Genomic DNA, 72,089 nt, shown 5'->3' with positions numbered 1-72,089 from the left:
CTTATTTCGAATTCGAGAAATCGTGGAGTGGTGGTGTTCATCAGCGTAAAGGTAATCACGCATTTGCAATCCATAATGCATAATTCATTAATGTTCAATGGGTATGTAGAGTATTCCCTAAAAAGTGAAATTCCCAGACACGCCATCAATCGAATATGATCTGATTTATGGTTGGTTCAAAGTAGGCGAACGATCAGCCTTTACCGAAGTGAACTCGAAATCCTTTGGCGCGATATCGGAAGTGTTAAGGATCGTCAAAAGCACGAACTCCCTTACTGGAGAAAAAGCATGCTGCGATGTTTTATTTCATGCTTATAAGCGAAGAAAACGTGAAATATACCGTGACGAAATACATCGCATCACACGTTAGTACGAACACTAACAAACATCGAGCTGCCGGTTCCTAACACTTCTGACTTGCCTCTGAAGTACTAAATGTCGATTCTTGTCAAGTGTTTTCTCCTGCCTACTTTGGACACTCCTTGAAATCAGAGTATATCTGAAAACTCTATTGAGAGCATAATTGAGAATTATATCCGAATACTCTGCAAACCCATTGAAAATTGACGTAATATTCATTTTTGGATTGTATGTGTGACACTTCCTTTTCGCTGATAAGGACCACTATCCACAGTTTTGGAATTCGAAACAGAGCCTGTTGAAATTTAGCTTTTCCCCGATTTTGGACAGTCCTAGATCTAAAACTATGCACTTTTTGCAATAGATTTATATGAACTTTCTCTCTCTCACACACACACACCTATACACGTATTTGCGTGCTTGTTAGGTCCGAGTTGGGAAACCGACTTGTTGGAACCAAATGTGCATAAAAACTAAAAGAGATACAAGAACGAAAGTGAGATCAAAATCCATGACTTTTATTGATATGTATGATGTGAAAACTCTTATGTCGATATTTCTGACAGTTTCGTGGGAAATACGTGTGGTGTCGTACTATATTTATTGGATCCTGGTGCCAACATCACCTGCAACATGTAAATGACACCGGTACCAATAACATATCTGGATCATCTAATGTAACACACTCACACACTATTAACATTCTTCTACTGAATTGCAGGCGTTATGAGGACCTCTACAGTATCGCAATATTTGGTCACCTATAGTATTAAATAATAGCTCAAACTAGAAAAGTACACGCAATTTTCGGGGAATAAGTCTACAAAAATTTAATAGTATGTGGAAAGAAACAACATGGTTGTTTATATTTAAGTTACCAGATATTCGTCAAGTGAATTTCCTACACTTTTCCTTAAATCTGGCAACCACGTTAAACCGGGAGACACTCTGTATGTTTGGTCTCCACTTCGCTTTATCGGAGTACAAGTGGGTATTTAAAACAAGTTCTATCGGGAAAGAAACAACTCGTTCGTAAACGGGCGAGAGGCAGTTCGAAGTTTGCTATGTCCACAACTCCTCGCTGCATTTGTTAGTAAACGCTCAGAAGGATGTATCCCAATTTTCGGTTTACTCTCCCGCCATTCAAACAGTTTCTCTACTCTCTGCGTAACGATGACGTAGAAACATTCTCACCACAGCGAGACTCCTTTTATATTACATTCGTCGATAGAAAGGGAAAAATAAGATCTCAATTGTTTTGAAGGAAAATGTTAACACAGAAACACAAATAGGATGTGCTGAGAATTTTAACGCGTAGCAATTTTATGCATTTTCTTGCTAAGTATTTAGACGTTCAATTTGGGACATTTAAAATTGCTTTTCGGATAGATGAACCGGACTTTTAATAAGGCTTTTGTACTGACCAGATCCAACATATGAATTTAAATGTATGGTATATTTGACACTTTAAGGAACAACTTAATTACATTGAAACATGAGCACACAGTACAAAAATTGCACATTAGAAAATGACTCTTACAACTTTGTTACAGTTTGTACGTAAATTCTAGAATTCGAAAATATTATTGTAATAATCCTGGAAACTGTGTTAATTAACTCTTGTGGCCATCATTTTTATATTACTGAATGGGTCTCTAACAAGGGAACTTACGGAAGTGTAACTCACCGATTTCAATATATTTTGTAGGCTTGTAGAACATCGAAAAATAATCGACACGTATTTATTTTCGGTAATGCTGCGGGTTTAAGGTCCCTCGGTAATCGTTTGAACGTTAGGGAAGATTTTGAAGCATGGACAGAAAACAATCATTTAATGTAGGAGAAAACATACTCCCAGGGAGGTTTTGGGACAGCTGATTCAGAATCTGACGTCACAATTAGAAAATTCAAAATGGCGAATCCAATATGATGGTTACAATTACAAAAGTCTTCTGGTTTGAAATGGTTTGCAGTTAGCCAATAACAATCGCAGTTGACAGGGGTTACTGCGAGAAGATTGCAGACCGATTTGAAACCCTTCCTGTACTTATTTCAACGGTGTGTTTGATTAAAGTGAGTCCCCTCAACTCTCACTATTTTGGGTGCTTATTGAAAGGGAGTCCCCTCACCTCTCACTATTCGGAGTACATATTGAAAGTGAGTCCCCTCACCTATCACTAGTTGGGATGCTAATTTAAGTGATTTATGGTATATTTGAGTATGAGTTAAACCTTAAAATAGTATCTCAAAATAGAAACCATTCCTGCAAGGTCAAGAGGATTTAGCATCTTGATGTATTCTTCTTTACGCCATGGAAAAATTTCTTGTACATTTTTCTGACATTATCCTTCTCTATAACATAAATTTACATCTCCGTTATAATATAATTTATATTCAACCACTGATTCATAATCAGCTTTCTTCTCCCACATTTGCAAACATTATTACGTATCTGAGATACGAAAGCGGTTATTTTGATTAAAGACCACATGCGTTTGCAATCCCGTAACATTTTATTTCAAAGATTATCGAGCATTTTCCAATTTGTGCGCAATTATTGCTGTAATAAAGTGCGTTGTGTTAACTATGTTTATGAATCACGCATCATCTTTTAACGGAATATCATACTGTAAAACGTTTTCTGAATAAATTAATAATTATAACAATTAAGGATATACATTGAGAAAAAATGCAGGTGGTGTACTTAAAAAGATAGGTTACATGCGTAATTCCTGTAGTTTTTGTACTTAACGTACAGCAGACGTATAACTGAAAACGCATGTTTTATAATACTTTCTGTATAAGTGTTCCATCTATACGTACTTTCCGTATGAAACAATATAGGCGGTCAGGATCTCACATACAACTGGACGTATATAACCTATAGCTGACGAAGGTAAAATAAGTATATGTATTTGATATACGGAAAACTGTTAGATATCAGAAATCCTGCAACGGCATGATGTAACATCCAAGGGCAGTGCCGTATGCTCCTTACTGATTTCTATAGTAAACAAGAGGATACCGTGTATTTTACAATATACCGCTGTCCGGAGAACGGATTTTTCTCTGTGTGTGAAACTCTGACATACTGGCAAGCGAGGGGACTCACTATAAACAAGCACCCCGAATAGTGAGAGGTGTAGATATGCACTTTAATAAAGCATCTCGTTAAAATAAGTACAGAAATGTATTTCAAATCGTTCTGCAACCTTCTCGCAGTAACCCCTGCCAACTATAATTGTTCTTGGTTAATGGGAGACCATTTCAAGCCAGAAGACTTTTGTAATTGTAATCACCATACTGGCTCTGCTATTTTGAATTTTCTAATTTTGACCTCAGATTCTGAATCAGCTGTCCTAACTCTTCCCCCTGGCAGTATGTTTTCTATCACATTAAATAACTGTTTCCTGTTTATGCTTCAAGATCACCCCTAACATTCAAAGGATTGTTCCTACTTTTAAACCCACACCATTACCGAAATAAAAAAATAAGTGTCGATTACTTTTCGATGTTCTACAAGTCTACAAAAGTTTCATTCAAAACGGTAAGTTTCACTTTCGTAAGTCTCCTTGTGAGATAAACATTTTAACCATAAATGTTTAATATGTCTCCGAAATTAACTTTTTAGATTCACAGTTACCTAAAACATGCATTTGGTATAATGTTTGATGATATAACGCTTTTCTCAATATTCACTATTGCTCCCGTGCTCTAGAAAAAATAAGCTGTTTAACGTAATCACTTGTCGTGCGGAACATACATGGACATCTCATGTGCCTCTGCTTCTTGATTGTTTGGTTGGTTCGGATTTTAACATGCCTTTTGAGCACTGAATCATTTGAGATGAACTTCTGGCTTACCATCATGTCCGAACCCCTTCAATTCCCATCGGGAATGTTGTTGATTTCAGTTGAGTGTCCCTATATGAGACATGGACCTACTGATTAACGTGGCAATCGAACCATATAAGCTTTCGCCGGGAATCAAACCCGCGTCTTAGGCCGAACGTGCATATGCCTACTATATAACAATAAGGGAAGTGTGTGTATATGCAGCGTTTCTCTTGGAAAATTGCCAACTTGTGAGGTGGAAGTGGTCGAATCAGAATCACATTCGAAATCGGTTTTTGAATTTGTATCCGAGATCTGGAGTTGAATCTAAATTGGAGATATAGTTCTTTTGATTCAGCGTGTTGGTAGATAATTAGATTCCCTCTCTTCTCTTCATTTGAATCATATCAATATTGGTAAATGTAAAGTATAGGTAACATACCGAAATAGAACATTTATATTTCGGCACAGGTAATTTCAGTAAAATTAGGGTTGCCATCCTTTCGGCGTTTGCCGAGCGTGTCCGACATTTTATGTTTTGGCAATGTCGAGACGTCATTTCAATTATTTTTGAACAGTCTAACATTAGTCATATTTCTATTTGTTCAATATTTTGCTTTAAAAAATAGTGTTTCTCAATTGCGTTAGAAAACTGTCCTTCATTGGTTTTTAATCAAATCTTTATTAAAATTGATACTCGAAAATGTATCGAAGTCCAAACTTCTCTAACTCGGGAACTAAAAGTCTGCACGTCATAATATTTCATATGAGTACAACGTTGTCAAGATTTACAATCATGCCAAGTTTGATTCAGATCAATGTGTTGGATTAAAATCGTATTGTATAACTCCCCTTGATCTTTCAGAAAATAATCAATCAATCACGAAACTATAAATGATAGAAGTTTTTAAACGGTTTGCGTTATGTAAGTAGTTAAGCATATATCCTAGGCCTAATAACTCATATGTCCCTTATTTTATATGAGTTCTTAGTCTAGAATGAAAATTTAACTCTTGCTGAAGAGTGCTGATGGAATTTTTTTAGAAGTAACAATAGCAATGAAATTTCCAGTGAACTTTATCAACTTTATTTTGTGATTTTAGCAGTACTGTAATGCTGCGAGTAAAGAGTGTTTTCTGTAATCAATGTTTAGTGAAAGAAAGCTCATTAATACAGTCAATTACGGGATCGGTCATTGTACTAAAATGTACGTAGTTTTATGCACATGAGTTATGAAGCAAATACTTGTTGCAACAACATAATGCATTACTTTGGTCAAAAAATGCTGGCTGGGGCAACTACAATTATGATCCAAGAACCAATGCAGATTCAACATCATCCACACAATTATAAGGTAAAATGTTTTCAAATGTACATTTAAAAATGTCCAGCTTTTTAATAAAAAAAGTCTGCTATTTTCTGAAAGAATGTTCACTATTCGACGACTTCGATGTAATAATCTTACAAAATCAAAGAAGAAAGAATGAAATGAGAACAAATATTGACCAGTTGGTAACTGTATTTATATCCCTTAGCCCAATCAAAACATCAAATGCAGACTTCCGACTATCGCATCAGTACAACAAATATCATAATAAATCACAGTATGAGGGTAGATAAGAAATAACAAGAATTGAAAACTTTGGGGCACCAAATACCAAAGGGGCAACACCTTTTGGATGCAAACCAAATATTATACTTAACTATTATCCCGTTTCCCGTCAAGTCCAAAACGTGAAAGTGTAAAGGAGATGATAGCTTTAAAAGGGTTTCTCATGATCAGATTTTCTTCAAAACTGGCGCTCATATACTAGACCAAAAATAAACCGACACGTATTCTTTTTCTTTTTGTAAAAAAAGGTTAAGGGGGGCAAAGGTCCGTGATTAAAATGGTGCAATAAATAAACGAAACTCTGCCGATGGAACGATGAAGTAGAGAGGGGACACTTGGAGCTTTTTTTCCTACTGCGCATGCGCAAACCCTTGACGCTGATTGGCTGGCGTCGGCCACGCCCCTGCCACGGCTCTTTGATGCCGATTGGCTGACACCGGACCCCGCCCCCCTTGACGCTGATTGGCGGACCACGCGCACGGTCTGCGCTGGACCCCGCCAGCGCACATGCCGCATAAGATTCGTTCCCTTTTATGAGCACTTTACGAACACATAGCAGATCGATAACACAGCAGAGCTAAAGAAAATCATGGAGACTATGGAACACATAGCAGATCGATAACACATTCTACATCCACTTATTTAACATAGCACATATAGCATAGCAGGGGTGTATTCGTTCCCTTTTATGAGCAATTTTATCATAGCAGATATTACACAGAGACTACGAACATATAACAGATCGATAACACATTCTCCAACGGCCTATTTAACATAGCACATATTACATAAGACTATATAACATAGCAGGGGTGCACTCGTTCCCTTTTATGAGCACTTTGTTTCAACATAGCAGACAATGGAGACCAATTTTTGACCTACTGCGCATATGCGCAAAACTGTTCCGATTCCGCCGCAGCAGAACTGCCGTTCTCTATATCAATGGTACCAGAACACACACACACACACACACAGCACCGCAGACTGTTCCGCTTCAGAGACAGATTACGGCTATGCGCAGAAACATAAAATAAGACATAACACCCCAGTTGTCTTCTACGAGCACTTTATAGCAACATAATAGAGCAGAGAATAAAAAAAATAACAACACACACACACACACAGCAGACCGCAGACTGTTCCAGTTCAGGAGCAGATTACGGCTATGCACAGAAATATAAAATAAGACATAACACCCCCGTTTTCTTTTACGACAATAAAAAAATAACAACATACACACACACACACTTGATTGCTTATGCGCAGTAAAATTATATTTCCAATTAATTACACATTGCACGCATGCGTAGAAAAATGACACTAGACTACAGACTGTTCCAGTTGCAGTGCTGGTTCCGGTTCAATAGAGCAGACTACGTGCAACGAGCAGGTCATAAAAGACTATGACCTATTTTTCATCCCCTAATTAACATAGTATACACACACACTTTGTTGCGTATGCCAAATCCGATTTAGTCCAAATAACACGCATGCGCAGAAACATTTACATTTCCGATTGAGGGTTTCCGACCATCCTGATTACCAATACCACACTTACTTTTACCTGGGTCTTATAGTTTATGTGGGATACGTCGTTTGTATGACGCTTAAAACAAAATAACTCAGAAACGGAGTCACATGTTGAGGTCGTGTTTCCACATTTAGAAATTGGTCATCAACTACTACAAGTTCCAAAATAATGACCATCGAGGTCAAAGGTCAACATACTTAAAATCTAATAACTCGAAAACGGAGTCACATATTGAGATGGTGTCTCCACATTTAGTAATTGGTCATCAGGTACTACATGTTCCAAAATAATGATCATTCGAGGTCAAAGTCAACATACTTAAAACCTAATAACTCGTAAACGGAGCTACATACTGTGATGCTGTTTCCAAATCTAGTAATTGGTCATCAGGTACTACAAGTTCCAAAATAATGACGATCGAGGTCAAAGGTCAACATACTTAAAACCTAATAACTCGTAAACGGAGCTACATACTGTGATGCTGTTTCCAAATCTAGTAATTGGTCATCAGGTACTACAAGTTGCAAAATAATGACGATCGAGGTCAAAGGTCAACATACTTAAAACCTAATAACTCAAAAACGAATCCACATATTGAGATGCTGTTTCCAAATCTAGTAATTGGTCATCAAGTACAACAAGTTCCAAAATAATGACCATCGAGGTCAAAGGTCAACATACTTAAAACCTAATAACTCGAAAACGGAGCTACATATTGAGATGCTGTTTCCAAATCTGGTAATTGGTCATCAGGTACTACAAGTTCCGAAATAATGACGATCGAGGTCAAAGGTCAACATACTTAAAACCTAATAACTCAAAAACGGATCCAAATATTGAGATGCTGTTTCCAAATCTAGTAATTGGTCATCAGGTACTAGAAGTTCCAAAATAATGACGATCGAGGTCAAAGGTGAACAGAATTAAAACCTAATAACTCGTAAACGGAGCCACATATTGAGATGGTGTTTCCACATTTAGTAATTGGTCATCAGGTACTACAAGTTCCAAAATAATGACCATCGGGGTCAAAGGTCAAAGTACTTAAAACCTAATAAGTCGAAAACGGAGCCAAATATTGAGGTGGTGTTTCCACATTAAGTAATTGGTCGTCAACTACTACAAGTTCCAAAATAATGACCATCGTGATCAAAGGTCAAAATACTTAAAACCTAATGACTCGAAAATGGATCCACATATTGAGGTGCCGTTTCCAAATCTAGTAATAGGTCATCAACTAGTACATGATAAAAAACGTACTGACTTTCGAGGTCAAAGATCAAATATTTAAGCCTTAATAACTCGTAAACGTATCCAGCAAGAGATTTCTGTGACCTATTCATTTTTTTGTTCCAAGCAGAAAAACTGAAGAATGAATAAAATTTAGTGACTTATTTGCTATTGTAGTAACGAGAAAAACATCAAAACAACGCCATTTGTAAGTAGCTCAGAATTTCTGTACAATTAGGATTATTCAAAATAAACGAAAAAATACTTTGGATGGATTAACGAAAAAGAAAGCAAAGATATGCCATTTTAGCGAGCTGAGAATTTAAAGAAACAAAGGGAACCTACTGAATTTTCTATCAACGAGAAATATCATTTCAACTACCTCAGAATTTATGTGCCTTTTTGTGCTAAGGTCTGTTTTAACTCTTCTGGACTAATTAAATAAACGAAGGAATATTGTACCAATGAGAAATGAAATTTTTTCTAGACCATGTTCTAATATTTAAACAAACGAAGGGGTGAATTTGAGTGACCTATTCAATTTTGCACCAATGAGAAATACCGGCGTATTTTAAATCATTTTGTACTATTTAAATAAACAAACAATCGGATAAATTTAACCGGCTGAGAAGTGTACTAGTTAAACAAGCGAAGGTCTCTTGAGTGAGATTTCCAATTTTGTAGCAAGAAGGACTATTTTCTAACTAACTCAGAATTTCATTTCATTTTGTAATACTCAAATTTCGATGGAGTGTTTAGTTTTGTTCGAACCAGAAAAAATTGATTGGGTTATTTCCTTATGTACCAACTGGAAAAATGGAAGGGCCATTAATCAAATAAATGAAGGAATAAATTTGGGTAGAATATTTAGTTTTGTACCTAGCAAAATAAGAAAAAGATGTGAAGAACGAATAAAATTTGGATGGACTATTTTCTTTTGTACCAACAAAAAATGAAGCACCAGTAACAAAAAAGAAACCGAAGGAGGAATAAATTTGGTTGACCTATTGAGTTTGTACTCAGCAGAAAAAGATGAAGAAGGATCTGCATTCTATACTTTTTTCTGCCATTTATTGGGGGTGTCCTATTTCTTTTTGTGCCAACGAGACCATTTTTAACCGACTTAGAATTTGTACTAAACAGAAAAGAGCTACACAAATAAACAAAGCAATCAATTTTTAACTAGTTCAGAATTTCTAGACCATGTTGTACTATTTAAACAAACGAGGATATAAATGTGTGTGACCTATTCACTTTTGTACCAAGCAAAATAAGAAAAAGAAGTGAAGAACGAATAAAATTTGGATGGACTATTTTTTATGTACCAACAAAAAAAATGGAGCACCAACGACAAAAAAAGAAACCGAAGGAGGAATAAATTTGGGTCAAATAATCAGTTTTGTACTAAGCAGAAAAAATGCGAAAAAGGTAAAATTTAAATAGCTCAGTATTTATGTACATTTTTGTACTACTAAAATAAACGAGGGAATAAATTTGGGTGTTCTACAGAAGAAAACGGGGAAGGGGCATTTTATTTAATTTTGTAGTACTCAAAATATACAAAGATATAAATTTGTGTGACCCATTCAGTTTTGTACTAAGCAGAAAATTTGTTGGCTTTTTTAGAAAGATCATTTTGTCTTTCGTATTCAGATTTTCCGGCTCTTTTTGTGCTCTACAAATAAAAGCAAAGAGAGGCCATTTTTAACTAGCTTAGAATTTATGTGCCTTTTGTAACGAAGAAACAAATTTGAAGGAGGTTCATTTTAACTAATCCTGCTGAGAGTAGATCAATTAGTACATAGTAAAAAAATAAAACAATATGGCATTATTGCGACTTTTATTTTCGAATACATACGGATTAAGCCACTATGGTAAAAAATACTACTCTCTTCTTACGCTTATTTGGTGCAGACTTAAGAGGACCGAGCATTTGAAACCCACTACTAGGGCGTCGATTCAGTAATCCATATTGGAGTATACCTTTTATACAACAAACAAGCTTCTTAGCCCCACTCCAGACATTAGAAAACAAATTCTTTCTTCTACGGTCTTCGGCATGCATTTTAGACCAAGGGCAGCAAAACACTATATTAAGTAACACTTCTGCTGGATAGAAATTCGATTCTCTCGATCTTCTGCTTTATCCGGCAACTCCAATAAGCATCTGTAAATATTCTTTGATGTGTAAAATTAGTTCTAAAACAGTCTTGTATTGGATCCACTCATCAGTATAGTAGTTAAAGATAATACCCTGTAAACGCTTGTGTGGACAATGAAGAAAATCAATTAGATAGTTGTAAATTTTAATGGAAGAATTACCTGAATTCTATCTAAGACAATCTACACCCACGGAATCATCGTTATTACAAATAGTGTTAATAGGCTTGTTTTCCCACCCCAAAATTAAAATAGAAGTTCTGAAATTTTTCTATTAGCACATCCTAGTACTTCTTAGTTATATCTCCCAAATACTGTACATCTCTTGCCCATTTAATTTAGCCTTAAATCTGGGAAATTGGATCGTATAAATGTGTTCGCAGAATTGCGGTGTAATTGGTTCGCCACTAGCAAATTGTTGTCTTTACCTAATAACTCTCTTAGAGATCATTATTGCTGGTAGACTACAATAACCTTTAAAACCTACTCACATTCGAAAAATAAACTGCACTATTACAGACTATTATAAGTACAGTGTAATACCGCTATTAATTGGAAATTCTTACACAATGTATCGTTCTTGTTATCGAAGTCTACTCCAACAAAGCATAAGGAGAAAGTAGTATTTTTTGCCATAATGGATTATTCTGTATGTATAGCTTTATTGTGAGAAAAAACATTTGTTAGTCTTTTTCACCAAGTTTCCAAATACCGCGAGGTCCAACAGATAGGTATCAGAAGATACCGCAAAAAGGCCAGTTTTACCACATCGTGTAAAGCAACCAAGTAAATCTGCAATCTGGATACTTGGCCTGAACTCGCACACATGATTCCAAAACTTTAATAACTCATCCAAAGTGTCCTGCGTTCCCCGTAGCGAAAGAAAGCTGTCACAGTATAACTATTACCCTTAGTTTTCATGGCAAAAAAGGTAGCTGATTGGAAAAGAGAACTGTGTGCGGTTTAACGAGTAACCAACGACAAAAAGTATATCTTAATATCTACCTGCGATAAATGCTTAACAAATTCTACCATATACCATTTGTTATAGCGACTATTAAACAAATATCTATCCATCAAATAATTGTCTACTACATCGTTATAGTGGGCATTGTGCTCAACAAAACATGGCTGTATACCATTATCCAACCGAAAATATCTAACTGTAGACCTAGAATAAGCGGGGCGACCATTACGTTGTACCACAGGGAAATGAAAAACTTCGGCCATTGTATTGCACACAACCAATTATGAGTTAAAGATTCTAGTCGTTAATACAAAATAAAGAAGCCAACAAATTTCTGCTTGGTACAAAACTAAATATTCTACACCTTCTCGGTGGTACTAAATAGTACAAAATACTTAAATTGATACAATGGTACAACACTAAATTCCCAGCTGGTACAAAATAAAATATTCCATTCAAATTTAATTAATTCTTCACTTCTTTTTTTTTTTTTTTGCCCGGTACAAAACTAAATTCCGTACATATGCCACTCAAATTCATTTATTCTTCCTTTTGTTCTCTAAAATAATAATAATAATGATTTAAAATTTAATTTTCCATTTTTTCACTCTCTCCTAATCTCTACTTAATTAAAAACTATCCTTTCTACTAATACTGTATTTACCCATATGGAACTGTCTCAAAATTATCTATTCGTTTTCTTTTACTAGATGTAACCTGATAAATTCTAAGATGTGGATAATTTCCAAGTAAAGTTTTCGGATAAAGCAGAAGATCGAGAGAATCGAATTTCTATCCAGCAGAAGTGTTACTTAATATAGTGTCTTGCTGCCCTTGGTCTAAAATGCATGCCGAAGACAGTAGAAGAAAGATTTTTTTTTCTAATTTCTGGAGTGGGGCTAAGAAGCTTGTTTGTTGTATAAAAGGTATACTCCAATATGGATTACTGAATCGACGCCCTACTAGCGGGTTACTAATGCTTGGTCCTCTTAACTCTGCTCCAAATAAGCGTAAGGAGAGAGTAGTATTTTTTTTACCATAGTGGCTTAATCCGTATGTATTCGAAAATAAAAGTCGCAATAATGCCATATTGTTTTATTTTTTTACTATGTACTAATTGATCTACTCTCAGCAGGATTAGTTAAAATGAACCTCCTTCAAATTTGTTTCTTCGTTACAAAAGGCACATAAATTCTAAGCTAGTTAAAAATGGCCTCTCTTTGCTTTTATTTGTAGAGCACAAAAAGTAGCCGGAAAATCTGAATACAAAGGATAAAATGATCTTTCTAAAAAAGCCAACAAATTTTCTGCTTAGTACTGAATTGGTTACACAAATTTATATTTTGAGTACTACAAAATTAAATAAAATGGCCCTTCCCCGTTTTTCTTCTGTAGAACACCCAAATTTATTCCTTCGTTTATTTTAGTAGTACAAAAATGTACATAAATACTGAGCTATTAAAATTTTACCTTCTTCGCTTTTTTTTCTGCTTAGTACAAAACTGATTAGGTAAAAGATTCCCAAATGTATTCCTCCTTCGGTTTCTTTTTTTGTCGTTGGTGCTCCATTTTTTTTGTTGGTACATGAAGAAATAGTCCATCCAAATTTTATTCGTTCTTCACTTCTTTTTCTTATTTTGCTTGGTACAAAAGTGAATAGCTCACACACATTTATCTCTTCATTTGTTTAAATAGTACAACATGGTCTAGAAATTCTGAGCTAATTAAAAATTGATTGCTTTGTTTATTTGTGTAGCTCTTTTCTGTTTGGTACAAATTCTCGGTTAAAAATGGTCTCGTTGGCACAAAAAGAAACAAGACACCCCCAATAAATGGCAGAAAAAAGTAAAGAATGCTGATCCTTCTTCATCTTTTTCTGCTTAGTACAAACTCAATAGGTCACCCAAATTTATTCCTCCTTCGGCTTCTTTTTTGTCACTGGTGCTCCATTTTTTGTTGGTACATAAGAAAATAGTCCATCCAAATTTTATTCGTTCTTCACTTCTTTTTCTTATTTTGCTAGGTACAAAACTAAATATTCTACCCAAATTTATACCTTCATTTATTTGATTAATGGCCCTTCACTTTTTCCAGTTGGTACACAAGGAAATAATCCAATCAAATTTTTCTGGTTCCAACAAAACTAAACACTCCATCGAAATTTGAGTATTACAAAATGAAATGAAATTCTGAGTTAGTTAGAAAATAGTCCTTCTTGCTACAAAATTGGAAATCTCACTCAAGAGACCTACGTTTGTTTAACTAGTACACTTCTGAGCCGGTTAAATTTATCCGATTGTTTGTTTACTTAGATAGTACAAAATGATTTAAAATACGCCGGTATTTCTCATTGGTGCAAAATTGAATAGGTCACTCAAATTCACCCCTTCGTTTGTTTAAATATTAGAACATGGTCTAGAAAAAATTTCATTTCTCATTGGTACAATATTCCTTCGTTTATTTAATTAGTCAAGAAAAGTTAAAACAGACCTTAGCACAAAAAGGCACATAAATTCTGAGGTAGTTGAACTGGCATTTCTCGTTGATAGAAAATTGAGTAGGTTCCCTTTGTTTCTTTAAATTCTCAGCTCGCTAGAATGGCATATCTTTGCTTTCTTTTTCGTTAGTCCATCCAAATTATTTTTTTCGTTTATTTTGAATAACCCAAAATGTACAAAATGGTGTAGAGTTTCGTCGCAAATTCTTCTGGACGTGCAGAATATGCGATGAAACTCTACCACTACTCACAAAAGATCTCGATCAATGCTGTTTGTGACGATTTGGTCGGTTACAAAAACTCAGACCATCTTCCACCAACGAAAGATGTTCTAATGCCCAACACCAAGTGAGGAAAACCTTCAAACATACAGTTAGCGGCACGTCAGCGACTCGAATATTGATTTCCTTAAAGTCATACTTTTTGGTTGGCAAACTACGAATGGAAAATTGGTGCCCAAATGGACCATTTAGGAGTCTATGGCTAAAAGTTGCCCAGAATTAGTCTTGTACATGTAAACATGCGAGGGACACAAATAATTGCAAGTGTTGCCGGCTTCAGTAGAGTGCATGGAAAGCTGTAGCTGTAATGATAACAAGTGTTATAACTTATTTATAAACACTTATGTACCAGAAAATGATTCATCTGATGAGGATTTAAAAAACTAAAGAAACATGTAATTTTGCGCAGATTTGATATGATAATGTAAAATATTATAATAGTTTTGCTTGTTTCCAGTAATTAGTAAGTATTTAATGAAGTTCGATGTAATATTCTCATAAATTACATACAAATTGAGTTATTGAGGTTTCTCCAAAAACATTTTTTTTAGTAGCCATTGACAAAATATAGATCATTCCTGATTTTAGAAATACCCTTTAGGTGTACAACGATGTTATCAGTCACCCTATATATCACCTGTAAATGTTGTTTGCCCTCACTTAAGACAGCTTTACATATTTTCTTACCTTATTTATATTTTCTGCTTTTTCATTATGGTAAGACAAACAATTTTGTTAAAAAATAAGGAATTATTTTCAAAGACCGGTGGAAATACTGCACACAAATAGAGTTGAAAAATCTGAATCAACCTGAATATGAGCTGTAAATGGATTTTAACACTATAAAAGATATCTCTACTTACCTCAAAATTTTGTGATCCTTAACACACGTTAGTATCAAGTGACCGGAGACCTAGAAATGATCATGACAGTGCAGGAGAGCCCAAGGGAGAATGGTGAGAACTGTTCTTCAAATATTGGGGAAAAATAAGTTTTTATCTCGGAAACAAAACCTTTATTGATTGACGTGAGCTGAAATTCAGTGGTGCCATTCGGAGCATCAGCATTCCAATCAAATTGCATTTTCCTTCAAAATTACCTCGCTGTACTGCTGTTTTTGGAAGTAAACCTAACAATATTGGTATCGTTGGAAAGATTATTTAATGCTCTACACAGTTAATTAGGGATGTTTGTTTTCATATCACAACTCATTGAGGAGATACTGAGTAAGAAAGAAATATATTAATTACAAAATATGTCAGTTTTTAATGTTTAAGTTACATTTTCCGAAAACCCGTTGGGTCTATCAAATTCGTGAATAGACAAAAGTGTAAAGCACACCTTACAAATGAAACCAGAAAAAGAAATTCATTAATATCTTGACTACTTTTGGAGATATGTTTTTTTTATTTGAAACGCTCATTTTTTATCTTCAGTAGAGGAGGGAGGGGGTGTACGGGGAATCTTCCGCTCACATCAAGCGACCGGCGGTCTAGAAATCATAAGGATAGGGGACTTGATAATTTAGGATCACCGGTTGCTTTTACTCTCTCGGGTTGATCCAACTTCTTATTTTGGAAACTTTTTCCAGAATCTTCCTCGAGACTAATACGATTTATTAAATGGTATGTATTTGTAAAAGGTGTGACAATTAGCCTCTATGCCCTCCCAAAATGTCGTTGCTGGTTGTGAGGAATTTTGAATTCTAAATCTACGATTTTTTTGGACGAAGCTTAAATTTTATTGAAGTAACTTAACACTTTGGCATTCCTAATAGATACCGTTTATTAATATTTTCGTTTCATGTTATTAATGATTAGAGTAGCCTTCTAGCCTTCTAGAGTGTGTCTATACACTGTCTTCAGCCCCAAAATGACGTCACTTCACTACTATTGAAGGAGCAGGAAACCTTCTCAAAGCTAAATAACTTGTCATTTGAAAAGAGCTATTATTCCGGTTTCATTATCGATCTCAATACAGGGAGAAAACCGTAAGGGATATCAAGAAGCGGTTTTCTGGAGTTGATTCGCCATCTCAAGAACAGGTCCCATTTTCTCTGTTAACGCTTTTCTGAAACCGGGAGTAGTAGAAATCAACCTTTTATGGTTTCAACACTGATTACCATAATAACAGATAGCGGCAGGCGGTTTTCTAGCATTAATTGAGCATCTGAAGAAAGTGTACCCTCTTCACTCTCTCTCTATTAAACTTAAATGATAAATAAATTACTACTGCTTTTAGTGTCAGTATTGATCCCCATTGAGACAAAACTGAAAGATATTTATGAGAATCGGTTTTCTGCGATCGATTCAAGGTCCCAAGGATCCATTCCATTTTTTACCAATTTAAATAGGAAGTGGTCATAGTAGACAGTTTCTGGTTTTAACGACAACCTCCAAAGAGCAAAAATTGATAAATATTTTTTACCCTTATCTCGGCACTAAAAGCGAAACTGGTGAAACCGAATACTACTTCCGATTCCATTGTTGATTTCCATAGAATAAAAATGATAATATATAGTGAACTTATTGTTGTGGATTCAACGTCCGAAGAAAGTGTCATATCAAGCTTTATTTCTCTATGGTACTCGAAAGCAATATATCCCCTGCAGCCGGTTTTAATATTGAATGTGCATAGGTTCGAAGTCTACTGTATTCACATTGTGAACAAGGTACAGTTGTGCTCTCTACTACAGTATTATAAGATTCATTGTAGCTCATTGCCATCGCAAGTAGACCACTTGAAACGAATGTTGATCGTTGCGATTTTTAGCAATTGTATCGTCCTGATATGCGAATTGTCAGGTTTGATAACACCATAAATTGTAGTATTTGTCCCTTTTCCTCTCCCACGTATTACCGCCTCTCCCACAATACATTTTTTTCAGCAGTGATGGCCTATTTTTGTCTCCAGATATGTTCTTTTCTTTTCTATTATTCTCTATGGGTTATGGTGAGTAAGGTCCCTGGTTCTATTACGCCTAATGAACTTTGTGGTGGACAAACACCGTGTCCTTGGGGTTCTTCAGTTTCCTCATATTTTCTTCATTCCACCATTTCATTGATTACTCACATTATTGTCTCCTTTAGCCTAGCCGGCAGAAGCGTGGTACGTAAAAGTGAAGGTTTTCGTTTCATTCCCTATGGGCTCTTTGGTTTTACCTTTTGCAGAGCTACGGTCGCATTTTTTCAACACAAATATTTTCTATAATTTTAGTTTCCTTGTAGCTAAATTGCTGTCTTTACTGTCTTCGATACCGAAAACCTGGATTCTAAAAACATGACTCATACAACTAAATAAACTAAATTAAACAAGGCTACTATTACGTATAAGAGCTACCTACAAATAGCTTTATAGCACCATCATACGAAGACAATCAGACGCAAGGCCGTTCGAGAAGAAATTCTGTCACTCATGGTGAAAACATAGGTCCAATGCCTGTATGTTCAAGTATGCTTATCGTTTGCATGACCTTGTATACGACTACCGAGTAGTCTCCTCTTAAATTGCAATAAATGAAGAGTCCATAGGAAAAGAGGGTATGTCCATTATTACTGTTTTTTAGGAAACTGTTTTTAAAGTTCAAAACATTTTATTTCCGAAACTAATGGTGAAAAATACTTCAAATTGATTTACAAGTTCTTTACTATATGGAAACTATCTTACAAAATATTATGTTCGACGTATATTATTGTGAGTAAAAGAATACAAAAAAACTGACATACTGAAAGAAAGACAGGTCAATTTCAGGCAAAACAATGGATAAAAGAGGCGATTATTTTTTTAAAAAATATGAACAATATTATTAAAAATAGATTGCTTTCTTCGTTTGTTATTTTTATTCTTCTTTACTCCGCTATTTACTTCTTTAGGAGTTACATATAGAAGGCTTGAGCATATGGGCTGCATAAGACGCCCAAAGCTTGCAGATCCTGCCAGTTTCCTTCGAGATAGGCAACTTCCCTTTAAGAAAGGGGAAAAATCTAAATCAAACAAATAATTATGATGTTCTTCATAGCACCCTATTCAAATTTTTCTCAACCGATTTATCCCAGTTCTTTAATGTGCAACGAAAATTTTGGAAATGTACTTTTGTCCTCTAATCAACATCAATTACGGGAGAGTGAGGCAAGGAGAACAAATAAACTACAAACGTTCCTTGACTTTGTTAATCTGATAATCAAGGTAGCATAAACGACTAGCTGACATTGTTTAGGGAAAGGTGCAGTTGCTTAAGCAAGTTTTTCGACATTAAAATTTGAAATACCAGGTTATTGGGCAAGAGTTATATATTATTTAAATCATTTAATATACAGGAGGGTCCAAAAATATTAGTACAATATATTTTTTGGAAACAAACATGGTTAAAGCAAATCTGAGTAGCGGAGGGCGGACTTGAGTAAAAGAGCTACCGATTGATGCATGCGTTGTTAATGGCCTCCAAATTGCATCCAGGTTATTTTTTTTCAAATGGGAAGGTAGCCATGTGATACATCAGTTAATACTGTTTTTTGCAGGGAAATGCAGTCCCGCAAGCAGAAATCGTCATCGGGTCCATTCGAAAGTTATGATGCCCCAAGGTCACACCTACAGGATGCTCCATATGTTGCCCATCCATTGTAACACACAATCGGAGTCTCTTAATCCAGTCTTCCTGAACCCTAACAACACAGCGGGGGTAATGCTATCACAGGCAATCTGAATACGTCCCTGTAGGTGTGCAAAATCCCGAAACTTCTGATACACCAGGTGTTTTAAATGCCCCCATAAAAACTTTAAGGGAGTGAGGTCCGGCCACTCCACAGGGCCTACGCGACGACCAATCCAACATCCGGGATAATGAAGATCCAAGCATTCCGGCACAGGCAGCGCGTAGTGCGGTGTGGCACCATCTTGCTGAAAATATCGTGGCATCAGGGCGGAGAAGCAACGCAAACACCAACTTCTGTAACATGTCCAGATATCTGACACCATTTAGGGTACCAGGAATGAATTAGGGTCCTTTGATCGACGTGTTCCGTTTGCCACACCACTCCAGGATATGAATAGAGGCAACACTCTTGCAGGGATTGATCACATGTGGGTTTCCATCCGACCAATATCGCATATTCTGGTGATTCACTGCCACATCCAAATAAGTTTACCTCGTCCGTGAAGAGAACGCTGGCTGGGAAATGCGGATCTCGGTTGTATTGTGACAGAGCCCAATTGGCGAAATCCATGCGCCGGTCTGAATTATCCTCTGAAAACTTGTCGACAAGCTGCAACTTGAAGGGAGGCCACTTGTTCGTATGGAAAATCCTCATCACGGAAGCATGTGGTACGATTGTTATCGCTGATAGTTGTCTTATGCTGCGCTTTCTACTTTTCACACTCGCAGAAAGCACCATTGTGGATGTTTCCTCATCTGTCGCGGTTCGTGGGGGACCTGACCGTGATCTGTCGGCAACATTACCAGTTACACTGAATTTCCTAATGAGGTAGCTAACGATGTTGTGGCTTATTGCAGATCTTTCGCAGTGGCGAGCGTTGAAGTCCTGAGCAATCACACGATGACTTCTTTCTCCAGACATTAGGATAATCTCACAGAAGAAAACCTGTCAAATTTGAGGTGTCACGACTTTCTTGCAGCGTTTGTGCCATGTCGCTCTCCCGGCAGATAAACAGAAAACAGTCAATTTTGGGTCATCATAACTTTGGAACAGAATAGGATAACGCATTTCTGCTTCCAGGACTGCATTCCTCTACAAAAAGAGTGTTAACTGATGTGTCGCATGCCTACTTTCTTATCTAAAAAATAACATGGCCGTCAATCACCACGCATGCATCAATCGGTAGCTCCTTTACCCAAGTCCTCCCTCCACTAGTAAGATTAGCTTTAGTCATGTTTGTTTTCAAAATAATTTACTGTACTAAGACTTAAGGACCACCCTGCATAATAATTCATGAATATACCTGTATTGCACGCATCCCCTTCACAGAACTATATCACGGATGTATAATATGATTTTTACAATACGGACTTACTTTTCATTCGATTTTTCGTAAAATAGATTGTAATGTATATGCAGGCCTTTACGCTTTATTGTAAAGTGTTATTGCAGTAAATGACAACGTTCATGCAATTTGTAGTATAAGCGTTAAGCTTACCGACGCGAGTCATTTCTGGATGCAAGAATTATTCCACCAATAAATCTGGATGTGGTGGGCCTTTTCTTAATATTAGGTGAATCACAGAAGGAAACCGAAGTCCATTATAAGTGTCCCTACGTATCATAAATCTTGGGTCACTTTTCTCTATTCGAAGCTGCATGATTGGTCTAGAGTGAAATGAACATTTTCTCAAGTACATTGGTTGTAAGAATGATATCCAATCTCGAATCATGAAGCTATCAAATTCACTTACTTGATATGGTGTAGTTTTCACTCTGCTGATTTTGACCACATTATTGCAATACTCTGCTATTTCTGCTCTTGATTTTATGTTCACCAGGCCCATGTTCTTATCACGTTCACGGTAGGGATAACACGAACTGGAAATGTTAGTTAAATGGAAATGAACCTCTGCCTCTCATGTGCCATGTAATGAAGACATCAGAATAAAGTATAATCTTTATTTTGACCACTGCAAGAGTCACGGAAGAGCTCAAGATTATGGATGTTTGGAGATATTTTGTTTTACTAATTTTTAAAGAAATAGATTGTTGAAGCTATATTTAGATGTATCACCAATCAAATCTGGAACATAAACCGTTGAATAATATTGACAAAAGAGGCAAAAAATAAGAGTAAAATGAATGCCCCTTTCTTCCACTGTAAGTAAAGTTACTTCTTATATTTTGAATAATTTTTTAACCGTTATAGGAAGATAACCGTAAACCTTTTCCCCATTATTGATATATTTTATCTATATTTTGTAAATTTCGTCCAAAAGTGGACATCCCCCCATTTTTCCTGGACTCTTCAAATGTTAATTAGACTGTTGCTATCTTTTACTTAATAGATTTTTTCTATAAAATAACATTTTTCTTCGTTTCTAGATTTCTCAGCTGTGAGCAAATCGTTTTTAAAAAATCATGACCCTCGTTGATAGTCGAGAATCGGAATACTTAGGTATTAATTTTGGTACAAGGTCTCAAAGAAATTATTCATTTTCTCTTAGTTTTCACGTGAAGATTTGTAATAGCGGTTTAATGTCATTTTGCTCTGTCTGCAGGATGCTAGGTGGGGTGAGCTTTTGCATTGCCCACCCGTATTACAAGTGAGGGGAAGCTTTTGTATTCCATGGATTTTCTGAGTGTTTTTCTGTTTCCTAACACAGACAACAGGACAAGAAAGTAGATGATTGTCAAAATTGACGACACAATTACGGGCACTCATATGCATCAGCCTGTATGGATCAACACAGAACCTACTGAGAGCAGGATACTTGAGCCTATAACGGCACAGAGCCGTCGACATGTTTCATTGTTGACATTGTGCTAAAGCGTCATGGTCCATTATGAAGGCCATCTGTGCCAGGTCATATTCATGTCATGTAACTTGGCAGACTGTGATTGTCGACGCCGGTTGAGGAAGATGCTACTTATATTTCTCCATTATTTGCGCCGCAGTCACACGAGGACTCTGAGTGACAAACGCCGCAATGCCTGGCGGTTTCTTCCACCTACCTGTTTCACTTCGATTATGAGGGTTTGCCGTCAGTTTTGTAGGTTGTAATCATTTTGGACACTGTCCTTTGCGGCACACCTAGAAGACCTGAAAGTTTTACCGCGCTTGCAGAACTTGACGGAGCAACAGTTTTCCTTCCTTAAAAACTAGATAGAGCATTCATTTTACACTATCACTGTCTGCTCAGCTCTACTACAACTCACGCAGTGCGGAGTTGGCCATAACACGCCACTGCCATCAGCTCAGATCTGCGGTGGAAGCGTGGTCCTTGGTAATCCAGATATATGACATGTTTCCAGGTCCATGTGTTAAATAGTTAAGCATTTGTAGATCTGGAAGAACAAATATTTGTATATATGGGCATTGGGTATATGGGCATTGGGTATATGGGCATTGGGTGGAAGTGTATTTAGTGAATTCGTTGATAGAACATAGAAAATACAATTTTAATTTCGGATACTCTTAGAAAGACTTACTGGATTTCCGTTTTCATATTCCCTAGTGGCTACATGGTTAGCATCCGTGCCTTAAGTGCGTGAAACCCGGGTTCGACTTCTGTTGGGAGCTCATGTTGTCAGGATTCCTCATTAAACTGTATTTCACGTTTCCTATAGCCTCGGTGCTGTGCTAGATGCTAAGCCCTAAACCAACCAACAACTCTTACGTAAGGACCTGAAGAAACTGATGAATGTGATGCAGAAATGTAAAGAAAGAAATGGAAAACTGCAAAAACTACCGACGATGGAGTAAGTTTGAGTTTTCGCAATGAAAAGATTTCAAGTACGCTAATCGAAAGGTTTTTGTGTGTTCAGGAAAATAGAAACTGTCCTGATGATATGCATGCAAAGTAAAACAGAAAGGAAATACAGAAAGAGAAACAAGGGACATAATAATAATAATAAATATTACCATGTAGACACCAGATTCGGCTCGAGAGAAGTCATGTCCCTAAAAGTTAAGTTTTGTTGCATCAAACTGAAAGAAGAAATGTGGTTTACTGTTCTTATTTTTGTTCTCAACAGTCAGAAACCGAGAAAATTTTACGTTTGTTTGAAGCATTACCACTTTAGTTTTTACTGTCATAATTTACCTTAGGAGCCGCTTTTGGTAGACACCTTTGACATAATGTGCTCGTATTTTGATAGTTAAACAACTATAATATACATAGTCCAGTAGGTAATGAATATGCTGAAATGCACAGGTTTTCTTTATTTTTTCGATTATCAATCTTCGGGCTATAAAAATAAACATACCTCGGTACTGTCTTCTTACAAAACGTCATTTGTATGTTTTATACCACTTCAATTTAAAAATATAAAATTTCCTTTTTCTATTATTGCTGATTAATAACTGGGATTGAAGAGGTTAAATAGAAAATATCGAAATACTGCGAAATATGAACATATTGAATTATCAAAAGAATCGACAAATCGTAATATGGTAATAATGAAAAATAAAGAAATATTGAAAAATATTAAAATATCGAAATATTAAAAAACACCGATCTTATAAATTTTTGATATTTAAAAATATCTATCGATCGATATATCGAAATATTGCACAGCTGTAGGTGGGACCGGTCACCGAGGATTTTCTTTTAACCATTGGTCCTCTTCGAGAATGTGGTTTCCCCGTAATTTTGTAGAATTTCATCACTTTGACCGTCACCTAAATGTTCATCGCGCAACACTGAGCCCAATTACCACTTTCAGGCTATGTGAGCAGGCTTACATCACATAGCCGAACATTAATAATTTGGCCTCTGGAAATTAGAGTTAACTTATTTTAATTTATGACCACTTACTCGATATAAGCACACTACCATTCTACTGAGCATCACACAATAACGAGTTAGCTCTATCACCCCCACTAACAATCACGGGCTGCGGTCTCATCCTGTCGTTTGCCAATCCAGGCATCTTACGTGTTTCCGACTCCACATGTTTGAATTAATTTAATGAATATGTATACTACATATTGATAAACTACGATTGTGATTTTTTTATATGTTAAAGGTTAAAATGAATATATAGTTTATTATTATGTGTAAACTAACGGGTTTTATTTGAAGTAGGAAATAAGATAGTGTGTGTGAATTGGAACATATTTTATTCAGATATGTATGAATCTGTGATTTGCAAATATGCTTGTGAATCTTCAATCTTAGACTATTCTAGTGTACCTCTAAGCATACATTTGTTTTTGCTCTTGTTCAAATGGATTAATCGGTCCCAGAACTTTTTATCTGGAGCAACAGAAAGCCGAACTACGTACGCAGATAGAAACAATAATTGTTTCCCGATAAGCACATGGCTGTGTATATGTTTTACGCTAGCCTCTCTTCAATTCATTTATCACAATCTTTGCTTCTATTCCCATCGTTTCTGCAAGGACGAGTTGTGAATATATGCATATACGTTTTTCCACTTGTGAGCAACGCCTCCCCTGATTTCAACCTACTTTCTGCTCTTTAATTGTCATGTGACAGGTAGGCTACTGGTAGTTGACGGGACTGCGCAAACGAAAATTTCAAGGTTGTATCGGTACCAACAAGTACTGTGCAAATTTACTTGTGTGTTTATTCCCCCGCACGACTCACCTCCCCTTTCCACTCCCCTTACGTTTATCCATCCCGTAAGCAGGGCAGTGCCAATAGATGTGGTGTGCGTCATATTTGAACGGCATTTATTAGTTAAAGTGTGAGACCACCAGGAGGCAGCTCATTCGGCAGAGCATACACACGGTTTACATAGATTCTCACATTTTTCTAGAATTATTGGGACCTTCCCGAAAATCGGTAAGGACGCCCGGGGGATCGCCACGAAGACCCTGTAGGCTTAAAAATATTTGGCACCGGAAAAAGTCCCAACAATTTTTCCGGGCCAAATCGTAAGGTGGTAAACCATATGCAACAAGGATTGGTACCAACAAGGATATGAATACGGGAACACACACACACACACAATCTTTGTAGTTCGATCGGTCTACACAGCAGCACTGTGAGCAATTTTTCCAAAGCGAGCAGATTTAGTGGTTGCTCGAAATGCTTTTCACTTTTATCGCGTGCAGGAGTCCTCCCGTGAGTTCTTTTACTCCGCTCGTTTATACGGATACAGCCGGTTGTGTGTGTATAGTGTGTGTTCCGATTGAAAAATTTCGTTTCTCGGTCGGTGTGTATTCCGACGCAGAGCCATCTTCGTGTGTATTCCAAGCAGGAACTAGAGCAATTCAAACTCTCAGCGGCTGCGTTCACCATTGTTGCCAATCAAATATTTGTTGAAACGTTAAAGAAAATTAGTAACTATAACAGGAATTATTCACAGTAAGAACTCGGATATGAATATTACGTAAAACTAACCCTATGCCTAAAATGTTTTTATTAGAACTGAGGGGAGTGAGAGGGGAGGGAGGTGTGTATATTGTAAGGATCCCCACGTTGCCGTACCAGGCAATAACCACGTGTGAACTACATGTGTTGATAATAAACACAAACAAACAGACGACGTTCCCGAAGAGGAGTCGATCACCATCGCCATCAGTCGGAAGGACGAGTACCCACGATGGAAGCCGACAAGACAGAATAAAAAGGACCTGCACACCTCGACCAACATCAATCTTCACGGATTGGTCACAACACTTAAAACCCCTCTCACGACGCTTGGTCACCGAGAGGTACCTATCCTTATACCCACGACGCTTGGTCACAGGGTTCCTTTCCTCTTTCTCACGACGCACGGTCACCGAGAGAGATATACCTAATCTACACCCCTCTCACGACGCTTGGTCACCGAGAGTACCTCACCTCAAAGCCCACGACGCTTGGTCACCGGGCTCCCATCTAATCTTACCTGATATTAGTGGAATTTCTTATTATTTGTGTACATAAAACTTTTGTAATAAAAGGGTGAAGGGAAAAGTCCAAATCCCGTGTACATTTCATTTGCTCTACCCGAGAAATCTTTACATGGTAGATGCGTCGGCGTCTATTTGCAGACACTAAAAGGACTTTCCTACGGGGCGCTCTTTTTATCACGGACTTAAAAACTTTTAACATACAGTGTAAGTGTTACTAAAGGCAGGATCATATAAAAGATAGTATCCTTATTCTCATAAATACTCTCATTACTCTTAACGGTAGATTGATTTGTTACAGGCTGACAGGTATTTATGCCGACAACTAGATCTGGGAAAAATACATATAAAGAAGGCGATAACAATATGGCAGAATCAGGCTCCCGCATACCTCTTAATATTCCTCACTTAACTAGATATTCTGGTCACAGTACTGACGATCCCGATCGGTTTTTCATGCTGTTTGATCATTTGGCTTTACTTCAGGCTTGGACCCCCGAAAAGAAGAAAGAAATTCTTCCTATGTATCTACAGGACGTAGCTCTTGACTTTGTCTTACAATTGCAAAATCTGAATGAATACGACACACTAAATTACGAACAGCTGAAAACCAAATTAATTTCTCTGTCCCGCCCAAATATACCAGCGTATAAGGCGGAATTAGAAATTTTTCAAATTCAACAAAACGAAAATGAATCAGTCGATTCATATTTGTTAAGGAAATTGAGGGCTATTAGACAGCTGATGCCAGAGGCTTCAGAGGAACAGAAAATTCATTTTCTTTCGTTAGGACTACAACGAAATTTGCTGCAAAAGATAGCGTTAGAATCCTTTCCAACAATCCAGCGGCTGCAGGAACGACTCCACGAACTGGAAAAAGCTCAAGATCTCATGCAAAAGAGGAATTATGTAGAATTGTCACAGGCAATTCATTCTTTAATCGGCCAACCTAACCGCCCCTCACCACTCCCTTTGTACGACCATTATAGCCAAACAAATTCTAATTCATACATGCCAACCTATGCACAACAGCCAACTTCTACTGTGCATCACACTCAACCTGCTCCTAGTTATTCGCAATCGTTATCTTCTGCACCTCCATCGCAGAATATCTTCCCTCCTCAGTCAACTTCCTCTGTACCTGAAGTTTCGAATCCGCACCCCCACCGAAGTCAAAACCCGCCCTCACAACCTCCTCACACGGACCTTACCAAATTAGCAAATCAAATGGCCGAGTTATCGTTAATGGTTGCACAGAACGCCATGAAATCTAATTATAGGCGTAACAATGGACGAAAAGCGGATGCGAAAAATAGCAATAAAGGAAACAACGGTGGTAGAAAAAGGAATAATTTTGTAAAGGGCGACAAAATATCAGTCTGCTCAATTTGTTACAAGAAGAACCAAGGAGCATCTACCTGTTGGAATAATCCAAAAAATTCCAACCAGGGAAACGCCTAGATGGGCTCGCAGGCCAAAGTCAAGCCTCGCGGGCCATTTCCGAAAAGTCGGCGCGGGCCACACAGAAACCACCAGAATTTAAGTGTGATGGCAATCAAGAAGAGCAGGCAACAGCGGAAACTCTTAAGGACACGGACGCCAATTTTTTCACCCAGACGACCAATAATGAACATCGTGAACATGTTAGATTGGGAATAGAAAATAATAAACTGTTACTCAATATTCATGTGAATACAAACAGTCTACCAGCTATAATAGACACTGGTTCTAGTCTTAGTCTATGGTCAAGACGGGACGTACCCCCAAAATGTACGCTAATACCATTTCAAACTCGTATCAAGGGCATTGCCAACAAAGTTCTAACTTTAAAAAGAAATAGCTTTAATTAAATTTAAAATTGGCAACACCACTTTTTCACATTACTTCCGCATCATAGATGCTGACTTCAATCCAATTTTTGGGAATGACATTCTCACAAGACTTTTCTCTCAAATAGACTTGGAGAATAAATCTATATCATTATACAGAAAACCTAAGAAACCTACGTTTCCAATAGAAAAACAAGAATCGGAAGAAATGTCACGAGACACTATGCACTCATTGCACTAGCAAAGGAATGCAAACGTCATCACAGCAAATAAAGTTACGATTCCAGCGAAATCACATTTCTACTTCCCTGTATCGATTCAAAAAGAAACAATTCATGACGCTGCATTTTACATTACTCCATTGCAATCATTATTAGACCGATACGGCTTACAGGCAATGACCATGAGAGTACCGAGTAACGACCTCACATTACTCATTTCCAATCCCACGTTACGAATAATAACATTAAATAAAGGTACACCAGTGGCGTATACAGAGGAGGGCGTGGAAGAATTTTCATTTACAATAGAAGAAGACGAAAAGAAAGCGCATCAATTTCGTACTCAAGAAGAGATAAAGGAAAGATTAAGGCAAACTGCTAAATCTTTTAACATTAAACTTTTTGACATAAATCCAGATTTACCAGAATACCAGCGAATAGCTGTGACCAATTTATTGTATAAATACAGGGATGTGTTTTCATACAGCCCAGAGGATATAGGCTATTTTAGAGGATATGAACACAAAATTCGTATAGATAAAAGTGCGTCATTCCATCACCGTTCCCCACCAATTCCATTAGGGATAAGAGATCAAATTGATAAGCAGATACAACAGCTGTTAGATGCAAAAATCATAACGGAGACGCAGACTAGTAATTTCTCCTCACCTTTAATTGCAATTAAAAAGCCAAACAGTTCAGATTTCAGGCTTGTGTTGAACCTCCAGGCATGCAATGTTTATACGAAATACCTAAGCATACCATTTCAAAATACAGAGGACGTTTTACAGGTTTTAAAAGGGAAAAACCTGATTTCAAGTTTGGACATTTCCTAGTCGTATTTTCAAATAAAATTGCATCCAAAAAGCACTAAATATATGACTTTCGAGGTAAATCATACACGCAAAAGTTATAAATTCCTTAGATGCGTAATGGGTCATTGTTCCTCTTCTCAATCTTTGACTATAGTAATAAAAATGCTACTAGACGGCTTACCTAAACGCATAACCAATTTCGCAGATGACATCGTCATCGGTTCTTATACATGGGAACAACAACTTTCAGATTTGGAGCTTTTATTTCAAAAATTAAGGAAACACGACTTCCGAGCCAACCCCAAGAAGACGCACTTGTTATATACAGAACTCCCAGTACTAGGATTCCTTGTATCCGGAGAGAAGATAAGCATCTCACCAAAAATCGCAAAAAAGATCAAGAATTTTAAAAAGCCAACGACCAAACGCATACTTAAGAGCTTTATTGGCCTATGCTCTTATTTACGAAGTCATATCAAGGACTTCACGACCAAGATAGAACCTTTCCAGCAACTTCTTACTAAAAATGCCAAATTTAAATGGACAGAAAAACATGACGAATTATTTGAAAAATTGAAAGAAGACATTTTGAATGCCCCTTCTCTCTATCATTTCGACGAAAAGCTAGAGATAAGGCTGTACACGGATGCATCCTCTCACCAGATCGGAGGGCTATTAGCTTGTTTTGATCCCAAAACTAACGAAGAAAGAATCGTTTCCTATTGTAGTAGACGTCTCACAAAAACTGAGATCAAGAGCTCAGTATGGCAAAAAGAACTGTATGCTATTATATATGCTTTACGCAAATTTAGATATTTCTTACTCAATCGTAAATTTAAATTGTTTACAGACGCAAAATGTCTAACCTCTTTACGTAGTCACCCGGACAGGGTAGGGAAATACACACGCTATAGACTTTTCTTAGCTGACTATAATTTCGATATCTGTCACATCGAAGGAAAGAAACATCCGGCTGATATCATTAGCCGCTTAGAGCAGAATAGCAGTGATATTTCAGAACCCATGGACCCACATCAGGCAATCGAAGATCTACATGCATACAGATCTAATTCATTAGAGGAACCCATTCTCCAAATAGAATACTCAGGATCTTTGAAGAACTTACGAGAAGAACAGCGTAAGGATGACGCATATGCTGATATTATAACAGTTTTAGAAGGGGGAGAACCGGCAAAAAGTTCCACCACGAGAGCAGCCAAATATTTCCAATTAAAAGACAACATATTGTATCGAACACAAAAACATCCAGAACTTGGGCTACTTCATCTTTTGTGCATCCCGAAAAGCTTGGCAGGACATTGGTTCGAGTCTATTCATAAAGACCCGTCAGCTCCCCATTTTAGGTTTTCTAAGACATATAAGACTGTCCTTAACAAATATTACATGCCAAACATGAAATCATACTTGGCATTCAGAATCAAGAACTGTAGAGAGTGCCAACTCCTGAAAAAACTACCCAGAAAACAACAAGGTGAACTTCTGCATCACCCGATAGGCCATATAGGAGAACGATGGATGTTTGACGGCTTAGGTCCCTATCCGCACGAAGAAGGAAAACCAAAATATGTTTTAGTCGCCATCGAAACAAGTACACGCTATATAGTGACAAAGGCTGTTAATGGGATTACAGCAGATACAATTGAACAATTCTTATTGGAAGAAATCATTCTGAAATTCGGCGCCTTTCGTTTCCTTCATCTGGACAGACATCCTGTGCACAGAGCGAAGAAACTTCAAAAACTAGCAGAGATATACAACTTTGAATTTAAGTTTTGCCCTGCTTTCAACCATCAAGACATAGGATTAGTCGAAGTTATGAACAAAACACTGCAGAATTCCTTAAAATTTTTCCTCCAACGAAATCACGAAACATGGCCAAAATTATTGCCTCATATTACTTTTGGTTTAAATAGTTTCGCTCAATTAGGAACGAAGAAATCCAGCTTCTTCCTCATGTTTGGATACGAACCCAGGACCATCAGCGATTGCAAACTAAGGATTATCCCTCAGCTACAGCTTGAACGGGACCAACTCGTAAAACTTCGAGAAAAGACACGGCATAACTTACTGAAGGCTCACGAACAACAAAAGAAGTACTTTGATAGAAGACGTAAACAACAAACTTTTCACACTGGAGATAAAGTACTCATTTACTTTCCCTTTCGAAGAATTGGAGAGTCATCACAATGGACCGATAGATACTGCGGACCGGCTACAATAATCTCAAAACTAAACAATAATCTCTATCGAGTTCGCATGCCCCATAATTTCAGGGAGAGAGAACAGAATATTTCCATTGACAGGATTAAGCCATTTCATGCAGCAGAAGAATACATATATAATGATAATGATGACGAACGCACCAGTTAGGAAGAAGGAAAGAGAAGATAAGAAGAGAGAAAACCAAGATCATCATCCTCCCAGCAAATATAAACGAGCGACATGCGAAGCGCACTCTTCATGTTTCAGCGGCAAAGAAGAAAAAAAAACAACAACAAAGAAATAAAACATGGAATAGAAGAAAACAAGATACAGCATATGATACAGCTAACTATTTGAAGTGACCAAATCTAGTACCCACCTTAGTATTCGAATCGCCAGCGATCCCTTGTCTTTTTTTCACTCTTATAATTCCTAACCAACCTGCATTCTGTCATATAAATAAGCATACATACATACAATTTCCTTCAGTACAAAATTGCAAGCCAGCATTTTCTTTCGACTTCGAGCGAACGAACTTCACAAGGCCAGCTATAACATTTTTATCTTCGCTCCTCTGCTGCGTATCATATAACTGTCACTAACACACTAACCTACATATACAGAGCGTTCAGAAAATCAAGACTTTTGATTGGCAACCTTTTTTCCGCCGTGACTACAATTATCAATGTAATGACTTTAGCCATTCTCTAAGTACGTTCTGTCATCTATTAACTAGTACTAGCCTGAACTAGACCAATATTAGAAACTTTTATATAATAGCACCATATGACGTGCGAACTTCATAACATATACTACGGACATTACCGTCAGTGACGTAGTTATAACTATTAACTGTAATCACCAGAGCTTCGACAGCATCTCCTTTGAGGGAAATGACGTAATCTACGGATCCTGCTTAGCTTAAGAGGACAAACTGTCTGCTCAACTTCAACTTTAAAACTTATGTGATAATATCTCAAACAGTGATATCAGTGACCAGTGCTTTTAACTTTGCTTCTGTGTTTCAGTGTTATAGTGTTTTCCAGTGTCTACTGTGCCCAATATGCGGACTCCAGATGCTGGCACAAACACGAAAAAATAATCCAGTGGCTTATTTTTTTTCTACGCCCCGGGGGTGTAAGGATCCCCACGTTGCCGTACCAGGCAATAACCACGTGTGAACTACATGTGTTGATAATAAACACAAACAAACAGACGACGTTCCCGAAGAGGAGTCGATCACCATCGCCATCAGTCGGAAGGACGAGTACCCACGATGGAAGCCGACAAGACAGAATAAAAAGGACCTGCACACCTCGACCAACATCAATCTTCACGGATTGGTCACAACACCTAAAACCCCTCCCACGACGCTTGGTCACCGGGTTCCTTTCCTCTTTCTCACGACGCACGGTCACCGAGAGAGAGATACCTAATCTACACCCCTCTCACGACACTTGGTCACCGAGAGTACCTCACCTCAAAACCCACGATGCTTGGTCACCGGGCTCCCATCTAATCTTACCTGATATTAGTGGAATTTCTTATTATTTGTGTACATAAAACTTTTGTAATAAAAGGGTGAAGGGAAAAGTCCAAATCCCGTGTACATTTCATTTGCTCTACCCGAGAAATCTTTACAATATATAAAAATAAATCTATATATATATATAATTGATAATCACTATGTTTGTGACTAAATCTGCTGAACCGCCAGACCGATGTCGATCGAATTTGCAACATGGATGAGGTTCGAGGCTGGGCTGGTTTTAGGCTACTCACTTTGATGCTAAAAGTGAGGGGGGAGGGGGACTGGTGATAAAAAATAAAACCAAATAACTCCAGAACCACTCAACCGATCTTGATCAAATTTTGAACATAGAACATTAATCGTTTCTATGATTTAAATTGGGCGGAGCAACGTAAGAGTGGAGAAGGAGAGGGAGATATATAAAAATCAATTTATATAAGACTGAAAGTGACTATTTTTGTAACTTAATAAATCTTGAACTATCCGACCGATCTGAATCAAATTTTCATCATACATGAGGTTCGGATCTAGAAACATTTTTATAATTTCACTTAAACGGTAGATCCTAGGGGAGTGGGAGGGGAACGGAAATTTTCAACAATTATGACGGTTCTGTTTGAGTGTCTTTTACCGTTTCACTATAACGAGGCAGCATAGGAAAGGGGGAGAGGGGAGATATATATATAAAAAATAAAAATAAAAATGGCTGACTTGTGACTTCATCACTCTTGAACCACCTGACCGATCTCAATCAAACTTTCAACATACATGAGGTTCAGATTTGGAAACATTTTTGTAATTTCACTTTAACGGGTGGTCCTATGGGAGGGGGAGAGGAGGAGACGTATGAATAAAAATTAATAAAACTAACAACTTTTGAACCACTGAACCAATCTTGATCAAATATTCAACATGTATGAGGGTCGGGTCTTGGGCGTTTTTTATCGTTTCACTATGACGAGCCAGCATAGGGGAGGGGGAGGGGGATATATGTAAAACAATAAAAATGACTACCTTTGTGGCCCCGACCAAACTCAAATTTTCAACATAAATGTGTTTTGGGGCAGGGATTACTTAGGCTACTCACTTTGACGATGCAACGCAGGGGAGGAGGAGGGGAGAAATTTAAAAATTATCAAAATGACCAATATTAGTGTTGACTCCATAGTTTTCGGGGTCGATAAGAGAAACAGTGACACTTTGAATGCTGTTTCAATCCATGTTCAGCCCTGATAGGTGCGGAAGGGGACGATAGAACGTAGGGGAGGGGAATAAACATTAAAAATTATCGGAAATGACTAATATTAGAGTCGAATCCATAGTTTTAGGATTAGGTAAGATTAACAGTGACAATTTTAATGCCGTGTGCCGCAGCACGGTTGAGAGGGAGAAGGAGCTATATATAATAATGATTGATGATGACCAATATTAGTGTCTAATCCATCGTTTTCGGAATCATTAAGATGAAGAGTAACATTTCCGATCCGGTTTAAATCCAGTCAGCTCCACAAGTTGAAGGAGGGGGACAAAAAGATATATAAAAAATGATCGAAAATGGCCAATATCAGTGTCAAATTTATAGTTTTCTGGAGCGCTTAGAGGAACAGTGTTATTTTCGATCCCGTTTACATTAAAATTCAAACCTTCAGCTTGGCGGAGAAGGAGGAAGAGGTTAAAAAATGATCGAAAATGACGGTTATTAGTGCTGAATCCACATTTGTTGGGGTTGCTGAGATTAACGGTTAACCTTTCGATGACATGGGCCGCAACATAAAGGAAACTGATATAATGATCGAAAATGACCGACATTAGAGTCGAGTGTATAGTTTTTGGGATCGCCGAGATGAACAGTTACACTTCTTATGCTGTTTAAATCCAAATTCAGCCGCGCATCTTGGGAAAGGGGAAGAGGAAAATATATATAACGGATAAAAATAACCCATATTAGTGTCGATTCCATAGTTTCCGGGGTCGCTGAGGTGACCGGTGACACATCCGATGCCGTGCTGCGTTACATGGAAGAAGAGGAGCGTTAGATATATATATAAAATGGTCAAAATTTTCCGATGTAAGTGTCTCATGAGTAGTTTTTAAGGTCATTGAGATGAAGAATGACACTTCCGATTCCATTTAAAACCAAACTCAACCCCGTAGCTTGGGACAGGGGGAGAATATAAAATGATCGAAAACGATTAATATTAGTGTCGAATACATGATTTCCGGGGTCGCCGAGATGATCAATGATCTTTCCGATGGCATTTAATTCGATGCCATTAAAACGAAAACAGCACATTTCACGATACTGAACACCTGAGATTCGGAATTGTGCATTGAAAATTTCATTTCACCCAGCGAAGCGTGTGAATATAAGCTAGTTAAACTTCATTACTTTCGAACCACCGAAGCGATCTCATTCAAATTTTCCACATGGATGAAGTTTGGACCTGGGAGGACTTTTATAATTTAAGTTTGACGGCGCAATGTAGGAAGGGGGAGAGGAATATAATATTGGGTGTATGAGACCACCAGTCTTAAGCATTTTTCTCAGCTTGTAGTGCACGTAGACACTGGTAACAAAAAGTGGATGACCAAGTGGTACACGAAAAATCAAACGGTGATACTTTCATATCCAATGGCGTGGCGGGAATACACCAACGGGGCTCACTCCAAATTTTTTAATGGAAACTGGTATCAATTTCGATTTCTTTAGAAGTAATATTGAAAAAGAAATAACTTTTTACGGGAAACATTTTTCGTTAAATTCTACGATTTGGGATCTAAGTCTGTTCTTGGTTGAATTGCTACTATTATATCACTCGGTAATCTAATTTTTCTTTTCGTAGTGCACGTAGACACTTCAAACAAAAACTGAATGACCAAATCGTATGTGCAGAATGAAATGGTGATACTTCCATATCCAGTGGCGTAGCGGAAATACACCAACGGGATCAACTCCAAAATTTTTAATGGAAGGTGGTATCAATTTCGACTTCTTTGGAAGTATTACTGATAAAGAAACAAATTTTACAGGAAACACTTTTCGCCATATTCTGCGTTTGGGACCTACTTACGTTATTTGTTGTTGAATTTCCACTATCAGGTCACCCATCTCAGGCATTTTTCTCTGTTCGTAGTGCACGCAGACACTTCAAAGAAAAAAGAAACTGAGTGACCAAATCGTATGTGAAGAATCAAATGGTGATGCTTCTGCATCACGTGGCGTAGCAGTAATGCATCCACGGGGGTAAACTCCAAGATTTTAAATGGAAATTGGTATCAATTTCGATTTCTTTGGAAGTACTATTGCAACAGAAACAACTTTAACGGGAAACGCTTTTCGTAAAATTCTGCGGTTTGGGATTTACGTCTGTTATTTAAAGTTGAATTACTACTATCAGTCCACGCGGCAGAGGCATTTTTCTCTGTTCGTAGTGCACGTAGACACTTCAGACAAAAACTGAATGACCAAATCGTATGTGTAAAATCAAATGGTGATGCTTCTATATCCAGTGGCATAGCGGGAATATCTCTACGCGAGATCAACTTGAGATTTCACCACAAATTACGTATTTAGTGGTGGTATTCTGTTAATATTTTCTCGTTGTCCGTGTGGTGGTTCATTAGCTTCATGTAACCTTACGTTGCTACTTCGTTTGCTGAAGTCACTTTTTATTTCTATTTGTCTCTTATATGGTATCGCGTCCTATCCAGTTCATCTGGTGCCTGACGCTGAACATCTCTTGCGATTTCCCGACAATGATGATAACTGTTCACTAATGGGGAGCTCTTTACTAGTTGATTCACGACAAGATTCTGATTTCTCGGTCATACGTGGAGAACATGGATTCGCTGCAGACGACAAACAGGAAGTATCACCCATTTCCTCAATCCCTAATAAAGCTGAACATTGTGAGTCTGCACACGTAGGCCTACTGTATCATATTGCAACACGAATCAAGTTTGCGGACATATAGTCAGGTCTGTAAAAATCTGAGGGTTCATTGAATATATTCCGGTGCACGCAAATCTATTGAGAGCAATATCCATGCGACACACGTCTCAATATTCCTCTAAACAAGCTTAAAGCTGAAAATTAGTTTGAAATAAATAATCGCTAGCTTATTCTCAGATTGGTGTTATGATTGCAACGACAGTAGCAACACCACGCGGATTAGCTTTAATGCTTTTGCTTCTACCAAACTCGATGGTGGTAAGTAGCTTAAGATTAAAAGATACAATTTATCCCACAGTGGCCTAGGGTGGTGATTATAAGGATATCTTTGTTTCTCATCGTAGTTTCAGGAGATAGTGTAGTTGTATCTTTCGGCTTATTGCAGCCTCCGGGCCAGGTAGTTATAGGAATACCCCTTTGCCTATTACGACTTGAGAAGTTAGACTTAAGGAAATCTCCGTAACACAAAATGATCTCAGGAATAGTTTAGGAAGTTTATCGATCAGCACTAGAACTTATTCTGTCGACTTAAGTTCTTCTTTTATGAGTGCCCTCTGAAGATGAATTTCGTGAGAAGAGGGTTGACCATCTTCGATTTCCTTCGGAACCAACACCGTGTCTTTCTGGTATCCTCCCTCCACCGTCTGTTGGCTATTGTTTTGAACGGAAAACTCGTGCTCGTTAATGAAGCATGCTTTATAGTAGTGGCTTACACCTGAAATACGGAACCTTACAGTCCCCACACCAGGAACAGAATCCACAAGATTATTTGAAAAATACAAATATTGTTCTGGAAACATTTGTTAAAAAGGTTCTATTTTCATGGCAAAATCCTTTATATGTACCAGCAAGTATGAACATAAGACGTAAAATTTTGCAAAATTCTCTTTTGGTGTAATCTTGTGTTCTGTATTTTTGGCTTTCTTGCAGATATTTTATAGAATGATACTAAATATCCGAAAACATTCAACTTTGAGTAAAATAAATTTGACTTAGGTGAAGCACAAAAATTTCTTAATTTTTAAAATAAAATCCCGATAGCTATTATTGAAAATTGTAGCCTCCTAGCACGATGTCATAGGCAAAAGATCTTATTCGTTAATGAATGTAAAATTATCCTCGTTGCAATTAAGAGAGCTTGTGTGATAGTTTTATAACCCATCACGCATATGAGAATTTGGTAAGATTTTATTGTGTGATTGACCTCGAAATTCATATATCTGCAGCTTTTCGGATGGAGGAAGATTTGGTGGTATCTTGAGGAGAGGTCTAAGATCGTTACGCATTTTTTGCCTTTCAAAGTGTTTAACTTATGCTCAGTTGACCTGAATGTCACCCACAGGTATTTCATGTATGTTTTGCACTGCTATAATTTCAAAACAATTCTAAATGCTTTCGCATTTGGTTTCTTGATAATAATTCGTTGGGAGGCGAAGCTAATAACGTGTGAGTCGTATAATTCAAGGAATAATGAGCTCTTTAATTTGTTTATCTGCCTGATCTCGAACACGCATTATATACCCGATTTAGAGATTCTTATTTTGTGATTGTAGCCCCTATAATGTCCAATGCCATCCGGAGTGTACAAAAGCATTTTTATATTTGTATAATAACTCGTGAATGCCCTCTTTCTGCGACTGGTCTAAATTAGGATTAATATCAAAAACATCAATTTTCAAAAAAAATATTTATACTTCAAAGAATTGTCAACATCCTCCTGTATAATTTTTATTTTCTTCTGTAGAACTCACTTCCATTGTTGGAGAAGATTAATCCTGAAATACCACAAGATCCACTAGTGGCGTATTTTCCCTTAAAGTTACAGGATAACTATTTGTATTGGAAATTACGTCATGTTGTTTAAGTCTAACCATTTCTCTATGGTATGTATTTGTCAAGGAAGACGTGGAGAAACGATACGAAGAAAGATGCAGAATCATTAATCTGTCGTTTTGCTATCACCGAAATAAATGCGTGGAAAGGTGGAACTAACGTAATGCGTTTGTCGATAAAAGAGCAAACTTGTTGCCTTTGTCTAAGTATATGAGTCTAAGTATATGAGTCGTGTGTTGTGATACAATGTCTTCCTGTTTCTTTTCTGCTAATGTTGGCTTCTTATGATTTTTAGATATATACGAATCTTTGTTAACTCGTTTCTTGTCTCGAGTCTTTGTAACATAAGTGTTTAAGCAAGTCTAAAAGAAAAATAACGGGAATACATGATTTCTTCCTTGTACGAAAGTAAAGAGAGAATGTCGTTTCCCAACTTTGAATGATACGATTGCTACATATTTCAAGGTAACAATTTTATTCCATATCCCTTTAACCGCTGTTTTATGTGGTATTAATTGAACATCAGGATGTAAATATTCGAAAGACCAGATGGAAATCCGGTTTCCACTAACACTGTTCGTCTGCGTAATTGAGTGACTATTTATAGGCTTTGTTCTGTCATTGGAATTGCTTGATATTTGACTCCTGGACGAGGGTTGGCCCTACTCGCTTTTTGGAAGTTTAAAATAGGTAGAACCACAGTACCTACGCTTTCTGCAAATTGTGAAGTCCAGTATTTGATCTCTTGTGGATTTTCTTGGAGGTTCTGATTCGGATTCCACGTTATTCAGCAGGTCCCGTCTCGTAATGCTTCGCTGCTGAAAGGGATGTTAAACTCATAATCAACTCAACTGAAAGTATAAGTAAGCAAGTGGCTAGCGCAAATGTCAGTAGTCGAGCAGTAACAGTTACACATTATTATTATTATTATTATTATTATTATTATTATTATTATTATTATTATTATTATTATTATTGAATAGAATGTTGCAATCGGGTTTTTTCCCTAAAGTTGAGAAAGTGAACTACGAAATCTCATAGGTAGATATATAATGCTTATTTGAAGCATTGTGTAGCATTTGAGTTACGCAATACTTCGTAAGGGCAGTGAGCCTTTGAAGCATGCCGGTAAGACAGAAAACCAAGATAATGGTGCACATGTAGAAGCCACGAATCAAGTTTTGTTGGTCACTAATTTTGGATTCCAATCGTTTCGCTATTCTCTTATTAAAATAACACTTGATGTATGGGTTTCATGGAGAGATCGAAGTAGAAAAATATCTGTAAGAAAAACTGAAAATATATGAAGACAGACGCATAAAAAAACAAGTTATCAAAAAAGTGAAGACACTGATTATTGTTAACCTTTTGCATTAAAATTGAAAACATTGCATATTAGCATAAGCTGTGATTTGTTTCATAGTTACTAGGGCTAAAACAGTAAAATAGATAAATTGATTTGATTAGACAAATATCTTATAATATTCCAGAGAAACAGAAATTTTAAGTGACACAAGATTATGACATTCAATTGTATATTAGTCATAGTATATGAACTAATAGTATATTAGTTCAATAGTATAATATTATATTTGCTTGTTGGTGCTAAGTGTTAATGCAAGTAACATGATAATGTCTTAACCTTTTAAAATCCCTCCCTTATCAATTTTAAACTTACTTCATTTTTCTTTTTAGTGTTTTATATTCTTGTTTTATCTTGTTTTGCAGTATTCTTGCCCTTTAGTACTTCATTTTCTACGTTATAACAAAAATACTAAATACGATGGTACGAATAGTTAAGTTGATTTTGAGCTTAACGTCCCTTTCAGCAGCGAGACTATATGAGACGGAACCAACTGATTAACATGGAATCCGAACCACATGAGTTCCCGCCGGGAATCGAACCCGTGTATCCCACTTGTTATGAATAGTGTATGTTGTTTCGTGTTTCTTGTAGGCATATAATATTGTTCTCCCGCTGCCCTTGTAGGTAGCACTTGCCACATGGTCACATGGTGTCATGGAAGCATTAATAAAATCTGAACTATTATAGTGGTTCGAATTCCACCTTAACCTATAAGTCTCCGTCTCATACACTCTTGGTGCTGGAAAGAAACACTACCTTCATCGAACAAACAAACAAATATAACCGTACTATAGTCTATTCTTATCAAAATAAAATTAAATATTACAGTTAACGTCCCACGAATATGCTCGTTAGGTTATGGGAGGTGATGATTAAGACAATAGAATAATTATGATAATTACGATAGAATAATTAGTGGATTGAAAATGTTGAAGGAAATGGAAGAATTCCCGAGAAAACCCATGGAAACGATGTTGCCTATCACAAACTAACTTCTCCGCGGATTGAATTAATGCATTTTTCCATTTGAAATCAAATGAAATTTCTAGTTATCCTCTATAGCTTATAACAGACGGGTGATTAATGAGAGTGAATGATTATGAAAAAATTGGTGGAAAGGAAAATGTGGAAAGAAATTGGAGGACCCAAGAAACTCAACAGCAATAATCCATGTGTTTCATTTTCTACAAAGTTAACTAGTGTTTAAAGCAATTGCTCTAATTGCATTGCTCACATTTACTCACTAAACTCGAATTTTACACATTTTACACACGATATCTTTGTTTGTTTGTTAGTATCTTCATTTGTTACATTTACTCGTTTTGCAAATGCCCAGTTGGTTTGGGTGCTCACTTGTACGTACTCAGTCGAGGTCGAGATACTGCATTCTGGTGGCTCTGTGAATGTGGCTTTATCGTTGACGCAACTTTTGGGAGCCTATCAGGAAAATAGCTTTATTAATAAAGGAGATATGAGTGCATACTCGGTTTTCCTATGACACAGCTTGCATAGCCCCTCTTGTAGTGTACACAAACAGGTGTGTGTGTGTGTGTGTGTGTGTGTGTGTGTGTGTGTGTGTGTGTGTGTGTGTGTGTGTGTATGTGTGTTTGTACATAAAGCGAAAAATAAATTTTTACCTCCTGATGTTATGCTAGTAATTATAAGCTATTCAAAATAGTGAAAATAAAAATGAGTTATAAAGTGTAAATAAACGTGTTTATTTAGGAAGTTTACGCACATATACTGTACCCATGAATGTAATTGCGGAGTATGGTATCAAACTAATGCTTTCAGCTCCAAGAACTAAAAAGAATATGTAGAGCTCTTGGTATTACGAGTAGGGTAATGTAATATGTGCAGGTACATTCTCAAACGCGTAGGAAAACAATCCATTTATCACGTGGACATAAAGCGTTGAATTAAAAATTGACAAATATGGTTCACCCCAGAAAGAAAAAACATATCATGTCACTAGTTGAAGCACGCACGTTAGGAAAAATTCTAATTATGTTTTTTTTAAACTTATTTCAGAATACTGAGTTCAATTATGCTATTTAAAAAAATAACGTGAAAAAATACCTCGAATCCCCGAACCCCTGGTGGTATTTGAATGTCTTGGGAAAAGGTCTAAACGGGTCTATACCGCCCCGTAGAGACCTCATGTGGGTATTTATCTACATCTATTTACGAACGAGACTTAAAAATTGGAAATTCTCGGTTACCCATAAACCTTTAGTGTAGTGCAGAAATTGGGACTCGAGCCCCCACATGACTTGCTGCTCCCCAAATGAAGTTCGACTGTTAGGTCCTTATTTCAACATGCTTATTAAAGCAAATGGAAGCTTATTTTAGAACAAATAGAAGTGCCAGTTTGTCACATGGGAAAAATAAGATTTAAACGAAGATAAAAGTGGAAATTTTAATGTTATAGGCACTGCCCCTCTTATAGAAATTGCCGAAGTTTTGGAAAGGCTGAAATATATCTTTCATCAATTGCAATAAAAGCCTATGTACCAGACTTCCTGCCTGTAACTTTAACAAATACTCACATAAAATATTATTAATTAAAATTGGAGTCTCACAATAAAGAGTCGAAGTTGTAAGATATAATTTACCCTACATTCGCTATTTCAGAGAGTAATTTTCTGAAAGCACTGAAATGCAACTTCAGTTAATTGTAATGGAAAGCTCAAATGCCAGGTTTTGTCTTCCTAATGTCAGATACTTCATTCTTTGAAAAGGATTTGAACCCCTTATATACATATTTTTAAAAATGCCTTCTTATGATTTGTTTTCGCGACGGAGTCTGCTGTCCAAATTTTGTTTCCACCTATAAATTTTCCTTTATGTTTAAGTGTGAATTACTTATACTATCGTATTTAATAATATTAATCTCAAGGAAAAATTATAAACAACGTCAGCTCATAACAATTACGAATTTCCCAAATTCAATACTTAATGCAATACTGATCAGTTGTGTAGCCATAAATATACTATACCGAAGAAAGTACTAATTATTTCGTAACGAAAAATAGTCTGGAGGAAATCTATCGAAACTAAAAATTTCAGTATGTCTAATGTTTCTCGGTGGCTTTTACCTAATTTGAGGGTGCTGAATCTGAATCTGCCGGGTGTACAAATGTACACCTTGAGCGTTTCGAGTGATTCAAGATGGCGGCTGTAAAATTGATAGGAATATTTTTTGTATATTTTATCAAGATGGGTATCAAATTATATGTTTTTTGGGTTGCAGATTTCAATAATAATGTCAAAAATGTTATGAAATTGATACAAATCGAGGTATTCAATATGGCACCCAATATGGCGGCCGTAAAATTGACAAGAATATTTTTGGAGTATTGTATCGACATGGGTATCGAATTATATGTTTTTTGGGTTGCAGATTTCAATAGTTACTTCAAAAACCTTATGAAATTGATAGAAATCAATATATTCAATATGGAATATTCAGATTCGCGACCCTCGAGCTAGGTACATACTTAGAACAATATCTGATTCACTGAAATTTTGGATTGGGTGTTGATGCTTTCTTCGTCACCGCAACTCACCTTGTTTGGCGCTCCAGAACATTTTTTCCCACATTTTGGGCTTGTCTATATTTATTTACAAAACCATTCCTTTCTGTGTGCTAAAGAAAACAAACAACACAAGCTTAGGTTTGAAGATTCTCTTATATTTTTTCCTGAACGTTTTCTTAATCAAGAATTATGTTGCTGGCCACATTAATGCGAAATATGTAAATTTACAATACAAAATGCCGATGTTTCTATGTTATTCCGCAACAAAATAATAAATATCACAGATCAGTCACTTGTCAGTCTTCGTCAGAAGAAGTATCCATGTTTTCGTCTTCTAGATTCCTAGTATTTTGACGTATGAAGATATTCTGGCATCGTTTAGAGGCTCCACAATTGCAGAAGTCAGTGCAGCTATTATGATTTGCCACACAGCCACAATGTCCTTTACACATGTTTTCAGAAGAACAGCCGCAACTCACCATCTTCAAGATGTCTTTCGGTTCCATCACAGTTCCCGGTGGTACAGTAACTGGTTCCAATGTTTTGTTCAACTCATCACGATACCACCCAAAATGTGTCGGATCCATGTCTGGTGGGTCTGGTTTATCTGCTTGTTTCCAAATACAAGCCTGGAAATGAGTTATTTTTACATTTTCAGACAATGCCTCCGTAGTTGGTGGCAAGCTCTTCAATTTCGGGATATGTAAGGCAGGCTTCTTTGACAATTTCTTCAGCCAGACATCTCTTCTGACATCAGACATTGTAGGACCAGTTATCCTACTACTATAGCAAGAAGCTATAAACTCAGTTGCGTCCTGAATCACATCTTCAAGTAGTGATGTCTTATTTCCTAGCTTTTGAAACTCCTTCTCACTTTGTAGTACTTTCATTGCCTTCTGCTTTCCAATGCCATAAAGAGTAGGAACTGTATCGCAGCCAGAAAGAGAATGACGTGCTAGTAAGTTTGAAACAATATCACAGTGTTTGGACACAGACAACCCAATGTCAATAACTCCTCTATGATTTTGAGTTGCCTGCATAAAAATGTTACAAGTAAGTTTTTGTGTGTGGTATTGGTGCATCAGGAGGAGAAGTACATCCGTGTTATCACTAATTACATTTATTGTACAATTTCTGTCCAGCTGATTGGCTACCATCACTACTTGTGTGATAATTATGACATCAGCCTCTTCGTGAGTGTTTTTAGTATCTGGACATTCCTTGATCAGCAGTTATTTCTGTTGTAACATCTTCTGGTCCAGTGATGAATAGGCTCTTGGTGGAATATGATGGCAACTCTTCTGTCATTAGATACTTGCAGATCAGCTGTACTAGTTGTACCTTATTCTTCGTAACATTCGGCACAACTTGTTGGGAGGGCAAGAACGTGTTGAAAGACAATTTATGATACCTGCTACATGTTGATCCTGTTCTGACGCTTCGTATTCCTCCTTTGGTGCTATAATCCTTATATTAGTCAAATATCAGGCACACGTTGCATTTGTTCAATTTTTCAAGCACATATGACCGATACAATTTTATGAAGTCAAGAAAAGTTCCGTTAGATGGCCAGTTGATCACTCACAAAACAGCACAACCATCAAGTGTGATAGCATCTTCGTGCTTGTACGATCTCATAGACTTCTCTACCTGTAATATTTGTTTCAGTTTTGACTTACTTTTGCAGAAACTGGGAGTCCCACATTCATCAAACAAAGATGTGGGGACAGCGGCAAGCTCATATGAAATAACTCCTTTAGCATCAATATCTCTTGTAGATGTGAGACACATTGTACGCGTGTACAAGAGTTCTGTGTCAATGACACCAATACTAGCTGTTCATTTGACGTCATCGCAGGAAACATTACGAAGCGTTGTTTAGATTGGATCGTGAAAACCAGTTGGTAGTTTTTCTTCGTAAGAACACAACGCCTTCTCACCTATCTGAACAGCATTATCAACATTCACTTTCTGGGAACAAATTTTCCCACTTACAATATTCACAATAGCTTCTGAGTGATCATCGGTCTTCAGAGGATCTATACAATAAAACAGCTTTTCCTTTAACTTAATTCGGTCTGCAGCATCTCCTTTTACTCGACATGGCATTCCTTCCTTATGCTTAGTTATTTCCATATTTCGTCCAGCATCTCTCATGACATAAATGTCATTTACTAAACGACTGCAGGTGTGAAGGCTGAAAGCCCATCGCTTCACTGCTGATAGATTTAGTGTAAGTCCGATTATTCCTCCTGGTCCATGGCCATAACACATAAATGTATTCTCAATGAACATGTCTGACCATATAGCATTTCAGATACCTGGTTTGTGACGCAGAACATGTTCGCCTTTCATAAATCGTTCTAGTATTTCACTTGGAAGTATCTCTTATTTTGTTTCTGAGATATTTTTCCTAAATTCTATGAAAATGCTGCCATCTGTGAGCACAAAATTAAGGTTTTATGATTTATTATTACTCATGTCAGTAAATATTTTTTTCAAAAATAGGTTTCAGAAATGACAACATAAACTTCTTTTGCAGCCGCCATATTGGGCGCCATATTGAATATCTCGATTTGTATCAATTTCATAACATTTTTGACTTTATTATTGGAATCTGCAACCCAAAAAACATATAATTTGACACCCATCTTGATAAAATATACAAAAATATTCCTGTCACTTTTACAGCCGCCATATTGGCCGCCATCTTGAATTACTCAAAATGCTCAAGGTGTACATTTGTACACCCGGCAGATTCAGCTTCAGCACCCTCAAATGAACTAAAAACCGCTGAAAAACATTAGACATACTGAAATTTTTGGTTTGGTCCAAAAGTAGGATTTTTCCTCCAGACTAAAAACTCTGCATACGCGCGTACACGTACACATACATCAAACGTTATGTGACGTTAACGTTGATATGTGGGAGATATGTACAGCCAGAGAGCTTCATGGGCTTTTGTGACACGAATTTCATCAGATAGAGGCGAGGTGAACTGATACAAAAGAAGTTAAATTCTTTAGATTTTCTGTAGTTACATAGTATTGAAATACCGATGAACTTCGGTAAATAATAAATTCAACTTGCTCACGCTACAGCCATGAAAGACTATGACTAGCCACACGGCTCACATTTAATTGGGTGAGGAGTCACTGCTCATCGGTTCCCAGGTGGCATTATTTCTGGCTTTCTAGATCACAGTTCGATACCTCTTAATTCAGATAGCTCCCCGAACACCTCATAATGCTAGGTCAATACTAGAAATTTTATAGTGCTTCCAGCAACTAAGAACAAGGGGACATGTACACCGAAGTCGAACACAATAAAAATGAGCCTAAACTAGATCTAAATAATAATATTATTTTTAAAGAAAAATAGACATCCACCTTTTTTTAAGTGCTCTCTTCGTATCTGCAGATGGTAAATTTGGATGGCTATTGCAACAAAAAAAATATTAAAAAAAAATAAGTATGTAATTTATAACACTTAAATCTTATGTAGGGTTAAAAATGGAGCTTGTGAGAAGTAAGTGCTTCTTTAAATATCGCATATAGAGTTTGTTTTTCATGACAAATTATCTTCATAAAGAGTCTTAACATTTCTAAATGAGAGTGTCACAAATGAAACACACTAAATGAAAGCAGAATCTATTTCGGCATGACTGTACTAAATGGGAGTGGATTTGGACCGAATCAACTTTCTGCCTACGTTTTCGATACTGGTTAATCATCAATTTTGTTACTTTCCTTTACCTAACTGGATACAGACAGTTTACTATCGCATAACTATATGAGAGTGATCTTACCTTTTTCTTCGATTTTTCTCTATTTTTACAGTCGAGTGTCGAGTATGGTGATTGTAAAACGACTAAGACGATTTTGTTTATATTTCATTAATAACTCTACAATGTTGTACTAAACACTCGTTACGAAAATGTTTAAAATGATTCCTATTTATTTTTAGTATTATTTACTATATCGTCAAATATGACTCATGCGATTTTACTGACAATACATTAACAAATTCCATAAATAACTCTACTACTTGCTAATCATTTGTAATTACAGAGTCTACATACGGTAGTCTGATTTGAGGCTGTTTTCTTCGAACCAAGGTTTAAGAAAGAAAGAAAGAAAGAAAAAAGAAGGAAATGTTCGTATTTCACAAATGTTTTAATAATACCTGCGGAATAACATATTTTTGTTTAGGAAATCCGAGGGAAAAAGTTCAGTACGTTGGTCCGTAAGCAGTACATATATACCGTGGTGGTGATTGAGAGTAAATTAAGAAAACTAAAGCTTTCATTTAGTGTACATAATTTGTATTCGACTTAAAAACTCATAGAAAAATATACGTTTGTTTACGCAAAGCAAGAAGTAACTTATTTCTAAATTTCAAAGATATTTGGATACTTTTTCAAACCTTCCAGTTATTGTTTATAGCATAGCAGATTGCTCTGTGGATTTAATCCAAAATGCATCACATACGAAACAACTATAAGGTTTCAAAACTTTAGCCGAAAATGTAAAAAAGTAGAAAAGCCAAAAGATCATGCCCTGATATTCAAACAAACATTGGAGAAGGTAATAACACAAACACTAAATAACTATAGACTATTACAATAGAACATGTGTTGGAACTCTGCATAGATGAATAGATCCCAATTCCAGCATCAGCACTATTGGCATACGGAACGGCCACTGGAGACCTAAGTTGAACAAATAGCTTAATAAGCACAATACACTATAAAAGAAAAGTGTGGAGTGGGCCACAGAAATTCTTGATGTAGAGAGTCCGCGTGATAGGCAACGCAACTAACGCGTGCTCCAAGATTAATTACATTTGGTAGTAGCTAGCACAGCAGCATGAAGTTGCCCCCAACTGTTATAAGGACAAATGGTAAAGAGTGCTTTGTACAGAAGTGGAGCGAAACGCTGGCTGACGAAATGACAAAGGAAGGTCTTGTTTGTATAATACACACGTAAAAGTATACACAGCCACTTGAAAACATATACGGATAACAGAGGCGCTGTTGAGAAGATAACAGTCGGGGGACTTAGTTAATCTTATAACTAACTCAAATGAGGATTATATAAACAAGTTTACTTAGTTCAAATCACTATACATATCCGCGTATCAAATAATATACGGATAGATTATGCGGTAGGTGGAAGCAAAACTCAAAGGGTTGCGCTGAGTTTTGAAACTATTAACAATAGGCCTACCTGCAAATCAATTAAAAGTATGAATGGGTCATTTTGGGGGGGGAACCCAACCTCTAATGAAAATCTTGGGGGTCTTACAGGGCCTGAAATCCTTGGTTCTGGTGCTACTGATTCATACGTAATACTACTTCGAAAGAAGAAATTATTGACTTCAATATTCGTTAAATAATTTTTGAAAATGCTAACTATTGGTAATTTATTGGTAGTGGAGCTTATCCGTATGAAAGTAGACCTGTTTCCCGTTAACTAGCAAATATAACTATAGCAAATATAATAGAGTTCATTATTTGTATAATATTTGTAAAATTTTAGACTTTGAGACACAAAGGAAAAAGTCGAGAATATATTGTCAATAAGCAACAACCTAAAAATGCACGAAATTAAGGGATAATATCAAATTGATAGAATTAACTCTGCAACTCGTTTCCTCCATTCACTTTTCTTGCTTTATTTTCAAGATCAATGAATTTCTCCATTGGATATTATCTTTTACTTAGCATCATCCAACTGGAGCTCAGCCTTGTAAATGAAACATTGTAGAAAGGGGAAACAGCAAACGCGGGGATCGAACCTGGGCCACAAGATTAGAAAACTACAACTCTAACCACTCATCTAAAGCATTACTCCTTCCGGCTCAAATAAGTAAACAGATTTTTCTGTACCTTCAAAACAGTAGCTTGTTAATAGATTCATTGGCAAAACACAGGAATATGAGATTGACTCGGAGGATTCACTAAATTATAAACATTACAGATTTTTTAAAAACATAATACAAAATACAATCTGAAGCTAGTCGAATCAAATCGGATCCACGACCGACAAGTACATTTTTTTTACTTTAGAATTTTTGATGCCGATTGATCGACGATGACACATGTTTTATTTTCTTCTGATATTTGAATACTCACAAGTAAACCTTACGTTTGGGTGAATCGAGTTGCTGACGGAGACACATATGAGAAAGTAGTACTAAATGTGGTCAGTATTCCAGTGAAGCTATAGGTGCGAAGCTCCAGAGGTTTAGGAGATATAGCTACCAGAACATTACATGGAAGTACAGAATAGTCTTCATACAGTTGGAGGTAAAAGCTCTATAAGACCTCTTGTAACGACAAAAGATGAATAACAAATATATGGGTACATATTAGGACTAGGGGGAAGACATATAGTAAGGGTATACCTGACGGCGGCCATCTTGAAATCCGCCATTTTGAATTAAGGTTACGTTTTTAAAATAGGAATAGGGTCATGTGATACATCATTTAAGACTCGAATTTAATCAGAAGAACAATGGTGTCGTTAATTTTGATTTACGTGCAATTGATAAAAAGTTACAGGGAAATTAAGTATTGTTGCAGCATATGTATTAGTCCTTTACCCCACCTTGTAAATTTTATGTTAATGATAATAATTAAATAAAAAGCAGGTGGTTAAATATTAGGTCTATGGTAAGAGTTGCCTTGATGGCGGCCATGTTCAAATCGGCCATTTTGAATCAGACAAAAGTTTTAAACAAAACGCATAACAGTGACATCTTATTAATAGCAAATTTGCCATAAATCCAACTGTATAACCATTTTTGCTTTATCATTATTCAGCACAAAATTAAATGGGAATAGAGTAATGCAATAGATGACTTCGGGCTAGAAGTTAATCAAAAATAGAATGTTGGCGTTACAATGTTAGTTGTTTGATGCTGTACTTGCACGCCATTTCGTTGTTTTTCTTGTATCCTGTTCACATCTATTTCTCGTTCGCTTTTTAAAACTTTGTCTGATTCAAAATGGCGGATTTGAACATGTTCGCCATCAAGGCAACTCTTACCATAGACCTAATATTTAACCACCTGCTTTTTATTTAATTATTATCATTAACAAAAAATTTACAAGGTGGGGTAAAGGACTAATACATATGCTGCAACAATATTTAATTTCCCTATAACTTTTTACCAATTGCCCGTAAATCAAAATTAACGTCACCATTGTTCTTCTGATTAAATTTGCGCCTTAAATCATGTATCACATGACCCTATTCCTATTTTAAAAACTTAACCTTAATTCAAAATGGCGGATTTCAAGATGGCCGTCGTCAGATATACCCTTACTATATGACTTTTCCCTAGTCCTGATATGTATCCATATATTTGCTATTCACCTTTTGTCGCTACAAGAGGTCTTATAGAGCTTTTACCTCCAACTGTATGAAGACTATTCTGTACTTCCATGTGATGTTCTGGTAGCTGTAACTCCTAAACCCCTGGCGCTTCGCACCTATAACTTCACTGAAATACTGACCACATTTAGTACTACTTTCTCATATGTGTCTCCGTCAGCAACTCGATTCACCCAAACGTAAGGTTTACTTGTCAGATGTATCAATACTTCAACTATCAAATCTTCAGGAATAAAAATAGTAATAATAATTATTATTACTATCTCATAGAAGATTAAACGTTAAGAGCTTATTATCGTTCAGGACATACCATTACAACCAGAAATATGACATTTGGCAAGAATATTTCGATTTTGTTTAGTGTTGCTCATCTCAGGAGAGGAATTTCTCATCTCGTTTCTGATACAAAATGAACAAAACTGAGACGAGAGTTAACATTTTCCTTTAAGACGGGACGAGGATAACTCAAATTATCGGCTCGTTTTGGAGATGGAAATCGAGGCGAAACGAGAAGTACCGTAAACATTTCTCCTTTTATCTCGACTCTTAAAATAGTGTATGTACATTCTTTAAGTAAAAATTGCTTTGTAGACTGAATCTTACGCTATTTTGTTACTATGCATTTCGGAGCTCATTGAATTTGTTATGCTCTATGTAATTATTTTTGTAGCAAAGCTTTTATAATTACATCTGCATATCCTAACAGTTAGTTTATTATATGCCTTACTGTTCAGTGATATTAAGTTATTTTTATTACAGTTGTCCTCCTCAAAACTTACACTAGTATACTTTCTACATGAAACTTCATTGGAACGCCTTGTTTAAAAATTTTGGTAGTTGCAAAGGTGTGTCCTAGGTTCCAGACACCCTCCCGAAATGCCCGTTTAAGATTTGCTTACTTTTAGGGCAACTTTAAAAATATAATATCATTATTATTATTATTATTATTATTATTATTATTATTATTAATACTGAACATTTAAGACCTCAATATTACATCCTATTCTAATGCAAATAATCGTACTGAAGTTGATAGGAAAAGAAAAGGAAAGGAAAAGAGATAGTGATAGGGAAAGGATAAGAGCTATTAGTATCCGAAAGGAAACGAAAGGTGAGAAAGAAGATATCAGTTCCTGAACAATATTAGACAGACCCTACTGATTAACGTGGAATCCGAACCACATGAGCTTCGCCGGGAATGAAAGACCAACTGAGTTCGTAACAAGTAGTGACTATTTTCATGAATACATGTGGCATATAGAAATCTCTTCAAGTCTGATAATAAATTATTATTATTATTATTATTATTATTATTATTATTATTATTATTGTAATTATTATTATTATTATTTTCAATGTCACAAATTTATGCACCGAATCTAAGGGAGACGGTGATGATGAGATAGATAATAATGGTGTAGTTGTCCCCCGTAGCGTAGTTGCTAATGCCCTCGGCTTTGTTGACAGCGGTCCCGAGTTGGAAGCCTTGCGGGTGCACTCGATCGAAAAGGTGTAAGAGCTTCCACAGACCAGTCCTGAGTGAAGTATTTCTTCGTGTCTCCCCATTCACACCAAACCGGGATAATATCTAACTCCCGAGTCCCAGGCCGCTTCCTTCCTACCTTCCTTATTTCTTCGGATAATTTGCTCGCCGAGGGACGTTGTCCACAAATGTTATGGGTTTAATGCCTTAGATACCGGTGATGTTAGGAAATATATATAAATAAAAAAATAACAATACAATGATGAAAGTAAATAAAAACACGAAACTCTAAATAACCACGCACGAGGTGTTTGTATACCACAAAGCCCACTTGGAAGAGCTAGGAACAAACCACGAACTAGCACCAAAGGTGAGCGCTCTACCAATAAGCCAGTGCGGCCGCAATACGACAAATGTAAAGCCTATCTAACATCCGCAAACCTTCATGTACATCAAAAATGATCATGGTGCCCTCGCATCTGAGAGTTTGTCCCTGAAAAGATTATCACTTACTCATCAACGCCGAGGGCATACTTCTTGCTCTTAATTTATGTTAAATAAAACTTGATTCTAATTTATGTTAGTGAGTGTTCTTTGACATTGAATAAAACAATTTTAAATTATACAATATTTTGAGGAAGGGGCATGGACATTTGGATTTTTCTGGGTAGGTTCTGAAATAGACAGAATCTACGAATATTTGGGAAAGGAAATAAAAAAATGTGTTTCATTTCAAAAAAGAAGTAAAAAATAATTACGGAACAGTTTTGATAGATGTTCCAGTGCGGACGAAGCAAAAATAACTTTTTCCAAAATTTCAAGAAACATAAAAAAATCAACTTTATGTAGTTCAACTTTTGAAGGCAGTATATTATAAATTTGAGTGATATTATACTTAATTCCATTGATACAATAGATTGTTGAAGTAACATTGTTTATTTCAGTTTCTTTTTTTTGTTATAATTTCGGAGATCTTTACTATTTATTAGGTGTAAATTACTATGTAAGTAGTACGAAATGGATCGATCTGGGCCAGACCTGGAACAACATTAATCAACTCAGGAGCCCCTGGGAAATTGAGCACCGTGCACCGTGAGCCCACGGTCTTTTACGACCTCCATTTTAGGGGTGAATTTATTCCCTTTTATGAGCACTTTTAAGGGGGTGTATTCGTTCTCTTTTACGACCTCCATTTTAGGGGGTGAACTCGTTCCCCTTTATGAGCATATTTTCCAACCGCTATTTGAACATAGCAGACTATGAACATACAGCAGAACAGATAACACATAAGAGTACGTAACACACAGCAGAGCAGATAACACATAAGACTCGTTCTCTTTTACGACCTCCATTTTAAGGGGTGAACTCGTTCCCTTTTATGAGCAGTTTTTCAACCCTTATTTTAACATAGCAGAAATTACGAACACATAGAAGAGCAGATAACACATAAGACTACGTAACACACAGAAGATCAGATAACAGATAAGAATATGAAACATAGAAGGGGTGTATTCGTTCTCTTTTATGATCATATTTTTCAACCCCTATTTTAACATAGGAGATAACACATAAGATTACGAACAGATAGAAGAGCACATAAAACTACGCAACACACAGCAGAACAGATAACAGATAAGAATATGAAACATAGAAAGGGTGTATTCGTTCTCTTTTATGACCATATTTTCCAACCCCTATTTTGAGATAACAGAAATTACATAAGATTACGAACACATAGAAGAGCAGATAATAAACACAACAACCTCCATTTTAGGGGTGTATTCATTCCCTTTTATGAGCATATTTTTCAACCCTTACGAACACATAGCACAAATTACACTGAGACTATGAACACACAGCAGAACAGATAATACATAGCACAGCTAATAAAAGAACATGGCTTATTTTTCAACCCCTATTTTAACATAGCAGAAATTACACTGAGACTATGAACACACCTCAGAGCATAAGAGTACGTAACACACAAGGGTGTATTCATTTTCTTTTATGAGCATATTTTCCAACCCCTATTTCAACATGACAGAGACTACGAAACATGGCGGACATAGCACAGGGGGTGTATTCATTTTCTCCACCCCTAATTGAACATAGCAGAAATTACACTGAGAGTACGTAACACACAAAAAACCTCCATTTTAGGGGTGGACTCGTTCTCAATTACTTTTCCAACCCCTATTTTAACATAGCAGAAATTACACTGAGACTATGAACATACAGCAGAGCAGACAACAAACACAACCACCTCCATTTTAGGGGTGTATTCATTCCCTTTTATGAGCATATTTTTCAACCCCCTATTATAACATAGCACAGATTACATAGCGGAGCTAATACAAGAGTATGGCTTATTTTTCAACCCTCATTTTACCATCACAGAGACTAGGAAACATAACGGACATAGCACAGAGGGTGTATTCATTTTCTCCACCCCTAATTGAACATAGCAGAAATTACACTGAGACTACGAACACACAGCAGACCAGAGAATACATCAAATTCATTCCCTTTTATGAGTACATTTTAAGGGTGTACTCGTTCTCTTTTATAATTACTTTTTCAACCCCTATTTTAAGACAATGAATAAATATGTAACATAGCGATTCGATACGCTCTTTGAACCGTTTTGGATGAAACTCAGTATATGAGGGTTTTCGACCATGCTGATTACAAATATCATACTTATTTTTACCTGGGTCTGATAGTTTATGTGGCATACGCCCTTTCTATGACACTTACAACCTAATAACTCAAAAACGAAGCAACGTATTGAGATGGTATTTCCACATTTAGTAATCGACCACCAACTACTACAAGTTCCAAAATAGTGGCCATCGAGGTCAAAGGTCAATATACTTAAAACCTAATAACACGAAAACTGAGCCACATATTGAGGTGCTGTTTCCAAATCTAGTAACTGGTCATCAACTAGTACAAGTTTCAAAATAATGACCATCGAGGTCAAAGGTCAACATACTTAAAACCTAATAACTCGACAACTGAGCCATATATTGAGGTGCTGTTTCCAAATCTAGTAATTGGTCATCAGGTACCACATGTCCAAAAATAATGTCCACCGAGGTCAAATATTAAAATACTTAAAACCTAATAACTCGAAAATGGATCCACATATTGAGGTGCTGTTTCCAAATCTAGTAACTGGTCATCAACTACTACAATTCCAAAATAATGATCATCGAGGTCAAAGGTCAACATACTTAAAACCTAATAACACGAAAACTGAGCCACATATTGAGATGCTCGGTCATCAACTAGTACAAGTTCCAAAATAGTGACTATCGAGGTCAAAGGTCAAAATACTTAAAACAAAATAACTCTTAAATGGATCCACATATTGAGGTGCTGTTTCCAAATCTACTAACTGGTCATCAACTAGTACATGTTAAAAAATCATGACCATCGAATTCAAAGGTCAACATACTTAAAACCTAATAACACGAAAACTGAGCCACATATTGAGATGCTCGGTCACCAACTACTACAAGTTCCAAAATACTGAGCATCAAGGTCAAAGGTCAACATACTTAAAAACTAATGACTCGAAAACTGAGCAAAATATTGAGCTGCTGTTTCCACATTTAGTAATCGGTCACCAAAGACCACATGTCTCAAAACTGTCAACCATCGAGGTCAAACTCGAAAACGGAGCCAAATATTGAGGTGGTGTTTCCACATTTAGTAATAGTTCATCAATCACTGCAAGTTCCAAAATAATGACCATCGAGAGCTTGTAAACGGAGCAACGGATAAATTTTGTACAAAGCAGAAAAAGTGAAGGAGGAATAAATTTGAGTGGCCTATTGAATTTTGGACCAACGAGAAATGTCATTTTTTCTAGACCATGTTCTAATATTTAAAGAAACGAAGGGGTGAATTTGAGTGACCTATTCAATTTTGCATCAACGAGAAATAATTGCGTATTTTAAACAAACAATCGGATAAATTTAACCGGCTCAGAAGTTCAATACTATTTTGTACTCTTGAGTCAGCTTTCCAATTTTGTAGCAAGAAGGACCATTTTTTTAAACTAACTCAGAATTTCATTTCATTTTTGTAATACTCAAATTTGGATGGAGTGTTTAGTTTTGTACGAACCAGAAAAATTTGATTGGATTATTTCCTTAGGTACCAACTGGAAAAAGTGCAGAAGAGCTACTTTAACTAGCTCATTATGTACTGTTTAAAGAAACGAAAATTGACCACTATGTAACTTTTGAACTACTGAAATGTTCTATTTTTGTATCAATCAGAAAAAACGAAGAAGAGCCATTTTAACAAGTTCATAATTTCGATGTTCTACTTTTTATACCAACAAGAAAAAATGAACTAGCTGAATATTTAAATATACGAAAGAATAAATTTCGGTGACCTAATCAGTTTTGTACTAAGCAGAAAAATGCGAAGAAAGTAAAATTTAAATAGCTCAGTATTTATAACGAAGGAATAAATTTGGGTGTTCTACAGAAGAAAACGGGGAAGGGCCATTTTATTTAATTTTGTAGTACTCAAAATATACAAAGATATAAATTCGTGTGACCCATTCAGTTATGTACTAAGCAGAAAATTTGTTGGTTTTTGTGCTCTACAAATAAACAGAGGAAAAGCAAAGAGATACCATTTTACGTGTCTTTCTAACGAAGAAACAAATTTGAAGGAGGTTCATTTTAACTAACTGAGAATTTCTGTACCTTTTTGTACTATTTAAACAAACGATGGGATAAATTTGAGTGACCTGTTTCTTGTACTAACCAGAAAAATCGAAGAAGGTCCAATTTAGCTAACTCAGAATTTATGTACCTTTTGTACTAGCCCAATGAACGAAAGAAAAGCAAAAAAAGTCCTTTTTAACTAGCGCAGAATTTATGTAAGAATAATTTCGATGTTCTACTTTTTATACCAACGAGAAAAAATGAACTAGGTGAATATACGAAAGAATAAATTTAAGTGATCTATTCCATTTTGTACCAAGGAGAAATGCCATTTTTATCTAGCTTAGAATTTCTAGTGCATGTTGTATTATTTAAACAAAACGAAGGGCTAAATTTGAGAAAGCGAACATGAACAATTTTACTCAAATTTGACCAATATGTAACTTTTGAAATACTGAAATGTTCTATTTTTGTATCAATCAGAAAAACCCGGAGAAGGATCATTTTAACAACTTCATAATTTCGATGTTCTACTTTTTATACCAACGAGAAAAATATGAACTAGCTGAATATACGAAAGAATAAATTTAAGTGACCTATTCAATTTTGTACCAATGAGAAATGTCATTTTTAACTGGTTCAGAACTACTCAAATAAACAATGGAATATTGTACCATTTTGGAGTTTTATAATTTGTGTCAACTTCAACAAACAAAAGGAAAAAGCAAAAAAAGGATCATTTTAACTAGTCTAATAAACGAAGGCATAAATATGAGTGAGCTATTTAATTTTGTAGCTGAGTATTTTAACGAAAGAACAAAATTGTACTAATCAGAAAAAGCGAAGAAGACCCATTTTAACTAACTGAGAATTTCTGTACCTTTCTGTACTATTTAAACAAACGATGGGATACATTTGAGTGACCTGTTTTTTGTACTAACCAGAAAAATCGAAGAAGGTACCTTTGTACTAGCCCAATGAACGAAAGAGCAAATTTGGGTGTTCTACTTTTTTATACCAAACAAAGAAGAACCATTTTGTACTACTCAGATCTTTATACCATTTTGTGCCATTTAAAGAAATGAATATATACATACGGATGTTCTATTTCCTTTTGTACCAACGAGAACCATTTTTAACAGGCTTAGATTTTTATGCCTTTTTGTAATATTTGTACTAAACAAAGGAATAAATTTGTAATAACCACAAAAAGCGAAATCTCATTTCCAGGCCATGTTTTACTATTTAAACAAAAGAAGAAAGCGAACATGAACTCAGAATTTTATATCATTTTGTAATACTCAAATTTGGATGGATTATTTAGTTTTATACCATGCAGAAAAAAGGAAACAAAGGTATAAATTTGCACTGATCAGAAAAGCTAAGACATTTATTGGGGTGTCCTATTTCCTTTTGTACCAACGAGAACCATTTTTAACTGGTATAGAATTTTAGGCCTTTTTGTAAAATTGGTATCAAATCGAAAAAAGCAAGGAAATACCATTTTAAATAGCTCAGCATGTTATAGCTTTTTGTGTTTTTGGTCTACCCAATTTAAACAAACAAAGGAATAAATTTGAGTGACCTATTGAAGAATGAATAAATTTTGTTTGCAATTAAAAAAGCGGAGAAGGTCTACTTTCTGTACCAACCATAGAAAAACAAATTTGTTTGAGCTATTCACTTTTATAGCAAGCAGAAAAAGCACGAAAAAAAGGGAAGAAGGTTCATTATAACAAGCTAGGTATTTTTATACCATTTTGTATTACGGGTGGTCTATTTCATTTGTGTAACAATCAGAAGAAAAGCTCAGAAAGCTCAGAAATTATGAAGTTGTTAAAATGATCCTTCTCCGGGTTTTTCTGATTGATACACAAATAGAACATTTCAGTATTTCAAAAGTTACATAATGGTCAAATTTGAGTAAAATGGTTCATGTTCGCTTTCTCAAATTTAGCCCTTCGTTTTGTTTAAATAATACAACATGCACTAGAAATTCTAAGCTAGATAAAAATGGCATTTCTCCTTGGTACAAAATGGAATAGATCACTTAAATTTATTCTTTCGTATATTCACCTAGTTCATTTTTTCTCGTTGGTATAAAAAGTAGAACATCGAAATTATTCTTACATAAATTCTGCGCTAGTTAAAAAGGACTTTTTTGCTTTTCTTTCGTTCATTGGGCTAGTACAAAAGGTACATAAATTCTGAGTAAGCTAAATTGGACCTTCTTCGATTTTTCTGGTTAGTACAAAAAACAGGTCACTCAAATTTATCCCATCGTTTGTTTAAATAGTACAAAAAGGTACAGAAATTCTCAGTTAGTTTAAATAAACCTCCTTCAAATTTGTTTCTTGGTTACAAAAGACACATAAAATGGTCTCTCTTTGCTTTTCCTCTGTTTATTTGTAGAGCACAAAAACCAACAAATTTTCTGCTTAGTACATAACTGATTAGGTCACCGAAATTTATTCTTTCGTATATTTAAATATTCAGCTAGTTCATTTTTTCTCGTTGGTATAAAAAGTAGAACATCGAAATTATGAACTTGTTAAAATGGCTCTTCTTCGTTTTTTTCTGATTGATACAAAAAGAGAACATTTCAGTAGTTCAAAAGTTACATAATGGTCAATTTTCGTTTCTTTAAACAGTACATAATGAGCTAGTTAAAGTAGCTCTTCTTCACTTTTTCCAGTTGGTACCTAAGGAAATAATCCAATCAAATTTTTCTGGTTCGTACAAAACTAAACACTCCATCCAAATTTGAGTATTACAAAAATGAAATGAAATTCTGAGTTAGTTTAAAAAATGGTCCTTCTTGCTACAAAATTGGAAAGCTGACTCAAGAGTACAAAATAGTATTGAACTTCTGAGCCGGTTATATTTATCCGATTGTTTGTTTAAAATACGCAATTATTTCTCGTTGATGCAAAATTGAATAGGTCACTCAAATTCACCCCTTTGTTTGTTTAAATATTAGAACATGGTCTAGAAAAAATGACATTTCTCGTTGGTCCAAAATTCAATAGGCCACTCAAATTTATTCCTCCTTCACTTTTTCTGCTTTGTACAAAATTTATCCGTTGCTCCGTTTACAAGCTCTCGATGGTCATTATTTTGGAACTTGCAGTGATTGATGAACTATTACAAAATGTGGAAACACCACCTCAATATTTGGCTCCGTTTTCGAGTTTGACCTCGATGGTTGACACTTTTGAGACATGTGGTCTTTGGTGACCGATTACTAAATGTGGAAACAGCAGCTCAATATTTTGCTCAGTTTTCGAGTCATTAGTTTTTAAGTATATTGACCTTTGACCTTGATGCTCAGTATTTTGGAACTTGTAGTAGTTGGTGACCGAGCATCTCAATATGTGGCTCAGTTTTCGTGTTATTAGGTTTTAAGTTTGTTGACCTTTGAACTCGATGGTCATGATTTTTTAACATGTACTAGTTGATGACCAATTACTAGATTTGGAAACAGCACCTCAATATGTGGATCCATTTTAGAGTTATTTGGTTTTAAGTATTTTGACCTTTGACCTCGATAGTCACTATTTTGGAACTTGTACTAGTTGATGACCGAGCATCTCAATATGTGGCTCAGTTTTCGTGTTATTAGGTTTTAAGTATGTTGACCTTTGACCTCGATGATCATTATTTTGGAAATTGTAGTAGTTGATGACCAGTTACTAGATTTGGAAACAGCACCTCAATATATGGATACCTTTTTCGAGTTATTAGGTTTTAAGTATTTTAACCCTTGACCTCGGTGGACATTATTTTGGGACATGTGGTACCTGATGACCAATTTCTAGATTTGGAAACAGCACCTCAATATATCGCTCAGTTGTCGAGTTATTAGGTTTTAAGTATGTTGACCTTTGACCCCGACGATCATTATTTTGGAACTTGTAGTAGTTGATGACCAGTTACTAGATTTGGAAACAGCACTTCAATATTGTCTCAGTTGTCGAGTAATTAGGTTTTAAGTATGTTGACCTTTGACCTCGATGGTCATTATTTTGAAACTTGTACTAGTTGATGACCAGTTACTAGATTTGGAAACAGCACCTCAATATGTGGCTCAGTTTTCGTGTTATTAGGTTTTAAGTATGTTGACCTTTGACCTCGATGGCCACTATTTTGGAACTTGTAGTAGTTGGTGGTCGATTACTAAATGTGGAAATACCATCTCAATACGTTGCTTAGTTTTTGAGTTATTAGGTTTTAAGTGTCATAGAAAGGGCGTATGCCACATAAACTATCAGACCCAGGTAAAAATAAGTATGATATTTGTAATCAGCATCGTCGAAAACCCCCATATGCTGAGTTTCATCCAAATCGGTTAAAATTGTCATAGAAAGGGCGTATGCCACATAAACTATAGGACCCAGGTAAAAATAAGTATGATATTTGTAATCAGCGTGGTCGAAAACCCCCATATGCTGAGTTTCATCCAAAAGGGTTCAAAGAGCGTATCGAATCGCTATGTTACATAGGTATTCATTGTCTTAAAATAGGGTGTTGAAAAAGTAATTATAAAAGAGAACGAGTACACCCGTAAATTTACTCATAAAAGGGAATGAATTAGATGTATTCTCTGGTCTGCTGTGTGTTCGTAGTCTCAGTGTAATTTCTGCTATGTTCAATTAGGGGTGGAGAAAATGAATACACCCTCTGTGCTATGTCCGCTATGTTTCCTAGTCTCTGTTATGGTAAAATAAGGGTTGAAAAATTAGCCATACTCTTGTATTAGCTCTGCTATGTAATCTGTGCTATGTTGTAATAGGGGGTTGAAAAATATGCTCATAAAAGGGAATGAATACACCCCTAAAATGGAGGTGGTTGTGTTTGTTATCTGCTCTGCTGTATGTTCATAGTCTCAGTGTAATTTCTGCTATGTTAAAATAGGGGTTGGAAAAGTAATTGAGAACGAGTCCACCCCTAAAATGGAGGTTTTTTGTGTTACGTACTCTCAGTGTAATTTCTGCTATGTTCAATTAGGGGTGGAGAAAATGAATACACCCCCTGTGCTATGTCCGCCATGTTTCGTAGTCTTTGTCATGTTGAAATAGGGGTTGGAAAATATGCTCATAAAAGAGAATGAATACACCCTTGTGTGTTACGTACTCTTATGCTCTGAGGTGTGTTCATAGTCTCAGTGTAATTTCTGCTATGTTAAAATAGGGGTTGAAAAATAAGCCATGTTCTTTTATTAGCTGTGCTATGTATTATCTGTTCTGCTGTGTGTTCATAGTCTCAGTGTAATTTGTGCTATGTGTTCGTAAGGGTTGAAAAATATGCTCATAAAAGGGAATGAATACACCCCTAAAATGGAGGTTGTTGTGTTTATTATCTGCTCTTCTATGTGTTCGTAATCTTATGTAATTTCTGTTATCTCAAAATAGGGGTTGGAAAATATGGTCATAAAAGAGAACGAATACACCAGTTCTATGTTTCATATTCTTATCTGTTATCTGTTCTGCTGTGTGTTGCGTAGTTTTATGTGCTCTTCTATCTGTTCGTAATCTTATGTGTTATCTCCTATGTTAAAATAGGGGTTGAAAAATATGCTCATAAAAGAGAACGAATACACCCCTTCTATGTTTCATATTCTTATCTGTTATCTGATCTTCTGTGTGTTACGTAGTCTTATGTGTTATCTGCTCTTCTATGTGTTCGTAATTTCTGCTATGTTAAAATAAGGGTTGAAAAAGTGCTCATAAAAGGGAATGAGTTCACCCCTTAAAATGGAGGTCGTAAAAGAGAACGAGTCTTATGTGTTATCTGCTCTGCTGTGTGTTACGTACTCTTATGTGTTATCTGTTCTGCTGTATGTTCATAGTCTGCTATGTTCAAATAGCGGTTGGAAAATATGCCCATAAAAGGGAACGAGTTCACCCCCTAAAATGGAGGTCGTAAAAGAGAACGAATACACCCACTTAAAAGTGCTCATAAAAGGGAATAAATTCACCCCTAAAATGGAGGTCGTAAAAGACCGTGGGCTCACGGTGCACGGTGCTCAATTTCCCAGGGCTCCTGAGTTGATTAATGTTGTTCCAATTCTGGCCCAGATCGATCCATTTCGTACTACTTATGTATATTACGTGTAAGTACATTTTGCACATCCATACAAGAATGAACTATTATTAGTGGCAAAAACAGCAGTGGAGCTCCTTTGTGGCTAAGCGGTTAGCGTACGCGTCCTTGACGTGGAAGACCCGGGTTTGATTCCCTGCGGTAGCCCACGTGGTTCGGATTCCCTGTTAATCAGTAGATCTCGTCTCATATAGCTTTTCTGCTGAAAGGAACGTTTAACTCAACTCAACTCAAATAGCAGTATATTTGAGTCCACAAACTAACCCTTTATTTTGGTAGTACATAGCTATTATGACTTTCTATTGCAATATTGAGATTGAGAATGCTAGTTATCATAATTATACAGGTATTAATATTACAGAACAGGCACTACTCGTCAGTTACCATGTTATTTAAAGCGCATACATTTATTATTTTTCATTGTTGCTTCTGCGTATTTGATGAATCGTCATATGAAAGCTACTTTTTGGATGATTCTCCATTTATTTTCCCTTCAACTTTTGGAGACGGTTACACCGTCTCTTCAGTAAAGAAATTCTTCATAGTATTTACTTTCCAATATCGTAGATAGTTTATGATACTTTTAAATAGGCTGTATTCTCATTCAAATGAAGACCAAACAAGGAAGAAATATAAATGAAGTATTCAAAGATGAATACATACTATCGAGCAGTTGAACACAATACTTTCTAATGAAAAGGGACTGTAAAATTAGAACAGACTGTTCCATTAAGAAATTTGGTTTTCCGAAACTCCTTTATAGTATATTGTCTTGTTCGTTTGTGCGTTCACACGCCCGGAAAACGATAAAAATTAATAAAATTAAAACTAAAAGCTCATTAGCTACTTGTTGGATCACCAGGAGGTAGAGGTTCGAAAATTAGCAATCGAGTTCGTTGAGGTGATGTCTAAACCGAAAATGATAGGAATCAGTCAGTTTCGATTTTGACATTGATCACTGTAGAGCTAAAAGAGGGAGTACATGGGTAGAAACAGTTCCCTGCAACCGATAATGCGTCTCAAGAATGCATTCCATCTCCCTCCTTAAGTCTCTACTAAAACCAAAAGTAATATAATTACAGACATGACAACGTAAATTCCAATATTGATGAACATTCAGCAACGGATAAGATATAGCGAGAAGTGGTTTTTGAAATAGATTTTGTGTTCTAAGAATAGGTACTGTTTTGTTTCTTAGCCCTTTTTTCTAACAAGAACGAGTCAACCACGTCCGGTTTTAACGTTGATCGCTAAGGAGTGAAAACCTAAAAGAGAGCGAGAAGCGTTCTAAGTAGTTTTCTTAATTAAGCGTATTAATAATAAACTCCATTACCACTCTTAATTTCTATGCTTCTGCCGGAAATGGTACCTATCTTCTATCATTTTGGGTTTCAATATTAAATGAAAAAAATCACGCTATACAAACCAAATTTCTTCACGTGGCGTACAGGTGACATTGTTACTTGCTTTTTATGTACTGTACACAGGCCTGTAAGGTATGAAAGATCACAGAATATGAATATGAAAGATCATACAATTTTTAATAACTGTATGTGAGAAAATTCGGATATGTCGAGTACAGTGTCGCCCTTCGTGTATTATTTTCACCATGCGACGCAGCCATATGCCAAGTTAAACAAATGACGTATTTGATTTAATGGTTCATTTTAAAAGAAAATACTACTGGTTTCTGATTCTATAAATGTAAAATTAAAGAAAGAAACAAATAATAAAGCACTGGATAATTCTTTAAAAAAATGTTAGACATATCCAAAATAAATGTAGGTCAATTCGCACATGGAGTCCTTTCAAGTATTCGTAATAATTTAACAAATATTCAAAATTTACATAACGCGGTTTACCATACATGAGAAGTTATTTTCTTATATTTTCTAACGCGATTAGTCGGAGAAAGATGTAACACATACCTTGAGATCCCCAATGCTATACTCTAAAGCAAGAAATTATTGATTGACGTTAGCTTTAAAATTTAATCTAGAAAATAGTCCTATCGGATTTCATTAAATCTGGTAAAATAACCTGTATTTGAGTAAACGAAGAAAAATGGGTTAGGAGTTCAAGAGCCTCATCCGAAAAATATAAGAAGCAAGAGCGTCATAATTAAAGTGACATCATAGAATTATTTATTTCCGAAATACTGTTACTCAGCATTTGAAAATACTACATAATTTGATTTTAATACCTATGAAATTTGCAACATATCTTACACTAAACATTAAATTAAAAAGTTTTCCATGGATTCCGATTGTAAAAAAAAAGTAATAATAAGACGCAATTCTGTTATTAGTAGCAAATGATTTTTATTTGCTATGGATCACGTAAGTAAGTGTTTTAATAATGTAAACGTCAATATAAATTACATGCATATTATAAAAGTGGCTTTAAGATATGCTTTCAATAGTAAATGGCTTTATTTATGGAAGAACTTATCGGTAAGTTTTACATATTCACTTTGCAGTGATTGATAGAACTTTTTCAATCAGAGAATTAAAGCTTCATACTATGTGAGACTAAATTAAGTTTTTATTTTTTAATTTTATTTTAGTGTAGCTAGCTATGAAAATAGTTAGAACTATTAAATGCTGGATCCATTGCTTTTCATTTAACTCGAGAAATACTCTTTTATAGTTGTCTATTTTCTTTCTTAAAAGAATATCTCCCATTGTATGTAGTATCGTTACAAAGTAAACAGTCTTCTAAAGAAATTAAATGAGAGATAGATCTCCAAATAAAACTTATGATCATCATATCTCCTTAGTTACCTGTCTTACGAGATAATTCAGAGATACAAGAGAGAGAGAGAGACGTTCTACGTATATTTCCAACATATTGTTAAATGCATAAAAATGTAGCGCAAGTAGACATACACTTTTCATTTATTACGTATAAGGATTTTCTACTTTATGTTGATAATGAGAGCTAATTAACGTATAAAAAAGTTGAAAATTAGGTTACAAACGTATATCCCCTTCTCTATAGGATTGCTAGATGTCTGAAGTTTTAGCACGATCATCCATTTTGAACGAATTGTGTATCAGCTCTGTGATTTCCAACCAAATGTGTTATCAGTGTCGTCTTCAAACTCATTTACAACGAATTTTTACATTTCGTTTCCCGTCAATTTTCGACTTCTAATCGTTGCATCTCCTACCTTACGTTTAACATATTTCTGTATGATTTATGGTAAAGTGGTTACGCTTGGTCATGGTTTACTAAATCACGAAATTTTATTTACAGTACGTTTTCTATTGTTGCCAAGTCTAGTCATAATACAGTCATATATACTCAGTTTGTAATAACGTGTAGGATTACGAAATGGACAGTGCATATTATAATTTTATATACAGTATATTAAATAAATGGGAACATATTTTAGACTATTGAATACAGGGATGCACGAATAAACTTATTTCAGAAAGGGTACACATTCAATATGTCTATAAATTACATTAAACCTTATCAAGTCACTCCTAAATTTACACTAAATTTTCGAAAAAGTGGGGTATTCAGGGGAATCAGGACCCCAGGAACCATTCTCTGTGAACGCCCCTATTTGAGTAGTAAATCTCAATATACTGATTATTCGAAATGTATTTACATAACCTTGTAAGTTATTAATTTAATTTGAGTTAAGCTAACCTTTCAGCAGCAAGGCTATATGAGACGAGAACCTACCGCTTAACGTGAGATCCGAAGTACATGAATTACCATCAGGAATTAAACTCGGTAAACCCCGCCTATTGACTGAGTATGTTATTCAGCTATAACTTGGCATTATTCTTGTAAGGAACTGGATACTGAAGAATGAAGAATTATAATAAAAGATAACAACATGCGAGACAGTTGAATTGTAAGGTTCAGTTGCAATTAGTATATGCGTAAAGGAGTGTCAGTGTCAATGTTTGTAAAAGATCTATAATTTCTTAATAGAAGATAAAAGATAAAAGATCTATAAATCATTAATAAATAGATCTATAATTTCCTAGTTAAAAGTTCATTTTTACTAAGCATGTAATACCCAATTCAATTACAATTTATGTCAGAAAATAAAAATCAGTTATTATTGGAAATAAACGACACAGTTGCTAGAGTTGTAAGTTCTCTTTTCGTTTAACTGGAAAACTAGGAATGATAACTTATCATCGACTTGTGTTTTATTTAGCTCGATATAGTCTATTGATTCATATGTTTTATATGAAATACACAATATTACAAAGAAACATATGTTAAAGTTCATGTTAATAATAATTTTGGGATATAAATCTCATTAATCATACTATGTATTGTTATCTTGCTAAGATCGTAATGAAGAGTTTAATAAGTGTATATTTCATTATCACATTCATGTCAATAAGTGTTACGGTTCTCCCATATCAATATTTAATTTTACAGTTTTTTTTTTATAAAAAAAACTAGATATGAGCTTCTTACCTCACGCATATTATTTTGTCCAGTTCTATTAAATTTTTCGATTGATACTTTACATTTGGAAAGTTTTTTGAAAAGGTAATAATATTTTAAAATTTTAAAGAAAGACTGACTCTATCTTTGTGCTTCCGTAACAGAGGCGACCACTAAAAACGGAAGCCAGTGCATCCGAATCCGCATACGAAACATCAGAATTATACACACATTTGCAAGATAGCTGAATGCTATGCTTAATAAACGTACGAAAGGAGATTTAAATTTATCAGAAAAATATAACAAGCGGTTTTCTCATAGTTGTCCATTTCTCAAATTGTGTAAAATCATAATTGTTAAATTCAATTATTCAGATTAAAAGAGTATTTACACAACACAGCGCTATAATATAAACTTTTGATATCCATCGTATCTACCTATCAATCGTTATGCAATGGAAAGTCGCATCCAGGATCTAGCCTAACACCCCGTAGGAAACTATATAATACGGAATTCGAATTGACGTGAAATATGAATCTTATGTGTTATCACTGAAGACAATATTTCTTCTTAGTTAGCCACAATAAAATTCTAATTAGTGTATGTTATTTAATTGTTTAAATAGCCTATTCTTTATTTCTTCTTAGAGAAAGTGATGTATTTTTAAACAGTAGTAAGTCTCACATATGGGAATTGTGAGTTAGTTGAGTTGGAGTTTAGTGTTCCGTTCACTAGCAAGGCTACATGAGACGTGATCCTACAGTATGGTTGCTATATTTCAAAATGAAAATCCAGGACACTACTAAATTACAAGAATCTTTGAAATGCTTAAAAGGAAATATGTGTTATGTACTAATTTAATTTCTTCGATTAGATACAGTTCTTTAAGTATTACGTCATTTTAGGAGATCTTTTCCTCCTTAATTACCAAACGTAAGCAGATGATTTACTCCCTCCACCTAGTAAGCATTTTTTAAAAATTTATTTATTATGATCTTTTAAATTTCATGGCTTTCATAGTCTGTTTTAGCTCATTCAGGGTACTGTATTACCTTTCACACGTTTTGTCACTTCATGTTGGTGTCCTTTTTTCTTAGAACTGTTAATGCATTGGCAAATAGTTGAAAAAAGTTTTCTCCCCACCTTATAAGCTTCTGTTAAAAAACTCCAAAATTTTCCCATTGTTGTCTGTTTAGTTTTTTTAATTAAAATAATATATTTTTTCTTCTTGAATGGTCAGCGGAAAATTACCAAAAATGTCGGTCAGGGATTATTGATTAAAAGATTTCAGAAGAAAGATGCAGATTGAAATAGAATATTAAAAATAACAATAAGATGGAGGAGTAAAACCTTTTGTCCTTCGCCCAATAAAACGAATGCTTCGTTCAATGTAAAAGTAGTTAAATCGTGCATATAATTAAATCCATGTTTTAAGAATTCAAGTTTTTCTTCAACTTTTGAATTGCCATACTCAGAAGCTGAAGAGAATAATTTTTTACCTAATCCTGTGAAAAAAAGCCAACTGTAATATTCCCTTCCCTTCTTCTTCGTTCAAATCCGGACATTTCAGCGTCCCGAGAAATATATTGGGGACGCAGATCTCAATTCCGTGACGGTCTCGGATTTTTCGGGAAGAATCGCACCCCTATCCTAGAGCTTAACATGGGATCCGAAACACATGAACTCCCTCTGGGAATCAAACCCACGTCTCCAGCATCGAAGACACATATGTTAACCATGTAGCCACAAGGGAGCTCATATAAGGGAAATAGATCAGACTATGTTTCTTCTTATACTTAGGTGAACCCCAACAGAAATGTACACCAGTCGTTCACTGGTAGAGCGATGTCTTTTTCGATCCGAGCTCACACTTAGCCAAGTGGGCCTCGTAGTGAACAAATGGCATGCGATTGGGGTTTCTCGAGGTATTCTGTTCTTTCCTATTTCCATCATTATCTTATCGTCACTGTCTCCCTTGTCTTCGGTGCATAAATGTGGGAAGTTAAACTAAAAAGAAAAAGATAGTGATTCTTCTTAACTCCATTCTCAATCAAACTACATAGTATATAACTGGCACCCTACGTTAAGTTAGGCTTTCGTGTTGCATATAGTTTCAGAATTAAGGGTTATGTTAAACCCTTCGCCTTCCTTCTAGGAATATTTTAAGCTAAACTCTATCTTTATTCACATAACAAAAATAATATAATGTTTGTTTTTCTTTCTTTCTGTTGAAGGAGGAAATGGAGTTCCGTGCACATGCCTAAAAAGAGGAAAAAGAAGAAGCCTGGATTGTTTATCAGGATTATTGTACTAAGTTTGTAAATTGGTTGTTGATGGGAAATCTTCATGTCTTCAAATAGAAGATAATATATGTTGTATCAAAGTAAACGGCTTAATTACTTTAATAGTTAAGAGATAGAGTAATATAAGGTTCAAGATCAACAAATGAAGCAGTCGTTATTTTAAAACCACGTGTATTATTTCTTTTCTAGGACTAATTACCAATAACTACAATGAAGAGAAAACCATTATATGTTAATTTAAAATGCAACGATCAGATGATAAAATTTCTAGTGGATACAGGGGCAGCCGTTTCAGCAGTTGGGTATATTTCACCGTTACTGAAAGGAGTATTGACAGAGCCGTTTCAACAACGACTTCATAATGCTGATGGCTCTCCTATTAACACATTACTTAAATGTACAATCAATGTACAGCATTTGAACCACAATGAAAGCTTATCCTTAATAGTCGTTAAGCAAGAAGAGTTCCGTTCGATATCCGGTGGGAGGCTGCGATGGCTCAGTGGTAGAGCGTTTACCTCTGGAACCCTACGTTAAGTTAGGCTTTCGTGTTGCATATAGTTTCAGAATTAAGGGTTATGGGGTCATGGGTTCAAATTCTGCTCCTGCTAAGTGAACTTTGTGGTGGACAAACACCGTGTGCATGGGTTTTCTAGGGGATCTCCCGTTTCCTCCCACTTTATTCATTCCACCATTTCATTCATTTCTCATAATCTCCGTCCCCTTTAGCCTAGCCTAGCCATAACCGTAGGACGTAAAACTCAATGATTTATTTTTTTTCGATCTCCAGTGGAAGTTCATGTGCTTTGTATCCCACAATAATTTCATGTTTTATGTAGACTCGATACTCAAACAAACGCTAAATTCAAATCAAATAAAATCAAATCAACAATAGCAGTATCGCGTTTCCTCTAAAATAAGATCGAACCTATTTTTAGGTAACCAAAGGACACATTCCGGTTTTTACCTATATATACAAATATCGAGGCTTTTATATACCCAAAAGATAAATTCGGGTTTTATCTATTTATACAAATATAAATATAGTATCTTTCTACATGTATTATGAGTAAATCAACCATTTTGAGTTCTGCAACTACTGGGCCAGAGTATGGTTTAGCGTGTCTGTACACGATACCGACAAAATCGGAGGAAGCCGTGATAATATCGGTGTCGGTGTCGGCGTGCTTTGCACACGTTGCCAACAATATCGGTGGAAGCCCCGACAATATCATTGCCGGTGATGAGCGAAGTAAGCGACAAACAATATATTCTGCACCGTTTCTAAAAATCTTCTCCATATATGAGAACAAATAAAAGTAATAATAATCGGGAAAATTATTTTTTAAAACAAGGATTACAAAAACTGTTCTGAAGAGGTGTGGAGAACGGTACAAAACTTAGTAAAAATAGGCCTATGCCTAAACATGTTTAGATTTAACAGTGCCGTTTTAAATAGATGTCGTAAACATATTATTTGTTTCGATGAGAATTGAATCTGAGGTACATTGCAAACCATATTAGTTTTTAATTTTTGTTGAAACACTGTTACATATTGTATGTATGTATATTATTTTCTTTTCCATGCAATTAATACAAATGTCGTAGTAGATCAAGTTATAACATTCGAATTAGTAATTTTGTTTTACAAACACTGCTCCATACATACACTGCGCAAATCCCGGTGGGATGAAGGGAACGTGAGTAGATAGGGGTCCGTTGGCGCTTTTTCCTACTGCGCATGCACAAACCCTTGACGCTGATTGGCTGGACACGCCCCCTTCACGCCAATTGGCTGGCACCAGACCACGCCTCTTTCACGCTGATTGGCCGGCACCGGACTCGCGACTTCGCCCACCTTGAACCGTCCAACCACGCTCTTTTACGACCTCCATTTTAGGAGTATCTACTGCGCTGACTGGCTGGCGTCGGACCCGTCCCCTTCACCTTGATTGGCTGGCGCTGGACCCGCTGATTGGCTTTCGCCGGACCACACTTCCTCTACGCTGATTGGCTGGCGCCGGACCCCGTGCCTTGACGCTGATTGGCTGGCCACGCGCACTGTCTTTTAGAAGTGCAGCGCTGATTGGTTGGCGCCGGACCCCGCGCACATGCCACATGAGATTCGATCCCTTTTATGAGCACTTTACGAACACATAGCAGATGGATAACACATTTTCCATCCACCTATTAAACATAGCAGATATAACATAGCAGGGGTTTATTCGTTCCCTTTTATGAGCATAGTTTCCACCCCTTATTTAAACATAGCAGAAATTACATAAGACTATGTAACATAGCAGAGCTAATAAAAGACTACGGCTTATTTAACATAACATAGCAAAGATTCGTTCCCTTTTATGAGCATTTTTCTCAACAAAGCATAGA

The sequence above is a fragment of the Thermobia domestica genome, chromosome 4, assembly GCF_964235325.1.
Source record: "Thermobia domestica chromosome 4, izTheDome1.hap1.1, whole genome shotgun sequence".
NCBI lineage: Eukaryota > Metazoa > Arthropoda > Insecta > Zygentoma > Lepismatidae > Thermobia > Thermobia domestica.
The sequence above is the reverse complement of the archived record's forward strand: the minus strand, read 5'-3'. Positions refer to the sequence as shown.